The 72,089-nt window shown below is 45.8% G+C and overlaps 2 protein-coding genes across 7 annotated transcripts; both read left to right on the top strand.

The window, feature by feature from the left end:
* Positions 1-30,642: 30,642 nt before the first annotated feature.
* LOC123065026 (desmethyl-deoxy-podophyllotoxin synthase-like) lies at positions 30,643-33,173 on the top strand. The gene is made up of 2 exons (XM_044488400.1): positions 30,643-31,613; positions 32,541-33,173. Exons 1-2 carry the CDS (start codon positions 30,723-30,725, stop codon positions 33,171-33,173), a joined length of 1,524 nt encoding a protein of 507 aa, XP_044344335.1. The 5' UTR covers positions 30,643-30,722.
* A 7,244-nt stretch (positions 33,174-40,417) lies between these two features.
* On the top strand, positions 40,418-49,188 carry LOC123068980 (disease resistance protein RGA5). 6 transcript variants are annotated; one of them, XR_006432181.1, is made up of 4 exons: positions 40,418-41,650; positions 44,769-47,021; positions 47,142-47,250; positions 48,377-49,188. XR_006432181.1 is itself a non-coding variant. In XM_044491692.1 (3 exons), exons 2-3 carry the CDS (start codon positions 40,857-40,859, stop codon positions 46,840-46,842), a joined length of 2,868 nt encoding a protein of 955 aa, XP_044347627.1. In that variant the 5' UTR covers positions 40,418-40,609; positions 40,718-40,856; the 3' UTR covers positions 46,843-49,188. The 6 variants fall into 6 exon arrangements, 2 of the variants coding, with proteins under 2 accessions (XP_044347627.1, XP_044347626.1); XR_006432182.1 differs by lacking the exon at positions 47,142-47,250; XR_006432179.1 differs by having other exon boundaries at positions 44,769-47,250.
* The last annotated feature ends 22,901 nt before the right edge of the window (positions 49,189-72,089 follow it).

Genomic DNA, 72,089 nt, shown 5'->3' with positions numbered 1-72,089 from the left:
TTGGGTAGAAGATGAAATGTGTGGGTGCTGGCATAAGTGGAGGGGGCCCACCAGGGGCCCACGAGATAGGGGGCGCGCCCTATAGGGGGGACTCCACTCTCGTGGCCTGGTGCTTGCCCCTCCTGCAGTATTTTCAGTGCCTAAAATCCTCAAATATTCCATAAAAAATCATACCAGGGCATTTGGAGCACTTTTATTTTCGGGATTTTTTATGCATGGATAATTTAGAAAACAGACGGATAATACTATTTTTGCTTTATTTATTCTAAATAACAGAAAGTAAAAAGTGGGTACAAAAGGTTGTGCCTTCTAGTTTCATCCATCTCATGATCATCAAAATGAATCCACTAACAAGGTTGATCAAGTCTTGTTAACAAACTCATTCTGAATAACACGGAATCGGAGAAATTTCAAATAACACTAAGTTACCTCAACGGGGATATGAAAGTCCCCAACAATAAGAATATCATACTTTTTCTTAACAATAGGGAGAGGAAATTCAAAACCTCCAATAATAATAGTTGGAACTTTTCCAATAGAATTGATGCTATGAACTTGAGATTGTTTCCTTGGAAAGTGTACCTTATGCTCATTACCATTAACATGAAAACTGAGCCTTTGTTGCAATCAATAACAGCCCTTGCAGTATTAAGAAAAGGTCTACCAAGGATAATAGACATACTATCGTCCTCGGGAATATCAAGAATAACAAAGTCCATTAAGATAGTGACATTTGCAACCACAACAAGCACATCCTCACAAATACCGACAGGTATAGCTGTTGATTTATCAGCCATTTGCAAAGATATTTCAGTAGGTGTCAACTTATTCAATTCAAGTCTATGATATAAAGAGAGAGGCAAAACACCAACACCGGCTCCAAGATCACATAAAGCAGTTCTAACATAATTTCTTTTAATGGAGCATGGTATAGTTGGTACCCCCGGATCTCCAAGTTTCTTTGGTATTCCACCCTTAAAAGTGTAATTAGCAAGCATGGTGGAAATTTTAGCTTCCGGTATCTTTCTTTTATTAGTAAAGATATCCTTCATATACTTAGGATAAGGATTTACTTTAAGCATATCAGTTAAGCGCATACGTAATAAAATAGGTCTAATCATTTCAGCAAAGCGCTCAAAATCCTCATCATCCTTTGTCTTGGATGGTTTAGGAGGAAAGGGCATGGGTTTTTGAACCCATGGTTCTCTTTCTCTACCGTGCTTCCTAGCAACAAAATCTCTCTTATCATAACGTTGATTCTTTGATTGTGGGTTATCAAGATCAACAGCAGGTTCAATCTCTACTTCATTGTTTTTGCTAGGTTGAGCATCAACATGAACATTATCATTAATATTATCACTAGGTTCATGTTCATCACCTGATTGTGTTTCAGCATCAGAAATAGAAATATCATTGGGATTCTCATGTGTGTCTAGAGTAGGTTCGCTAGAAGCATGCAAAGTTCTATCGTTTTTCTTTTTCTTCTTTTTAGAAGAACTAGGTGCCTCTAAATTATTTCTCTGAGAATCTTGCTCGATTCTCCTAGGGTGGCCTTCAGGATACAAAGGTTCCTGAGTCATTCTACCAGTTCTAGTAGCCACTCTAATAGCAAAGTCATTTTTATTATTTAATTCATCAAGCAAATCATTTTGAGCATTAAGTACTTGCTCAGCTTGAGTAGCAACCATAGAATCATATTTGCTAACGAGTTGGAGTTCACCTTTAACTCTAGCCATATTATCGCTTACGCGTCCTATCTCGAAAGCATTATTCTTTAACTCTCTACCAACATAAGCATTAAAACTTTCTTGTCTAGCCATAAAGTCATCAAATTCATCTAAGCATGGGCTATGAAATTTTGTAGAGGGGATTTCAACTTTATCATATCTATAGAGAGAATTTACCTTTACTACTTGTGTCGGGTTATCAAGACAATGTGGTTCTTCAACAGGCGGTATATTAAGACCATGTATTTCTTCAATAGGTGGTAAATTCTTAACATCTTCAGCTTTAATACATTTTTCTTTCATTGATTTCTTTGCCTCTTGCATATCTTCAGGACTGAGGAATAAAACACCTCTCTTCTTAGGAGTGGGTTTAGGAATAGGCTCAGGAGTTGGCTCAATTGGTTCAGGAATTGCCTCAGGAATTGGCTCAGGAAGAGTCCAATTATTTTCATTAGTCAACATATTATTCAATAATATTTTAGCTTCGTCGACTGTTCTTTCCCTGAAAACACAACCAGCACAACTATCCAAGTAGTCCTTGGAAGCATCGGTTAGTCCATTATAAAAGATATCAAGTATTTCATTTTTCTTAAGAGGATGATTAGGCAAAGCATTAAGTAACCGGAGAAGCCTCCCCCAAGCTTGTGGGAGACTCTCTTCTTTGATTTGCACAAAATTATATATTTCCCGTAAGGCAGCTTGTTTCTTATGAGCAGGAAAATATTTAGCAGAGAAGTAATAAATCATATCCTGGGGACTACGCACACGACCAGGAGCAAGATAATTATACCAAGTCTTAGCATCACCCTTTAATAAGAACGGAAATATCTTAAGAATATAATAATAGCGAGACTTCTCATCATTAGTAAACAGGGTAGCTATATCATTCAACTTTGTAAGATGTGCCACAACAATTTCAGATTCAAGGCCATAAAAAGGATTAGATTCAACTAAAGTAATAATCTCGGGATCAACAGAGAATTCATAATCCTTATCAGTAACACAGATAGGTGAAGTGGCAAAACCAGGGTCAGGTTTCATTCTAGCATTAAGAGACTGCAGCTTCCATTTAGCTAATAATTTCTTAAGATCATATCTATCATTGCAAGCAAAGATAGCTCTAGCAGCTTCTTCATTCATAACATAACCCTCAAGAACAATAGGCAATACATAATATTGGGAGAACTTTCATCATCACTATCATCAATAATAGCATCTTCAATATTTTCATTCCCCCTAACTCTAGCAAGTTGTTCATCAAGAAATTCACCTAATGGCAAAGTAGTATCACGCACAGAAGTAGTTTCATCATGCATAGCAGAAGTGGCATCATCAATAACATGCGACATATCAGAATTCATAGCAGTAGCAGGTTTAGGTGTCGCAAGCTTACTAATAACGGAAGGAGAATCTAGTGCAGAGCTAGATGGCAGTTCCTTACCTCCACTCGTAGTTGAGGGCAAAATCGTGGTTCGGTCGTCTTTCAAGTTCTTCATAGTGATCAACAGATATAAATCCCAAGTGACTCAGAGAATAGAGCTATGCTCCCCGGCAAGGGCGCCAGAAATTAGTCTTGATAACCCACAAGTGTAAGGGATCGCTACAGCTTTCGAGAGTAAAGTATTCAACCCAAATTTATTGATTCAACACAAGGGGAGCCAAAGAATATTCTTGAGTATTAGTAGTTGAGTTGTCAATTCAACCACACCTGGATAACTTAGTATCTGCAACAAAGTATTTAGTAGCAAAAGTGGTATGATAATAAAAGTAGCGGTAGCAAAAGTAAAGATAATTGGTTTTGGGTTTTTGTAGTAGTTATAACAGTAGCAACGGAAAAGTAAATAAGCAAAGAACAATATATGAAAAGCTCGTAGGCAATGGATTAGTGATGGATAATTATGCCGGATGCGATTCCTCATGTAATAGTTATAACATAGGGTGACACAGAACTAGTTCCAGTTCATCGATGTAATGTAGGCATGTATTCCGTAAATAGTCATACGTGCTTATGGAAAAGAACTTGCATGACATCTTTTGTCCTACCCTCCTGTGGCAGCGGGGTCCTAGCGGAAACTAAGGGATATTAAGGCCTCCTTTTAATAGAGAACCGGAACAAAGCATTAGCACATAGTGAATACATGACCTCCTCAAACTACGGTCATCACCGAGAAGTATCCTGATTATTGTCATTTCGGGGTTGACGGATCATAACACATAATAGGTGCTTATAGACTTGCAAGATAGGATCAAGAACACACATATATTCATGAAAACATAATAGGTTCAGATCTGAAATAATGGCACTCGGGCCCTAGTGACAAGCATTAAGCATAGCAAAGTCATAGCAACATCAATCTCGGAACATAATGGATACTAGGGATCAAACCCTAACAAAACTAACTTGATTACATGGTAAATCTCATCCAACCCATCACCGTCCAGCAAGCCTATGATGGAATTACTCACGCACGGCGGTGAGCATCATGAAATTGGTAATGGAGGATGGTTGATGATGACGACGGCGATGAATCCCCCTCTCCAAAGCCCCGAACGGACTCCAGATCAGCCCTCCCGAGAGAGATTAGGGCTTGGCAGCGGCTCCGTGTCGTAAAACGCGATGAAGCTTTCTCTCTTATTTTTTTTCTCCCCGAACGTGAATATATGGAGTTGGAGTTGAGGCCGGTGGAGGTCCAGGGGGCCCACGAGATAGGGGGGCGCGCCCTATAGGGGGGGCGCCCCCCTTTCTCGTGGACAGGGTGTGGGCCCCCTGGTGTATTTCTTTTGCCCAAAAATTCTTATTAATTCCAAAAAGTGCCTCCTTGGATTTTCAGGACATTCCAAGAACTTTTCTTTTCTACACATAAAACAACATCATGGCAGTTCTGCTGAAAGCAGAGTTAGTCCGGGTTAGTTTCATTCAAATCATGCAAGTTAGAGTCCAAAACAAGGGCAAAAGTGTTTGGAAAAGTAGATACGTTGGAGACGTATTAGAGCGCAATCTCCCCCATCTCGTTGATCTGCGATGCCGCCATCTGGCGCGTGAGAGCGAGATTCTTCTCTGTCACATTGGGAGAGACCAGGGCAGGCGAGTACCAGGCTGATGCAGCCCCAGCCGGAGTCCTGCGGGGAGTCATCGTTCGCCGGGGGAGCAAGAATGTGGCGATCTGGAGATTTTGGAGGCAGGAGGCCAAAGAGCAAGAAAGGGGATCTGGAGCAAGGGGAATGAGAGTAATGAGGTAATGCTAACCCAGAGCCAGCCTTTTGTCAGTCGAGCAGTTGCCGAGGCGACATGGGGAAGCGGAGACGCCTGCGTCCAATCAACCACCACGCGGTGCCCAAGGCCGCAGGCTGATGGGGCCCGCGGCGCTCCGCACTTGCCCCTTCGCTTCTCCGCAAAGCCAAGTCCGAGCGCGCCTTGGGCCCGAGGGCTATTGTCGGTGTTCTCGGAACGGGGGTCCCCAGACTTGCCTGCCTGCGGCCTGCGGCGTGCCTCAAGTGGTGGCCCAGTATGGCCCATCTTCATTAGCGCAAGACTCAAGACCTTCGCGAGGGGCCAAGCCTCACGGGGCGGACGACACAAGGCTTCATCAGGAACGGCCTCACCAGGCAGGCTCGCAAGGAGGCGGAGAGATCAAGGCAGGGTACCTCGCGAGGTGCTCATGACGCAAGCCATGACGATCGAGACCAGGCGGGCGCCGGCCCGCGCAGTGTCCTTGTTTCCTCTTTGGGGCAAAGGGGGCAAGCACAGGCGTGGAGTACCGAGGCATCAGGCAAAGGTTGCCATTTCAGTGCAACGAGACCAAGACCAGCAGAGCGGCAGGATGGAGGTCACCGTGGAGCTCAAGACGGCGTCATTGCCAGCGCCTTTGGCAGCTGAAGACAAACTTTTGTCAGGATAACTTGTACTAGATGTTCCCCTTCAAAATGGCCGCTGTTGGCACCCTTCCCGCTCAATATTTGGGACGAGGCCCATGGCCCCTATAAATAGGACTAGCCACCACAGTAGAAGGGCATCTAGACATCTAGTCCAGCAGCAAAGGGGCGATCAAACTCACCCAAGCAGTTCATCGCACCAGCTCAAGAACACCTCTCGCGACGTTGTTCATCCCTTTTACTGTTCATCATCCGCCCCTGAGGCAATCCACCAAACCACACACTGGAGCAGGGTATTACACCACAACGGTGTCTCGAACCAGTATAAATCTTGTGTCCCTTGTGTTGTTCATCTTTTAGCTTAGATTCTCATGAGGCGATCGGACGCAGATCGGTAGGGGAGATATCTTCGTGCGCACCTGTGGAATGTTGGGTTCCGGCAGACCCTGAAGGTTCGAACTCTGGGGTGCACACGAAGATCTCTCCCCTACTGACCTACGTTCGATCGTGTCGTGAGATCTAGGCTAAAAACGATGAACAACACGAGGGACACAAGATTTATACTGGTTCCGGCCACCATTGTGGTGTAATACCCTACTCCAGTGTGTGGTGTGGTGGATTGCCTCAGGGGCTGATGATGAACAATACAAGGGAAGAACAACCTCGCGAGAGGTGTTCTTGAGCTGGTGCGATGAACTGCTTGGGTGAGTTCCATCGCCTCTCTCTCTCTCTCTAATGGGCTCTTGATGAGTCCAAGAAAACTGGACCCCCCTCTACTGTGGTGGCTAGTCCTATTTATAGAGGCCCAGGGCCTCTTCCCAAATATTGAGCGGGAAGGGCGCCAACAACGGCCATTTTGAAGGGGAACATCTAGTACAAGTTATCCTGACTAAAGTTGGTCTTCGGCTGCCAAAAGCACTGGTGATGACGTCATCTTGGGCTCCACGGTGACCTCCATCCTGCCGCTCCGCTGGTCTTGGTCTCGTTGCACTAAAATGGCAACCTTTGCCTGATGCCTTGGTACCTCGCGCCTATGCTTGCCCCCTTTGCACCAAAGAGGAAACAAGGACACTGCGCAGGCTGGCGCCCGCCTGGTCTTGATCATCATGGCTTGCGTCACGAGCACCTTGCGAGGTACCCTGCCTTGATCTCTCCGCCTCCTCGCGAGTCTGCTTGGGGAGGCCATTCCCGAGGAAGCCTTGTGTCGTCCGCCTCACGAGGCTTGGCCCCTCGCGAGGGTCTTGAGTCTTGTGCTGATGAAGATGGGCCATACTGGGCCTCCACTTGAGCCACGCCGCAGGCCGCAGGCAGGCAAGTTCGGGGACTCCCGTTCCGAGAACACCGACAGTAGCCCCCGGGCCCAAGGCGTGCTCGGACTTGGCTTAGCGAAGAAGCGAAGGGGCAAGTGCGGAGCGCCGCGGGCCCCATCAGCCTGCGGCCTTGGGCGCCGTGTGGCGGTTGATTGGATGTGGGCGTCTCTGCTTCCCCACGCTACCACGGCAACCGCTCGACTTAACAAGTCCCTGCATGCAAAAATGGGTCATGATTACCTGAGATTGTGGTGGCCGACGGCGATAGTGAATGTGTCTTCTGGCGAGTCCAGCAGAGAAGAGGTGGGAGACGACGACGAGGACGAGGATCGCAACTCCGAGGTGACCTTCGAGGGGATGGGGGAGACTTCTCCCTGGCGTAGGGCGAGCACCCTCCGCTCCATGCCTGACGACGACGAGGCCGACGCCAGGCGGGGAGGGGAAGACGCGCCCCTGGTCCCGAGGAAGGACAGGTCCGGGCTGATCTCCCGAGGGGCTTCACCAGTCCGCGCGTCGGTCGGGGCCAACCTTAGCTCTTCAGGTGCGCCTTCTTCTGCAGCCGGGCCTCCCAAGGCTGAGCCCCGCAAGAGACTTTCGGGCTTCAAGCTTGGACGTAGTCCGTGGGATCCCACGGCGGTCAACAAGTGAGTATCCGAACTTCGCCTCGCCCTTGTCCTTTTGCCGTCACAGCCTGACATTTTCCATTGGGTAGGTTGCTACCTGCAGCGAAGAGGCTGAAGGGATGCGCGGTGACCCCGCCTGAAACGGGCTCGTCAGCCATGGACGCGTCCCCCGCCCGATCATCTTCGCGAGGCGAGCAGGAACGCTCGGGCGAGGAGTCAGCCCCTGTGGCCCCGTTGACTCTAGAGGCACCCGTGCTTGATGCTGTTGCCGAGGTCACCAAGACTCAGGAGGTCCTTGCCTCCCAGGTTGTGATTACGCTGCCGTCTTATCCTCCTACTCCGCCGGCTCCCGTTTCCTCTGCTTCTTCCATCGCCTTGGACCATGCTGCCGACGAGCTGAGTCGTCTACGGGAGGATCTCCGGAACATGGACCCCCGCCTGGTGGCCGGGCGCCTGGAGTTGGTCTCCGGCTGGGTTTGGTCTGACGCCTCCGTCCGGGCGGCGCTGAGCTAGGCTGTGATGGCTTCCGAGGAGGGAAAGCAGGCCAGCTCCCAGGCCCTGGCCGCTCATGATGCAGCGCTGAAGGATGCCTCGACCGTCAAGGGCCGCTGCGAGAAGCTGGAGGGTGAGCTGGGAGAGCTGCGTGCTGAGCTTGCCAAGGAGGTTCGCGACCGCCAGGTGAAGGAGGAGGAGATGAAAGCTCGGGAGGCTGCTGTCAGGGAGCACGACGCCGAACTATCAGTCGATCGCGACCAGCTGAAGACGCTGGAGCAGGCGCTGAAGGTGGAGAGGGTCGAACTGGATGCCGAGGCGAAGATCCTGGCCAAAGACCGTGCGACCTTCGAGCTCTAGGAGGAGAGGGCCCACATAGCACTGAAGACGCTCTATGACGGGGGCCTGGAGAAACTATTGGCCGGGGCCAAGGAATGCCCCGCTAAGCTGGTTCCCTTCCTTGTCGAGGCGCTTGAAGAAGTCGTGGTCGGCATCGGCCCGATGGCTAAAGTCGAGGCTCGCGTCCTCCCCTCTGCAATGCTGACGCGGATCCTCAGCCACGTCTACCTCCGCAACCCCGACGCCAACCTTGACGATCTGCTGGAGCCCGTGGACGCCAAGCGCTCCGCCGCTGCTGCTGAAGTCGTCAAGGGTCGAGCAGAGGCCTTGCTGTCGAAGTTCCGCGCCTTCAACACCGCGCCCAAGCGAGGCACTGCCGGCCCCATAGCTCCAGGAGGCGGGGCTGTCAGGCGCGACTCTACCACGAGCGGCGGCATGGCCCAAGGGTGATCTTCTCGCGGCATTTTCCTGCTTTGATTCCTGCAACATGCACCATGCCTCGTGGAGGCGTTTAAATTTGTGTCTGGTATCGTGAGAACAATTTATGGTATGTAATATTTGCTTCTGGATTTGCTAGATTTTGCGATTTCCTTCCTATTTTCTTGTGTTCTACGCCGGCAGAGCCCGGCCCCGCGCATACCTCAGCCGCCGTTAGCCCCAACCGGATCACCAGGACGGGACTAAGGAGTGAGGGGCTACGTGACAAGTTAGGCTCCTGAGTCGTGATGCTCAGGAGTCCCCCTTGACGCATGAATAGCAAATAGGGAGTGGGCGGAAGAGAGGATTGGTCGTTCTATGTCGGCTGGGCCCGGCCCCGTGCATACCTCAACCGCCGTTAGCCTTTTGGAACTTAGGAGTGAGGGGCTACGTGACCAGTCGCAATGCTCAGGAATCCCCCTGGACGCGCGAACAGCAAATAGGGAGTGGGCGGAAGAGAGGATAGGCCATTCTACGTTGGCAGGGCCCGGCCCCGCGCATACCTCAACCGTCGTTAGCCTTTCGGAACTAAGGAGTGAGGGGCTACGTGACCAGTTAGGCTCCTGAGTCGTGATGCTCAGGAGTCCCCCTTGACGCTCAAACGGGTCTTCATACCTTGGCTCCGCTCGGGGAGGGACGTGCGACAACCAGGTCCGAGGGACCTGGCTGGGTGGCGTGTGCTCGGGCGTGGCCCGGGCGTAGCCCCCGTGTCCAGCCCCCTCGCGCGGCGCTCCCGAGGGGAGGCGTTGCGATGAAGCCAGACACGGAGCTCTAGGCTCCCTGAGGTTGACACAGCCATGGGCTGCCCTCAGTTGTTTATCTCCAGCGCGGAGCATAGCGCTTCCGTTTGTGCACGGGCATAGCCGCTCCTCAGCAGTGTCGTCAGCCAGCGCGGAGCATGGTGCTTCCACTGGTGCATGGGAGGGGGGCTCCCCTCCGGGAGGAGCCCCCGGGGTGTGTACAGCCCCTCCCTAACATGTGGCTGGCATGGTAGGGCTAGGAGAGGTGTATCTGGGCACCCGTGAGCCAGGGCGGGACCCACGGGGCCCTACCTCGAGGCAGGTTGCGCCTGGCTCTGGGCCTTTGTCGGTGGTGCGTCCCTGCAAGGTGGTTAGAATGCAAATGCTCTACGTCCTCAGCTCCTGGCCCTCGAGCTAGCTCAGCCGCCATTGGTATGACAGGTCGTGATGCCGTGGGTCAAGGCCAGGGGGTGAGGGCTGGAGAGCCAGTAAGAGCCCATGAGTCGCGATGCTCAGGCGCCCCCCTTTTAACGTGCAAGCGCTTTGCATGAGAGCGGAGAGGCCCACGGTAGGCAGCAGATGATGATCATGAGTAGGTTAGGCATGAAGAAGTAAATCAACTTAGATAGATGCAGAGGAAAGCAAACGCCGTTGGGTCTGGCCCGAGCGGCTTGGGGATGATGCAGCCCAAGGGGCGCCCCCAACAAGGTAAGCTGAAGATAAAAGCAAAACAGATACATGCCTTAGGGACAGGCCCATGCGACCTGGGAATGATGCAGACCTGAGGCGCTCCCAGCTGAAACGAAGCTTGAAACAAGTCACCTGATACCATTGTAGAGCGGGTGTCGGAGTAGCTGACGATGCGAGGTGAAGAAGCCAATCCTCACGAGCCCTTGGGGCTTTGAGCCTAGGGAGGCTCGCGAGGTCCGGGCGGCTTGGTGAGGTCTGTCTTCATCTCCTCCTGAAGCACGCGATGCTTGGCCACCTAAGCTTCCAGAATGCTTATCATCAGGTGCCAGTAGGCTGCGGCCGCGTTCGGCAGGCCGAAGGGCATGCGAACATAGCTGTGAAGTGGACCCACGCAATGCCCCACGCGCGAAGGCCAGAAGCACTCCTGAGATGCGACTCGATTGATGATAACCCACAAGTATAGGGGATCGCAACAGTTTTCGATAAGTAAGAGTGTCGAACCCAACGAGGAGCTAAAGGTAGAACAAATATTCCCTCAAGTTGTATCGACCACCGATACAACTCTACGCACGCTTGACATTTGCTCTACCTAGCACAAGTATGAAACTAGAAGTACTTTGTAGGTGTTTTTGGGTAAGTTTGCAAGAAAGTAAAGAACACGTAAATAAAAGCTAGGGGCTGTTAAGATAAAGAAACAACAAAGTAAATATAGCGAGTGTGGAAAAGTGGTGATAGGAGTTGTGAAATTGTCCCTAGGCAATTGACTACGTTACTAGACCGGTAATCGTTATTGCAATTCTATTTAAGGGAGAGGCATAAGCTAACATACTTTCTCTACTTGGATCATATGCACTTATGATTGGAACTCTAGCAAGCATCCGCAACTACTAAAGATTCATTAAGGTAAAACCCAACCATAGCATTAAAGCATCAAGTCCCCTTTATCCCATACGCAACAATCCCTCTTACTCGGGTTTGTGTTTCAGTCACTCACCAACCCACTATAAGCGAATCATGAACGTATTGCAACACCCTACAGCGGGAATCCCTCATGCTTGCGCGACACGGAGGGCACAATAGGACAGAACCAATAAAACATGCAACTCAAACCAATCATAGCAATTCATCAATCACCGATAGGACAAAAGGAATCTACTCAGACATCATAGGATGGCAACACATCATTGGAAAATAATATGAAGCATAAAGCACCATGTTCAAGTAGAGGGTACACCGGGTTGCGGTAGAGTGGACCGTTGTAGATAGAAGGGGGAAGGTGATGGAGATGTTGGTGAAGATGGCGGAGGTGTTGGTGAAGATCGCGGTGATGATGATGGCCCCCGGCGGCGTTTCAGCGCCACCGGAAGCAAGGGGGAGAGAGCCCCCCTTCTTCTTCTTCTTCCTTGACCTTCTCCCTAGATGGGAGAAGGGTTTCCCCTCTGGTCCTTGGCTCCCATGGCTTGGGAGGGGCGAGAGCCCCTCCGAGATTGGATCTATCTCTCTGTTTCTGCGTTCTCTGCGTTCCCTGATTCTACCCCTTCACCGTTTCCTTTATATCTGGAGATCCGTAACTCCGATTGGGGTGAATCTTTCGCCCCGATCTTTCTCATAAAATTATCTTTCTTGCGCCAGAAGAAGAGCGTCAACCGCCTTAGGGGTGGACCACGAGGGTGAGGGGCGCGCGTGCCCACCACGGATACCGTTTCGCGTTGATTTTACTTCCCAAAAATCATAAATATTCCAAAAAAAAATCCGTCCATTTTTTCCCGTTTGGACTCCGTTTGATATTGATTTTCTGTGAAACAAAAAATATGCAACAGACAGGAACTGGCACTGGGCACTGGATCAATATGTTAGTCCGAAAAATAATATAAAAAGTTGCCAAAAAGTATATGAAAGTGAATAATATTGGCATGGAACAATCAAAAATTATAGATACGACGGAGACGTATCATCATCCCCAAGCTTAATTCATGCTCGTCCTCGAGTAGGTAAATGATAAAAAAGAATAATTTTTGATGTGGAATGCTACCTAGCATAATCTTGATCATATGTCTAATCATGGCATGAATATTAAGACACGAGTGATTCAAAGCAATAGTCTATCATTTGACATAAAAACAATAATACTTAGGGCATCCCAACAAACAATCGTGTCTTTCAAGACATCAATGCTTCAGAAAGTTATCCCTACAAAAATCATATAGTCTTGTATGCTCCCTTTTCTTAACACAAGGTACTCCTCATGCCTATCCCGGTGTCAGCCAAGCAATTGTTTCATACTTTAGTATTCTCAAACTTTTTCAACCTTCACGCAATACATGAGCATGAGCCATGGATATAGCACTATGGGTGGAATAGGATATGATGATGGAGGTTATGTGGAGAAGACAAAAAGGAATAAAGTCTCACATCAACGTGGCTAATCAATGGGCTATGGAGATGCCCATCAATTGATGTCAATGTGATGAGTAGGGATTGCCATGCAACGGATGCACTAAGAGCTATAAGTGTATGAAAGCTCAACAAAAGAAACTAAGTGGGTGTGCATCCAACTTGCTTGCTCATGAAGACCTAGGGCATTTGAGGAAGCCCATCATTGGAATATACAAGACAAGTTCTATAATGAAAATTCCCACTAGTATATGAAAGTGACAACATAGGAGACAATCTATATGAAGAACATGGTGCTACTTTGAAGCACAAGATATGAGACTCACTACATGAAGAACATGGTGCTACTTTGAAGCACAAGTGTGGAAAAAGAGATAGTAACATTGCCCCTTTTCTTTTCTATTTTTTTGGTGGGATTCTTTGGCCCCCTTTTTTATTTAGGCTTCTTTGGCCTTTCCCCTTTTTTATGGGGCAATGTTCTATAATGATGATCATCACACTTTTATTTACTTACAACTCGATATTACAACTCGATACTGGAACAAAGATATGACTCTATATGAATGCTTTCGGCGGTGTACCGGGATGTGCAATGATCTAGCGTAGCAATGATATCAAAAAAAACGGACAAGCCATGAAAACATCATGCTAGCTATCTTACGATCATGCAAAGCAATATGACAATGAATGCTCAAGTCATGAATATGATGATGATGGAAGTTGCATGGAAATATATCTCGGAATGGCTATGGAAATGCCATAATAGGTAGGTATGGTGGCTGTTTTGAGGAAGATATAATGAGGCTTATGTGTGACAGAGCGTATCGTATCACGGGGTTTGGATGCACCGGCGAAGTTTGCACCAACTCTTGAGGTGAGAAAGGGCAATGCACAGTACCAAAGAGGCTAGCAATGATGGAAGGGTGAGAGTGTGTATAATCCATGGACTCAACATTAGTCATAAAGAACTCACATACTTATTGCAAAAATTTAGAAGCCCTTGAAACAAAGTACTACACGCATGCTCCTAGGGGGAAGGTTGGTAGGAGTTAACCATCGCGCGCCCCCGACCTTCACGCAAAGATAAACAATCAAAATACAATGCGCGCCAATTTGGTTACATAGTTAGTAGACCATACGTGCATGCTTCGGAGATCACAAACCTTAACACCAACATCTTTACTAAACACAACCATCTACTAGTACCTCCCACATATTATCACCTCTATATCGCAAAACTATTGCAAGGAATCAAACATATCATATTCAGCGATCTACAAGTTTATGTAGGATTTTATGACTAACCATGTGAATGACCAATTCATGTCATCTCTCTAAATAGATATAAGTGAAGCAAGAGAGTTTAATTCTTTCTACAAAAGTTATTCCCCCCGCTCTAACAAATATAAGTGAAGCAAAAGAGCATTATACAAATGGCGGTTGTCTATGTAAAGAGAAACAGGCAATCCAAACTTCAAATGATATAAGTGAAGCACATGAAGCATTCTATAAAGCCATACTCAAAAGATATAAGTGAAGTGCATAGAGCATTCTACAAATAGACCGAGGACTATCTCATACCAGCATGGTGCATAAAAGAAAAATAAAAACCTAATTGCAAAAGATGCTCCAAGACTTGCACATAATGCATGAATGAAACGAATCTGAAAACATACCGATATTTGTTGAAGAAAGAGGGGATGCCTTCCCAGCATCCCCAAGCTTAGACGATTGAGTCTCCTTGAATATTTACTTGGGGTGCCTCGGGCATCCCCAAGCTTGAGCTCTTGCCTCTCTTCCTTCTTCTCACATCGAAACCTTCTCAACCATCGAACACTTCATCCACACAAAACTTCAACAGAAAACTCGGTAAGATCCGTTAGTATAATAAAGCAAATCACCACTCTAAGTACTGTAGCAAACCAATTTATATTTTGTTTTTGCATTGTGTATACTGTAATATAGCTTTTTCATGGCTTAATCCACTAATATAAATTGATAGATTCATCAAAACAAGCAAACTATGCATCAAAAACAGAGTCTGTCGAAAACAGAACAGTCTGTAGTAATCTGAATATCCACCATACTTCCGGTACCCCAAAAATTCTACAAAAATTAGTAAAAATAAACAAGTTGTATAGAAAGACAGTGCAAAAGGAATCAGAACCAATTGACATTCCAGTTAAAAATTTAAAATCGTGCACTACAGCCAAAGTTTCTGTCCTGCACCATTCAAACCAACAAGCATTGTAAACATCCTAAAGGCAAACCTTGGCACATTATTTTTATAATACAATGGAATTGTACAAGGGGATAATTATTTTTGATGAAAAGTTTCTGTAATCAAGGTTCACAAAGTTTCCGTGAGCATGAACAAAGTTCAAGGAGCTCTCCCACTTCAACAATGCTTGTCTTTCTCACTTTCACTTTCCTTTTTGAAATTTTTTTAGGTTCCCCTCTTTATTTATTTATTTTGTTTTTAAACTATATGAAAGCACTCAACATAAATAAATGACTCTTAAATGACTCTCTAAAACTTCCGAGTTGTCTCCCTGGCAGCGCTTTCTTTAAAGCCATTAAGCTAGGCATTTAGTGCTCAAGTAATAGATCCACCCGGATCCCAAGGTATATCAAAGCCAATTTTAATTAACAATGATTTGTAATTTAGCAGTGAGCACAAAGTAACATAAATCATGTAACGACAAAGTCTAACTCTCTTCCTATGCATCGGCATGTCATAAAAGAACAATTCATGCACACCAAGTAAAGGCCAATGCATAGTATAAACAGTTTCTTGCAATTCTATCATATTGGAAACATAGAGAGGTGGAGATATAGTTCCTCTCTCATAATAATTGCAAGTAGGAGTAGCAAGCACATGCATATTATATCTATGAAAATCATCATGTGCAACGGTAAAAGGCAACCCATCAATATAATCCTTAATAAGTGCAAACTTCTCCGATATAGTATAATCGGGAGAATTCAAAAGATAATAGGACTATCAAGCGTGGGTGCAATAGTGACAATTTCATGTTTATCATAAGAAACTATAGCAAGTTCATCTCCATAAGCATCATTAGTATTGACATCTTGGCCACAAGCATAGCAAGCATCATCAAAAAGGGATATTTCAAGAGAATCAACGGGATCATAACAATCATCATAGCAATCATCATGGCAACCATCCTTCGGTAAGCACGAAGGGGAATTAAATAATGTATGAGTTGGAGGGTTACTCTCATTAGAAGGTGGGCACGGGTAGCTAATCCGCTCCTCCTTTTGTTCTTCGCTCTCCTCATCATCTTTTTCATCCAATGAGCTCACAGTTTCATCAATTTCTTCTTCCATAGCTTCCTGCAAAATATTATTCTCTTCTTGGACAGCGGAGACTTTCTTAATAAATTGTTTAACATAGGCATTAGAAGCATAATTATAATAACAATATTCAAGTATGGCAAAAAAATTAGATTTGTAAAGAGTAGTATCATACTTTTCAATCAACATAGCAATTTCAAAAGCACCCTTAAAAGCAACAAATTCTTCAATTTGTTGAACATCATAGTAACTATAAACACCCTTAGCATAAGAAGATAAGATTCCATTATCAATAAACTCACATTGGTAGGGAAGGTGTTTTTTTAGGGTTTTTAGAACAACAAGTAAAATCATATTCCCAACATAAATTCCAAGCATAGCATTGTAAACGTTGAATTTGACCCCATAATAGTTTCCCTTTTTCAGATATACGGTGTCGCACATAAAAAGCATGCTCATCTAAAGATTTGCCCTCAACTAAGCTAGTTGGGGTTTCAGCACGAGCACATAGGGATCGAAGATGATCCAAGTAATAAGCTTCAGCAGTGTGATAGATTTTGAGTGGTTCTTCAACCATTGGTTCAGCAGGTACAACTATTTTTTTGGTATTTTGCGTTTCCTACCCATAACTAAAGATAGAGAACAACTAAGAACAGCAAATAAAAATTACTTAGTGATAAAGCAAACAAGCACACACGAGAATATTCACCCCACGCTATGACTCCCCGGCAACGGCGCCAAAAAAAGGTCTTGATAACCCACAAGTATACGGGATCGCAACAGTTTTCGATAAGTAAGAGTGTCGAACCCAACGAGGAGCTAAAGGTAGAATAAATATTCCCTCAAGTTCTATCGACCACCGATACAACTCTACGCACGCTTGACGTTTGCTCTACCTAGAACAAGTATGAAACTAGAAGTACTTTGTAGGTGTTTTCGGGTAAGTTTGCAAGAAAGTAAAGAACGCGTAAATAAAAGCTAGGGGCTGTTAAGATAAAGAAACAACAAAGTAAATATAGCGAGTGTGGAAAAGTGGTGATAGGAGTTGTGAAATTGTCCCTAGGCAATTGACTACGGTACTAGACCGGTAATCGTTATTGTAATTCTATTTGAGGGAGAGGCATAAGCTAACATACTTTCTCTACTTGGATCATATGCACTTATGATTGGAACTCTAGCAAGCATCCGCAACTACTAAAGATCCCTTAAGGTAAAACCCAACCATATCATTAAAGCATCAAGTCCCCTTTATCCCATACGCAACAATCCCTCTTACTCGGGTTTGTGTTTCAGTCACTCACCAACCCACTATAAGCGAATCATGAACGTATTGCAACACCCTACAGCGGGAATCCCTCATGCTTGCGTGACACAGAGGGCACAATAGGATAGCACCAATAAAACATGCAACTCAAACCAATCATAGCAATTCATCAATCACCGATAGGACAATAGGAATCTACTCAGACATCATAGGATGGCAACACATCATTGGAAAATAATATGAAGCATAAAGCACCATGTTCAAGTAGAGGGTACAACGGGTTGCGGGAGAGTGGACCGCTGTAGATAGAAGGGGGAAGGTGATGGAGATGTTGGTGAAGATGGCAGAGGTGTTGGTGAAGATCGCGGTGATGATGATGGCCCCCGGCAGCGTTCCGGCGTCACCAGAAGCAAGGGGGAGAGAGCCCCCCTTCTTCTTCTTCTTCCTTGACCTTCTCTCTAGATGGGAGAAGGGTTTCCCCTCTGGTCCTTGGCTCCCATGGCTTGGGAGGGGCGAGAGCCCCTCCAAGATTGGATCTATCTCTCTGTTTCTGCATTCTCTGCGTTCCCTGATTCTACCCCTTCACTGTTTCCTTTATATCTGGAGATCCAAAACTCCGATTAGGGTGAATCTTTCGCCCAGATCTTTCTCATAAAATTATCTTTCTTGCGCCAGAAGAAGAGCGTCAACCGCCTTACGGGTGGACCACGAGGGTCAGGGGCGCTCCTGGGGGTGGGGCGCGCCTGGGGGGTAGGGCGCACCCCCCTACCTCGTGCCCACCTCGGATACCGTTTCACATTGATTTTACTTCCCAAAAATCATAAATATTCCAAAAAAAATCTCCGTCCGTTTTTTTCCCGTTTGGACTCCGTTTGATATTGGTTTTTTGCGAAACAAAAAACATGCAACAGACAGTAACTGGCACTGGGCACTGGATCAATATGTTAGTCCCAAAAATAATATAAAAAGTTGCCAAAAAGTATATGAAAGTGAATAATATTGGCATGGAACAATCAAAAATTATAGATACGACGGAGACGTATCAATTGAGCCCTGGGTAGTCGATGCAGACGCGCAGCCCGCCATCTTCGCCTGGATGGGGGCAATGCCGGGGAGGCGGCGGTTGCCGCGCATGACTCTCGATTCCTCCAACTCCTGAGCGACCTTGGTGATGAACTCCTCAGGGTCGGTCCCTCCTTGCCTTACACCTTCCTGAGGGAAACGTGCCGTGAAGCACGCCTCCAAGTGGTGCCAGAGCACCTCCCTTGTGATCTTGCCAAAGTCGGTGGCTCCCCAGGAGAGAGCCCCAGAGCCCTGCCCAAGGAGGGCACCGGTCGTGCCTTCCTATGCGATGGAGGGTGGCGCCCCTTGGCTGGGCACGGGTCCGGATGTGGCGCCTCCGGAGGTGCCTGCCTCCTGAGGCCTTAAGCCAAGTGATGTCTTCTTCTTCTTGGGAGCTGCTCCAGGGAGGTTTCCATTCTTGCTGTCTAGGTCTTCGATTGACGCGGCTTGGAAGGAGCGCTCGAGGGAGCACACCGCGTCCTTCTCTTCACAGGGGACCGTGATGACCCCGCCACTTCCTGGCATCTTAAGGACGTTGTAGCCATGGTGAGTTACTGCCATGAACTTAGCCAGGGCTGGGTACCCGAGGATGGCATTGTATGGCAGACGAATGTGGGCGACGTCAAAATCAATGAGCTCGGTGCGGTAGTTGTTGCGCTATCCAAAGGTGACAGGAAGGCGGACTTGCCCTATCGGGACAGTGGAACCATCAGTTGACTCCTGAGAAAGGCTTGGTTGGATGAAGCTGATCGTATGGCACTTGAAGATTGTCGAATGTCTCGACGGACAGAACATTGAGCCCTGCTCCGCCATCGATGAGGGTCCTGGTGACTTGCACATTGCTGATGACTGGGGAGCAGAGCATCGGGAGGACACCGGCCGTTGCCGCGCACTTGAGCTGATCCGCTGAGCTGAACGTGATGGCACATGCTGACCACCTGAGAGGGCGCGTGGCCTCAAGCTTGGGGAGGACTGCATTCACCTCGCGAGCAAACTGCTAGAAGATGCGCTGAGAGGCTGGGGCCTGGGCGCCGCCCAAGATGCAAGCGATTGCACGAGGCTCCTGGAAGCCCCCAGCCCCCTCGTCCTGATGATGGTCTTCATTCCTTCACGGTGGTGGTGGCAGAGGTGGGAGCCCTGCGTTATCTTGTGGGCGATCCTCACGAGGCTGATCTCTCCAAGCTCCCTCGCGAGGCTGGTCCTGCCAGCGGTCCTCGAGAGGCCGGTCACGCCACCCTTGGCGAGGGCCACGGTCGTCCCATCGTCCTCCACCTCTTGCTCCGCCTCGGCCATAGCCCCGATCGTTGCGCTCGGGGCGTCGACCGACACGGCCTTCTCGCACGGTCCTGAGTTCTTGGCATTCGTTGGTGTTGTGGGTGTGGAGATCGTGGTACACACAGTACCGGCTGCCCTTGGACGACTCTGGCTGGTCCCTGCCGCGCTTTGTGTCCGGCTCTGCTGCGAGCACAGCTACTCCCTTGCGCTTCACATCCTTGGCCTTGGCTTTCTTCTCTTCTAGGTCTGGTGCTGGGAGCTCGAGAAGGGAGAGGCGCCCTTCCTCAGCCCTTGCGCACTTGGTCGCCAGGTTGAACAGCTCCAGAGACGTACATAGGTCTTCGTGGATCGCCAGCTCTTCCTTCATCTTGACGTCACGGACGCCATCAGAGAACGTAGAGATGATGGCCTCCTCAGTCACCCTGGGGATCTTGAGGCGAGCGTTGTTGAAGCACTGGATGTACTTTTGCAAGGTCTCTCCGGGCTGCTGCTTGATGCGGCGCGGGTCACCCACGGCCGGTGGACGGTTGCGAGTGCCCTGGAAGTTGGCGATGAAGCGAGTGCGCATCTCGTCCCAGGAGGAGGTCGTGCCGGGAGGCAGGTCCAGGAGCCAGGTGCGGGCGTCGTCCTTGAGCGCCATGGGAAACCAGTTCGCCATGACCTTTTCGTCCCTGTTGGCGGCTTCGATCCCCAACTCGTAGAGTTGCAGGAACTCCACGGGGTCTACAGTGTCGTCGTAGCGGGGAGGCAGGTCGGGTTTGAACTTGCCCGGCCAGGCAACACTGCGCAGCTCGGTGGTGAAGGCGCGGCAGCCTGCGGTAACCACACTACAAGAAATATGTCAACTAGTGACCTTCTGTCAGTGACCCTGGAAGAATTGGTCATAGATCTATGACCATTTCAGACCAATTGGTCAAAAGCTATTCGGGGGGCTCCAAACCCTAAACCATTGCGACCATTTTGGTCAGAAAGGTCGTAATTTCCTTACACGAAATGGTCACAAAGCAAACAGTGCTAGTCCGCTGCCTTATTTCTAGTTGTTAATGACCAATATAGATGGTCACAGCCTTGTATATTGTGGTGGGTTGTGATGACTAGGAGTCATCTCATCAGTTTTGCCTATGTGTCATGTCCATGTGGCAGTTTTTGCCCTAGGTTGTGAAGCAACCTATATTTCTGTTATTCCAAAAATTCCCAAAAAAATTCTCATAAATGTTTTGGATCATATCTTCATCAAATATGTCAAAAACATTCTTTCCTAGTTCAAAAATAATTCGAAAATATTCATTTTCCTATTCTGTTCAGAGCGGCACTTCGTGAAGGAAGTGCCACTTTGGCATGTCCAAATGGTATCCATTTTCTACAGTGATTTCCTATGCCCAAATAACCATTCTCCACCAAATGCCAGCTCAATCCATTCATTATTTTGAACCCAGCTTCAACATTCGTATTTATGTCCAGTGTGGTACTTTGTAAAGCAAGTACCACCTAGGCTCCTCCTTTTGAGGTGAAAATTTGTGAAGACGGTCTTCTTAGTAACTGATCATCCTCAGCCAAAACTCACGCCCATTAGCCATGTGCATTTCCCGTACCGCAAATCAAACACTTGGCTGCTTATTCATGTTTGAGCATCGATCGGTCTCCTCGTGAGAATCTTATGTTGTGATTTTCTTCCTAGCACCTACCTGGGGCGTGCCCAACCCACTAGACATGCCTAGGCTGCCCAGAACACATGGCAATGCCACGGTCACGCGGTGACCACGCGGCGGGCATGCGAGCTTGCGCGCTCTAGAGTTGGGGCCCTCGGCCACCGTCCAAACCTCAATGTCTCACCATCAAACCATGTATTTCTGATTAAATAGATACTTATTTACCTAGAAATGATTTTTGGAAAAAAATAAAGAGCAAACTATGAGGCAGCTGCAGTTCAAATTTGACCCGTTTCCAACTGAATCGACGGCAGTTTGTCTTTTTCACCAGAGGTGGATCAAAACTTTTTTCACCCAACCATTTTGTCAATTGTGCATTATATATGGACTAGTATTTTATAAAATTGATTTGGTCCATTTTTGCAACAATTATTTGGTAGTTCCTTCACAAAAAAACCTCCTTTTAGGCACTCGGAAAATGAAAAATGAATTTTCCGTGCAAAGAAAATGAAAACCTCTTTAGGTAACATTGTTTGGAATTCCAAGATGTACCCTTGTGCATAATATGAGATCATTTGAACAAACTATGCCATGAATGTGGCCATAAGATTGATCATTTGGCTTGAAAGCCGTGAATCTTCACGCATGATAGCTCATTTCTAAGAACACTTTTTAAAAATAATTACCGTATTACAAGTTCATTATTTTCCCTGGAAACTTGGTCACATATAATGACACAATGCGAAGGTTTTCCAATTTTTTGATTTTTTTTGAATTTTTTATGCCCGTTTCAAAATGCGGTCAAAACGGCGGGCTTGACCGTTCCTAGCTAGTGGTTGAATCTTGCAATTTTTTTGGTGTTTCTATGATTAAATAGATACTTATTTACCTAAAAATGATTTTTGGAAAAAATAAAGAGCAAACTATGAGGCAGCTGCAGTTCAAATTTGACCCGTTTCCAACTGAATTGACGGCAATTTGTCTTTTTCACCAGAGGTGGATCAAAACTTTTTTCACCCAACCATTTTGTCAATTGTGCATTATATATGGCCTAGTATTTTATAAAATTGATTTGGTCCATTTTTGCAAGGTAGTTCCTTCACACAAAAAACCTCCTTTTGGGCACTCGGAAAATGAAAAATGAATTTTCCGTGCAAAGAAAATAAAAACTTCCTTAGGCAACATTGTTTGGAATTCCAAGATGTACCCTTGTGCACAGTATGAGATCATTTGAACAAACTATGCCATGAATGTGGCCATAAGATTGATCATTTGGCTTGATAACCATGAATCTTCACACGTGATAGCTCGTTTCTGAGAACACTTTTTTAAAATAATTACCGTACTGCAAGTTTGTTATTTTTCCTGGGAACTTGGCCACATATAATGACACAATGCGAAGGTGTCCCAATTATTTGGTTTTTTTTGAATTTTTTATGCCCATTTCAAAATGCGGTCAAAACAGCGGGAATGACCGTTCCTAGCTAGTGGTTGAATCTTGGAATTTTTTTGGTGTTTCTCTGATTAAATAGATACTTATGTACATAGAAATGATTTTTGGAAAAAATAAATAGCAAACTATGAGGCAACTGCAGTTCAAATTTGACCCGCTTCCAACTAAATTGGCGGAAATTTGTCTTTTTCACGAGAGGTGGATCAAAACTTTTTACACCCAACCATTTGGTCAATTTCGCATTAAATATGGCCTAGTATTTAAGAAAAATGATTTGGTCCAATTTTGCAACAATTATTTGGTAGGTCCTTCACAAAAAAACCTCATTTGGGGCAATCGAAAAATGGAAAATGGTTTTTCCGTGCACAGAAAATGAAAACTTTCTTAGGCAACATTGTTTGCCATTCCAAGATGCACCCTTTTGCACAATATGAGATCATTTGAACAAACTATGCCAAGAATGTGGCCATAAGATTGATCATTTGGCTTGATAGCCATGAATCTTCACACGTGATAGCTCATTTCTGAGAACACTTTTTAAAATAATTTTCGTATTGCAAGTTTGTTATTTTTCCTGGGAACTTGGCCACATATAATGACACAATGTGAAGGTTTCCCAATTATTTGATTTTTTTTGAATTTTTTATGCCCGTTTCAAAATGCGGTCAAAAGAGCGGGAATGACCGTTCCTAGCTAGTGGTTGAATCTTGGATTTTTTTTTGGTGTTTTTCTGATTAAATAGATACTTATGTACCTAGAAATGATTTTTGGAAAAAATAAATAGCAAACTATGAGGCAGCTGCAGTTCAAATTTGACCCGCTTCCAACTGAATCGGCGGAAATTTGTCTTTTTCACGAGAGGTGGATCAAAACTTTTTACACCCAACCATTTTGTCAATTGTGCATTAAATATGTCCTAGTATTTTAGAAAATTGATTTGGTCCAATTTTGCAACAATTATTTGGTAGGTCCTTCACAAAAAAACCCATTTTGGGCACTCGGAAAATGAAAAATGAATTTTTCATGCAAAGAAAATGAAAAATTCCTTAGTCAACATTGTTTGTCATTCAAGATACAAACTTGTGCACAATGTGAGACCATTTTTTTGATTTTTTTCATGTGTAAAAGTAGAAGAAAAAACACAATTATATGTGCTCTATTCTTATTGGTTGGTTTAGTTGTCACACGGATCGATGACATGGCCGCCCATCCATCCGTCCAACTCTCCACCTCTCCATCCAGCCATCCATCCGCAGCCCAAACCCTAACCCGCACCCGTCCACCTCTCCTCCCTCAGCTCCTCGCCGCCGCCACCTCGTCCCAGATCCCCCTCTCCCCTCTGCCCGACCTCCCTCTCTCTTCCATCCCAACCCCGCCACCGGCCTCCCCCATACCCACCGACGATGACCTCCTCATCGCCCCCAGCACCGGCCATCCTCCCTTCCACCACCCCTCCTGTCTGAGTCGCCCCCTCGCGACCAAATCTCGCGAGCCAACTCCCCTCCCCTCCCCGCACCAACACGCGCGCGATCCAGGCGGAGATGGACGCCGCCGCCGCCGTCGCCCCCCATCCCCACCATCGACGGCCACCACCTCCTCTCCTCGAGGCCCAGTTCGAGAAGGTGGTGGTGCACTCGCTGGTGCTGCTCAGCCTCGTCGACCACTACAACCGCGTCGCCCTCGACACCAGGAAGTGCGTCGTCGGCGTGCTCCTCGGCTGATCCCAACGATCTGTTGCTCCCAGCACACCACCATGACCCCGTCACCTCCGCTCCATCCTCCCCTCAGAATAGATCCGGCACGCATCGACCAGATCGACCGTGCCCTCCCCCTGAGCCCCGGCTATGCCGTAGATCGAGCATGGCAGCCATGGCGGCAGCCATGGCGTCACAGACGGCGGGCTCAGGTGCGTCCCTCCACTCAATCTCCTCCACCTCCTCCTCCTCACAACCCTCCCTCACTTCCTCACCTCGTGTTCTATCCCTCCCAGATCCAGGACGTCGTCCTTGCTCGAGCACCGGGACACCATGGGCGGGGTGCCCCTTGGAGCCGGCACAGGCTAGGGAGAGACACCATGGGCAGGATGCCCCTCGTCCGCACCTTCCCTGCCCTGCTCAGGTTTGCTCCCCTCGAATTCTCCCCTGCATCTGCAGTGCGATCTGATTAGTTCACCATGCAATTTTGAAGTTCATCCCATTGCGAATCCATGCCATTCCGTTAATAGTAGCCTAGTAGTAGGATGCTTGTGTAGTTTTTTCAGAGTTCTTGATCCCTGAACCATGATGTTTGTGTGTTTGTGTCGAACATGATGACATTGCTTTCTCTTCAAGTTGAAGCAGAGATTGTTTGACCGGTTGGTGTAGGCAGGCAGAAAAGTGTTACAGCTTGGTAGTTGGTTCGGGCCTTTTTGTCCTTGTGCTCAGATCTACATGACTTTCTTTTTGTTCAAGCAGCTACTTTATATGGCAATCGTGATTTGGTAGGTATAACAATTAATTTACTATGATGCGGCCCAATAGCGTAGTAGGTCCTACACTGGATCTAGTGATCCTGATGCCTGAAATGGTTCTTTTTTGTGTATCTAATCTACCGTGTCGGCGCTATTGATCTGAATGCTGAAATTATTGATCTGAATGCTGAAACATTATGCTCAAACGGAAGATAGATCTTGCCGATCTGAATGATCAAGTAGCACAACTCACTGTTTGATGTCTTCCTTCGGTAGCACTCCGATTTATCGGCTTGGACTCGGACCAGTGCTCTAGTTTATGCCATGCCGGTGGTGCATCAAAGTGTTCTCCATTCAACTGACAGTTTAGCTATTGCTAATTGGATCAATGTGGCATCTGCAGGACGCGGCCACGTGGCAAGGTTCATTTGGTACAGCAGCAGAACAAGGAGCTGCATCTTCAAGGTTAGCAGCAGCAGCAGCTACATGGATGCAAGGACGCCACCATGGATGAAAGAGAAGCTCAATTTGGTAGCCCCCCTCTCTCTGAACGCAATATTTTGATGTTTCATGTTCAGTACACACCTTGCTCCTATTGCTGAAATGTAAACTTATTTCTATCAAAAACTGGCAAGCATTACTTCTTGTTCCATTGGCTTTCACCATGTTGGCCAATAGAGCTTGGTTGAATCTTTTGTGTCCAGGATTCAAACATTATTTTTCTGGGTCAGGAATAGGTTACAAATTGTGCAATCTTAATCATCATGTGTTGGTCTGATGGAAGGCTGGTGATAGTCTGTTTACAATTCTGTTAGCTAGTGTTCGTTTACTGCTGGCACTCAGCTCAGCTGTTAGGTTGTTCTTTGTCAGTTTTTACTCAAAAAGAGGAGTTGAATATGTGCTCCCGTTGCAGCCTCTAACCCAAATCAGTCATGTTGTCTGTTCATTTTTCTTTTTTGAGAAACATGTCATCTGTTCTTTGTTCTTACTACTTCTTTTAGTACTGCATACACTTTGTATGGCTGAAGCTTGGCTGCTGCTAAACATCAGTTCAAGCTTGTTATGCTGTCTTGAACATCTATGCTATAAGTTTTTCCTACTGTTATGCCCGTTGTCAATTTCGCTTCACATTTTTAAGCAGCATGAATTGCATTACCGCGGTTCAAAAGAATTCCCTTCCTGAGAAGTTATGGCACATTTTTAAATGTTGGAGTGGTACAAAGGCACCCAACAAATTTCGTGTCAATGTTGGAGCTAGCGCGGCATCTTACAGAGCTACTCATCGATTCAAACTACTGCTCAAATTTTAGTTTCCAAATTCACCATGCCATTTCGCATGATTTGTTCAATTATTCTTCTGTTAATTGTTATCCAGGAATCTATTGCCTTGCACCACACTAACATTTCCGCTGTTTTTTCCTCTGTTTGAATGAATAGAAGGAGAAGTCTCCCTATGTTGCCAAGGCTGAGATGCTCAAGGCCGAGTACACCAAGAAGATCGATGCTTACAACTACCCATAGGTATAATATTAACGCCAAACACCTCCAAGCATCAGTGTTTCCCTAACTGCTCAACATGTTGATCTGCTCTAAACACATGAAAACTTGTTGTGTGTAGGGTGACTAGTGATGCGGCACACCAAGCAACAGTGGGGGAAGGGGGTCTCTGGAATGTCGTCGTTGCCGCTTATTGCTGAAGTCACCAATTTATGATGGATGGTCGCTGTTAGTTTAGCTCCTTGGTAGTCCCTCCTCTCTTTCAGGCAGCTGCTGCTGCTGGTAGAAATGGAAGCTACTGTGTGCCATGTAGTTCATGTTCTTAGACTGCCCTTTGTTGTTTCATCTTGATGTTAATTTTGTCTCTGTTGAATGTACCTACTATGTGCCTGTGGCTGTTTCAAAAGTCCCTTCATGTTGAAAGAAATCAAATGCTCTCGATGCATGCTTGTTTTAATTTCCTCTCTTTTTCACTGTCGTTGAAATAAACATGTGTCTCGTGAGCAAGTTTTTGAAAGTTTGTTATGGAGGCCCAAAATAGAAATGAACTATGAAATGATTGAGGCCCAAAAATGAAATGTACAGTAGGCCACGTCCAAGAAAATAAAAAAGGCTGAATTCTTGGGCTTGGCCCATGTAGCTGACAGAAAAACAATAATAAATGGGCTCGGCCTGTAAAGACGACAGAACTGGACCGGGCTGATTCTTGTGCCACATCAGATTGCCACGTCGGATGCCTACGTGGCCTGGGGAGTCTGCTAGTGACCAAAATGAAACAGTAGGCATATTTTGGTCATAAACGTCTACGACCTTCTCACAGAGAAGGTCGCTATAGTCAGTTTACGACCGCCAGCTTTTGACCTTCTATTTTTGGTCACAAAAAGGTCACAAATTGAAAACAGTGACCATTCAGTGACCAATAGTCAAGGTCACAAGTTGACATATTTCTTGTAGTGCCACCAGAGCTCTCTGCTGATACAGGGCTTGCTCATGGAGATTCCCATGCGCTGCTGCCTAAAGCAGCGCGGGGTCTTGACGTGCTGGCGCAGGGATGCGGTCGTGGCGCGCCGGTGCCGGGAGCACGCGCTCACCTTCTTGGGGACGAGGGATTCCTTGGCAGCTCCTTTCTTGTCGCGCGGGCGCCAGACACGGTGGGTCTCGTCCTGGGGCCGTGCGCCGTGGAGCCAGGGCGCCATCTTGGGGAGGAGGTGGTGGAGGCACCTCCTGATCTGCGCCTCCTGCGCAGGACGGAGGACGAGGCAGCGAGAGGGACGGCGCAGGGGAGCCCCCTGCGGCGCTGACGAGCTCGGTGATGCGAGCGAGCCACTCCTCGTAGAGGTCGTCGACGGGACGGTAGTGGAGGAGCTCACGCGCCAGGAGCAACACGGCATGCGCGTCCGTGGGGGCGCGACGGGCGTGGGAGGACGAACCAGCTGGAGTCAACGACGGGGTGACGGTGCAGCCTTCCCGCCGCACTAAAGGATGCAGCGACGAGGCCTGCTGCTCGTTCCCCGCCGGGCCGGTGGCGGCGTTGGCGGCAGGCGACGGGGAACGACGGGGACACCCACCGATGGGGGCCGTCTGGGTGACGCGGGCGGCGAGAGCATCCCGACAATCGGCGCGAGCCCGACGAGCTTCAGCCATGGACACGACAGAAGATCGAACACGAACAGCGGAAGAAAGATTCCGGCGCACCCCCTACCTGGCGCGCCAAATGTCGGATGTTGGGTTTCGACAGACCCTTAAGGTTCGAACTCTGGGGTGCGCACGAAGATCTCTCCCCTACTGACCTACGTCCGATCGTCTCGTGAGATCTAGGCTAAAAACGATGAACAACACGAGGGACACAAGATTTATACTGGTTCGGGCCACCATTGTGGTGTAATACCCTACTCCAGTGTGTGGTGTGGTGGATTACCTCAGGGGCTGATGATGAATAGCACAAGGGAAGAACAACCTCGCAAGAGGTGTTCTTGAGCTGGTGTGATGAACTGCTTGGGTGAGTTCGATCGCCTCTCTCTCTCTAATGGGCTCTTGATGAGTCCAAGAAAACTGGACCCCCCTCTACTGTGGTGGCTAGTCCTATTTATAGAGGCCCCGGGCCTCTTCCCAAATATTGAGCGGGAAGGGCGCCAACAACGGCCATTTTGAAGGGAAACATCTAGTACAAGTTATCCTGACTAAAGTTGGTCTTCGGCTGCCAAAAGCACTGGTGATGACGCCGTCTTGGGCTCCACGGTGACCTCCATCCTGCCGCTCCGCTGGTCTTGGTCCCGTTGCACTGAAATGGCAACCTTTGCCTGATGCCTTGGTACCCCGCGCCTGTGCTTGCCCCCTTTGCACCAAAGAGGGAACAAGGACACTACGCAGCCGGCGCCTGCCTGGCGCCCACCTGGTCTCGATCGTCATGGCTTGTGTCACGAGCACCTCGCGAGGTACCCTGCCTTGATCTCTCCTCCTCCTCGCGAGCATGCTTGGCGAGGCCATTCTTGAGGAAGCCTTGTGTCGTCCGCCCCACAAGGCTTGGCCCCTCGCGAGGGTCTTGAGTCTTGCGCTGATGAAGATGGGCCGTACTGGGCCTCCACTTGAGCCACGCTGCAGGCCGCAGGCAGGCAAGTCTGGGGACCCCCGTTCCCAGAACGTCGACAGCACCACAGAGTTCGAACCTTAAGGGTCTGCCGGAACCCAACATCCGACAACAAGAAGTTTCGAGGCCAACAGAGAAACAGGACCATCACTTCCTACACAAACCGGACAGGTTCCCTCTCGATACCCAGATGTTAGCTCGGTGCGGTTTACAAGCTCAGGGCCCTATGATGACACCATTAACTAAAAAAATGCCGGCATCCACTATTAAGAAGATGGCCTATCACTTTGAATGTTCTCTGCTCGAGACAGGTGAACATTCAAAGTGATAGTCCATCTCCTTAACAAGAGTGTAATGAATACCGAATCTTACTGCATCTGGACTATCCCACTATATAAACAAGTTTTTTGCTTGTCTCTAGGCGGCGTGGGACTAAACTTTGATGGTGGCCTTATCATTACCGAGAACCACTCTCGGAAACTTCTCTCTTACCGAGAGCCCTTCTCGGTAACGGTGTGGATCATAAATTTGAAAAAACACTGACATCCGTTTTTAGAATACGACAGGCGGTTGGACTATTGAACTATTTAAACAGGTATTTTTGCTAGTCGGTAGGCGAGGTGGGACTAAATCTTTCCGAGAGAGCCACTCTCGGCAAAGAGTTACAACCGTGATTGTGTCGTTAGTCACCGTCGAATGCGCCACGTGGAAATACTTTGCCGAGTGTGACAAGATGGCCCTCGGCAAATAGTGCCTTTGCCGAGTGTATCATGTTTGCCGAGCAATCCTGTCGGCAGCACCATGTGTTTGCCAATTTACTTCCTTTGCCGAGTACGGCTCTCGGCGTTCTTTACTTTGCCGAGTGCTCGTGTTTTGGCTCTCGGCGAAGACGCCGACACCCGGCGCGGTATACAAAAATTTCAGTAGTGATTGAATTTTTCACTTTAGTTTATCAAGCTTTGGGTTGAATTAACTGAAAATTTGTGACATGTTAGATATACAATATATCTACTTATTTAATCGATTTCAGATTTCATAGGAACTTGTAGAGTATATTTTCAATGATGGTTGCACGGTTACATAAAAACTTGGAATGGACGGGATATGTTTTTGCTCGGTGACTATCTCGTCCACAATCTGCATGCATGCGAATTGGACCAAAGTTTGACCCTTAGCGGCCACAAATTACTCCCTTCGGTCTCATAATATAGAAGTGTTTTGAGGCTGGTTGTAATGGGGAGTGTCATATATTAGTATCATGCATATGATACTAGTGTGTGATACTATCTCCATAATGCATGGCATTATAAGTTAGTGTAGGAAATGCATACTTATGATACTCCCATTAAGACCAGCTTGACACTAATTTAAGTGATACCAAGGCTAGGATTCTGCCTGTCTCAGATCCAAACGTCCCGGTCCCGGTAATAGTACTTATGATACGCCATGCTTAAGCTGAAAGCCAACGAGGCACTCAATTAACAAGCTGCCTAGCTAGCTGCCATGGAAGCGTGGTTAAGCTTGTGTTTCATAGCCCTGTCCGCGGTACTAGCCCTTTGGTTTCTCAAGCCCTCCAGCGGCGAGAGCAAGCCAGGCAAGCGGCTGCCACCTGGGCCATGGACCCTGCCGATCATCGGCAGCCTCCACCACGTCGTGAGCGTCCTCCCGCACCATACAATGACAGAGCTGTCTCGCCGGTACGGGCCGCTGATGCTCCTTAAGCTGGGCGAGCTCCCCACGGTGGTGGTTTCCAGCGCCGAGGCAGCTGCGCTGGTGATGAAGACGCACGACGTCTCGTTCGCGAACCGGAAGAGCAGCGTGACGCTGGACATCGCCGCCTGTGGCGGCAACGGCATCGTCTTCGCCCCCTACGGCGACCGGTGGCGCCGGATGCGCAAGATCTGCGTCATGGAGCTTCTCAGCTCCAAGTGCGTGAAGCGCATGGAGGGCGTCAGGGCGGAGGAGGTGGGCCACCTCCTCCGCTCCATTGCAGCCTCGAACGGCGCCGTCGTCAACGTCAGCCAGAAGGTGTCGGCGCTCAGCAACTCCGTCGCGTCGCGCGCATTTTTCGGCGGCAAGTTGGCGCAGCAGGACGTGTACCTGCGGGAGTTCCACCAAGTCATGGAGCTGATGGGAGGCTTCTGCCTCGTCGACCTCTTCCCGTCGTCCCGGTTGGTGCGGTGGCTGAGCAACGGCGAACGCCGCATGAAGAAGAGCTACGGCAGCATCCGACGCATCATCGGGGACATCATCGACAGGCGCAAGGCTGAGCGGCTCGCCGGTGGCGCCTGCAGCATCGAAGACGAGGGCCTGCTGGACGCGCTGCTCAGGATGCAGGAGGAGGACTCGTTAGCATCACCGCTAACCACAGACGCAATAGGCACCGTCTTATTTGTGAGTATTCTTTTTTTTTTAACTCATAGAGACGGTCATGCTGTTCTGTTCACCTTATGTTTACACTACATTTTTGTTCACCTTCCTCCGATTTGCTGCTATCGGCTGAGATCGAGGCCGAGCTGCGCACCACCCACTTTTTTTTAGGGAACCCACTTAACTTGTTTGGGGGAAACTAACCATACATCTATAAGATGAAATTTACATGTAACACCTTAGTTTGATAAAGTAAGATTGGTCTTTACTTTTGATTTCAACTCGCTAATATTACATTTTCTATCAACATATATGAAAGCAAATAGTTCCACAGATATATAGAGTTTCGGTGACAAATTTAAGTCTTTAATGATCCACAAATACAATCTCCGTTCATAAGTATACGACTCTCTAGAAAGTGTGTAATAAAACCTTTTTTTTAAGATAGTGATACATAAACAAGTATTTGTGTTGGGTGGATAAAAACAATATACTAAGAATTGTTATGTAAAATAGTTCAAAATATGCGTCCCATAATATAAGACCGTTTTGCAAGCTGTTTTAGCTTGCAAAACGATCTTATATTATTGGATGGGGGGAGTATTAGTCAAAGATACATGTTAAAGAAGTGTCAACGTTTAAAATGTCATCTATTTACAAAGAGAAGGAGTATTTCCATATTCTCATTGGTCAAATCCGAGTAAAGAAATCAAAACTAACAAAGAATTGTGTTGATTTGGTAAATGTGCATCACTGTTCCATCTTTATTGAGAATCAACTTGTCTTCCGTAAGTAACTATAGAACCTTTAGTTCGACATAGACTAGACTATGCGTGGTGGAAATTGTTCAAAATACAATCTAGTATGTCCTATGATATATTCATATCAATATAGTTAATCGCCTCTATTAGCAATATTTCTAATTCTAAGAACCACAACCATCATTTTCAGGACATACTTGGAGCTGCCACGGAAACCACGGGGCTTGTTTTGGCATGGACTATGTCAGAGCTCATGAATAGTCCTGAAGCCATGTCTAAGGCGCAGCTAGAGGTCAGGGGGTTGCTAGGACAAGATAAAGCTATCATTACTAATACCCACCCCCTCGTTGAACTCCACTATATGCAGATGGTCATCAAGGAGGTTCTTAGATTGCATCCGCCAAGTCCTCTTGTGGCCCGTGCAGCTAGAGAAGATTGTCAAATTATGGGCTATGACATTCTTAAAGGCACAACTGTATACGTTAATGTCTACGCAATCTCCCGAGACCCTAAATACTGGGAAAATCCAGGAAGTTTTAAGCCAGAAAGGTTTGAAACTAAAAACATGGATTACAATGGGACATACTTCGAATTCACTCCCTTTGGTGCTGGGCGGCGACAATGTCCCGGGATGTTGTTTAGCTCCGCAATTATGGAGATTGTATTGGCAAACTTTCTTTATCACTTTGACTGGAAGCTTTCTGATGGAGCCGGCCCGGCGTCACTGGACATGTCCGAGAAATTTGGGTTAACTGTGGGCAGAAAGTTTGACCTACAACTCAAAGCCACTCCACAAGTCTGGTCTAATAATATGGAGATCTAGATTATGTGGTGATGCATGTCGACATACCTGTGCCATGAAGCATCACATTGTACCTTTATGCATTAGAATAAGGAAAACACGCTGCATAGAACAACATCTTCTATCTACGTGGTCAAGCATGGATGATCATATTTTGTTCTTTGCCTTTGAAGTGTTGAATAAAGCATAAATTTTGCAATAAATAAATTCAATGGTACAAATACAAGATTCACACAAAGTTGAGAACATGCATCGCGCACAGTTTTAGAGGGTTGAGGAAGGTCTCTGAAACGTGTTGTGCAAGGAATAGTTGTGTGCGATGTAGGGGTTTATTGCACATGGTTTGTGTTTCTAAACCGTGTGGACCAGAACTATGCCTGAACATGTGCGGTAGGGAGGTCTGGCTCACATGGTCAGAAACAAGGAAACATGTGCGACTAGGCGGGCAATACACACGTCGCGGAAAGAATAATTGTGTGCGATGTAGAGGTTTCATTGAACATGCATGGTTTGTGTTTCTAAACCATGCGCAACTCAATGACCATTACAAAATGTTTATTTTCCTATAATTTAGTCCATGCAATAAGAAAATTCGCTAATAATTTGAACGTAATACATATATGAAACATAACATATTTCATATTCATCAAACATATCCAACATAAACTCAAGCACCATATGAACAACACCATATAGTTTCAAAAGCACAAAGCGGTGAATGTCTCGAAGATACTGGTGAAGATTCAGATATCCAAGATCAATAGGAGGGCTAATATGGTGGCTCATGAGATTGCTAAGCTCAGTTTTGATAATAGGTCTGATGGAATTCTTTTCAATTTTGTTCCGCCCTGTGTGGCTAATTTTGTAATGAATGATTGTACGAACATTTTAAGTTAATTAATACATGGTGGGGTGGGTTTTAAAAAAACGGTAGCACTTCACACTTGAGTACAAAACCATAAATATCATCAACATCTTAAATAGGTAAGAGGCCCATATTGTTTCCTCCTGGATGTGTCCAACCACTTGTGATGATCACCTGCCCCTCATTTTTATACATATTGATGGGAACTTCAAAATCAGCATCATGCTACGGGTGAAATACTTGTAAGTTCCATATCTAATCATGAAGGTAGTGTGAGAGGTTATCCAAAGTGTACTTCAATGAGAAGTGCCAAGAAGGAAAAAAACAGATATTGTTATTTCAATTGTTGTGCATAAGAAATAACTTGGATAGCTAGTTCGTACCATCCTATATTTGACTATTGTCTTGTTTATTGTGCAAACATAAGAGTGGAACAACTTGTCTCCTTCAAATGAGCTTTCTAGTATGTTTACTTCTTGCTTGTCCACGAAGATCTTATTGTCCCATGTACAAAAATGGTTTAACACGATCAATACCCGTGACATTGGGAGAAACATGACGCAGCAAATATTAGATTAGTATCCACATTTGCATAGTAATGTACTATAATCCAAAGGACCAAACATATCCTGATGATAACTCCAATTGTCATACAAAAAATTCGAAACATAAAAAAATGGATGAACAATTTCCTCAAATACATTTGCCGCATCGGTTTCTTGAGCTAGGGCTTGGAGATGGAGGCCGAAGCGGGCAGTGTAGGAGGCGAAGAAGGGGATGATGACGAGGTAGCAGAGGAGGAGATGTGTGGCATAAGACGGCAGTGCCCCTGGGTCGTGGCAGAAGAAGGTGGCGGCGCGGGATCCCAACTTGCCGGCCGTGGGCAGGCACCGGTCGCGGCAGCAATGGGGTGGTGGTGGTGGTAGGGCAGGGGCGTGGGGTGGAAGTTGGTGAAATTTCAGCCAACCAATACGGGAAGGTGATCTTCCCGTAAACCTGCGATGAGAAAAGACCTCTCTTACGAGATCCTCTAAAATTAAGGCCAGTTTGCTGGAACTGTTGGAGAGTTTTTTTGCCTTAACTTCACGTGTTAATTTAGAGATAAGGAAATTCTTGGAGATGCTCTAAGCATCTCTCGCCAATCTGCTAAAATCTGGTACTACAAAATCGTTTTAGGGTTCCCCCGAAAAATGATTTTGCGGGAACGCGAAGGCCACGGCGGAACAAATCCTGTAAATCTCGTGCTGCAAATTTAAAAACATCTTTGTGCTAGGAAATAGTTCATCACAACCATAGTGCATACATAGAAAATTAAACATCTTTGCCCCACAAAGTAAACATAAAGTCGAAGGTCACTTGTCGACGCCAAGGTAGAACTGCACCTCGGACTTGCGAAGCGCGTTAGCGAGGTCGTCCTCCTCCTTGACGGCGGCGAGACGGTCGGCGGCACCTTCTTCTCCGGCCGCCAAAGCCTTCTCCGCGGCGATGAGCTCCGCATCGGCCTCCCGGCAACTCTGGAAATGCGGAAAGAGTTGGTCGTGGAGCTCGTAGTAGCCGGCCCAAGGGCTCCACCCGCAACTCTGGGAGAGTCGGTCGCGGTCGCGTGCTTGCTTCGAGCACCATGGCTCGATGACGAGTTGGCTGGAGCTGCCGGACTCCGCGTCATGCTATGGGAGCTTGCGTGGAGGTGACCCGCCACGCCCGTCATGCCTATCAGCACCACCGGCCATCATGGAGAAGAAAGAAAAAAAGGTGGAGAAGCGGCATGATTTGTTGCTGGAGTTGGGGAGGTCTAGCGGCGGCGCTGGCGGATTGTGATGGAGGCGATAGGGTTTGCTAACCCTAAAACCCGGCCGACCCCGTACATACATCGGCAGAGGGAAGGATTTGCGGGTTGTCTATAAAAAATTAATAGGTCGGGCTTCACTTAGTGAATCTATTCATGCTGGAAAAAACAAAAATCCTACTATCGAAATTTTAAGGGCATGGAGTTTTCATATGATCCACTACAGATGCTTTGAGGACCGTTCACATTAACACTGATATTCCCCCCAACTCCCCATCCTGGTGTTTTGACCCTTTTGTCAAAGTTAATCAAGATCTGATCTCAGTTTGCAATTTTTTTGAGATCTGACCCTTTTGCTACCGCCATGGCGGTAGGGTGTAACAAGCCTACCGCCAGGGACCTTGATGGTAGGAAACATCCCTACCGCCAAACAGGCTGGCGGTCAGCCTGTGCATTCGGTTTTTTCGGTTTGATTCGGTTCGGTTTATACGGTTATCGGTTTATACGGTTTTTATACTTCGGTTTATACGGTTTTATACATAGATACGGTTTGGTTTCGGTTGTAACCGTTTGCTTTCGGTTCGGTTTCGGTAATAACCAAATTAACCAAAGTTGACGCGAACTTCTGATCAACACATGGTTTTGCTACATGAAGAAACAAATTTAGTACATGTCCAATACAAGTAGGGGGTACAAGCACAGCCTAGTGACGTGTTTGAAGAAATTCTAGACAATTTATGTTCCAGTACAAAGCACTTATAGTACATACAAGCACAATCCAGTACAAGGTCAAGACTCAAGACTACAAGTACAAGCAGTCAAGCACCAGCAGAACTGCACAATAACACAAGGCACAAATCAATCTAGTACAAGCACTTAGTACATGTCCAGTACAACAACATGAAGAAATTCTGGAACAACAACATGAAGATAATAAACTCCATTACAAGTTCATATGAAATTCTGGCGCATAAGCTGAGTACAGGTACAATAAATTCTAGAACAAGCAAGTTCAACACAGCCAAAGTTCAACATAGCGCAAAATGGGTTCAACACATGACTGATGACACACACAAACTTCATCACTTCAGGCAGCAACTTGCACAAGTTTCCACTCTAGTTCCACACATGAAGATCAATCAATCGATATTACACCATTATCGTCCAATCGAAGGGCTCCCACACCTACAAAAAGTAACAGAAATATTGCATGATCGAGTAAATAACATAAATTTTGCATGGTCATTGAAATAACTGAAATGCACACCCATTTAAGTACCTTCCTCCAGTTTGGTCAACTCAGCAAGATCGAGTTCAACATTGATAGGCTTACTACGCAACCAATCTTGCGTACATATCAACGCTTGGAGTGTCACTGGTGTCAAAGAGCTTCTGAAGTCATCAAGAATACGGCCACTAGTGCTAAAAGCTGATTCAGAAGCAACCGTTGAGATGGGGATTGCTAGTATATCACGAGCCATTTTTGACAGGACAGGAAAGCGAGCAGCATTCAACTTCCACCACTCAAGAAGGTCAAATTCTGCAGTCAACTCTTCGGTATCCTCAGCTAGGTACTTGTCTAATTCAGTTCTCATATTTGAGCTAGTGCTACCCTCTCCACAAGATCTCATTCTCTTCTTGTTGTAGCGTGACCTCATAAGAGAATTTTCAGAAGCATTTTCACTAGCACGAGCTTGTGATGCTAATTCACTAGTAGAACTGGTTCCATACAATTCTTTGTATTCTCCAAAAAGAGAGACAAATTCGTTGTGTGAAGAAGTCAAGATTCTGTTACCTATTATACAACCATAGGTGTCTTCAATCATGTCCTTAAAGAAATGAGATTCCTTGGTCCTTGCATAAAGAATTAAGACAAGACAAGGCAAGTTAGAAAGACATTAAGAACAACATACATATAGTTGACAAAAGAACAACAGCCAGTCAACCACATACCTAGGATCAAGGATGGCGGCAATGAATATATATTTGTTCATCTTTTCAGGATCACCCCAATACTTCTCATACTTCGCTTTCATCTTGAGAGCCATGCATTTAAATATTTCATCATCACCACAGATCACATGATCACTCCATTCACCCAACAAAAAGTTAACATCAGCAATCTCTTCCAAGAAGGTGTTGGCTGTAACATACTTGGTGCCAGAAACCTTATTCGTGAGGTCATAGAAGTGTTGGAGGAATTGTTTGAACTCACGAACATATACCCAATCACTTTGAGTTGGAGGACCCCGTTGGTCAAGAGCATCGGGCTTAGGTTCTGGACCAGTTTTTTCTAACTCGGTCTTGTAGTTGGGATCATGAAGTGCATATTGCTCAAATGCCCTCTCAAATTTCTCAACATTGTCTAGCATTACAAATGTAGAGTTCCATCTAGTAGCCACATCAATATTAATCAAACCTTTGCTCGCTACCTTGCTTAGCTGCACACACTTCTTAAATACATCCAGTCTAGTTGGGGAGGCTCTAACAAACTTGATAGCATGGCGAATTCTGTTTACAGGATGGCACATTATCTTTAGCCCATCTTGAACCACAAGATTAACAATGTGAGCCACACACCTCATGTGAAGATATTGACTTCTTGCATGTGTGCAGCCCCTATTAGTCAAAGATCTCTTCATGTAGGCTAAGCAGGTGTCATTAGAACTCGCATTATCTACTGTAATAGTGCACACTCGTTCAATGCCCCACTCAATCAGTAATTTTTCTAACGATTTCCCAATATCGTCCCCTTTGTGTCCATCTACCAAGACAAAGCTAATAATTTTTTTCCTAAGGTTCCATGAAGAATCGATGAAATGTGCAGTAAGAACCATGTAGCTTTGCTGTCTTTTTGATGTCCATGTATCAGTGGTGAGGCAAACAGTTTGACGTGAATCGATGAAATACTTTCTAAGCATAGCTTTCTCAGTTTCATAAAGAGCAATGATATCTCTATACATAGTGGTCCTAGATGGCACATTGAACCTAGGGCAAGCTTTAGACATGAAGAACCTAAATCCTTCTTTCTCTGCAAATATGAACGGAAGCTCATCTATCACTATCATGCGAGCAAATGCTTCTCTAACTTCTTTCTCATTGTATTGCCAAGGAACCACAGAATTGCCATCATCGCAAACTTGGTAGGTAAGCTCGGTCTGATTGCTACCGATGTGGGCAGGATTCTTTTTGCAAATCTTCAAATGGTTTACTAAAGAAGCAGTACCTGCCGATGTGGATTTGCAGCCTAATATAGCACTACAATAGTTGCAGTTTGCATGATCTGGATCATCGTTCTGAATTGTGAAGTGTGCCCATGCCTTTGACCTCTTGTTCCTTTTCTTGCTAACACTGTCAGGGGTAACATCAGGTTGTGTTTCAGGTAAGGAAGAGGAACCATGACTAGCAGCATAACCAGCACCAAGATTGACACTATCGGACACCTGAAGAAATAAGTTAGGTAGTTCCCATTCAGATTAGTACTAACAACAGAACCAACAGTGGAAAGTAATGAAATAATTGTTCAGTAGCAAACAGACACTACTGCAACTGAACGGAAGTGCTTGTTTTTCTCAGCCAGTAGCCCACTACTAGTTACTACTGCAGCCGAACTAGCAAATGCTTTTTTTCTCAGCCACTCCTACTGCAAGTCTGCAACCAAACTGAACCAACTAATGTATGTATCATGAGATCAGGGAGATGCTATGCTACTGAACAAGTATCCAACCAGATCGAACTAAAGGTCAAAGAATGGGCTTACCATGATGGCGTCCACGGCTCGTGTTGCTCCGTGGAAGCGTGCGTCGGCGAGCACGACGGCGGACGGAGCCGCGGAGGTCAGCGAGTCTGCGACTCAACAACATGGAGGAAAGAGGGCGGAGCCGGAGGTCAGCGGCAATGCGGAGGACGGATGGCGGAGGTCAGCGTCGCCGGTGTGTGCGATGGAGGACGGAAGGTGGACATGGACGGAGGCACGGAGCTTCGCCTGCTGGGGGGTGGAGCTGCGGAGGGGGCGGATGGATGCGCCGGACGACCGGAGTATGACCTAGCTAAGCTAGGGCGCCGCCGCCGCCACCCATATTCTGCTCTGCGCGGCTGGCCTCTCTCGGTCTCTTTCCTCTGCGTTAGGGACTGGGCCACTGGGGGTGTCGCTTGTGAGTTGCCCTAGGGGCTAGGGCAATTGGGCTAGGTTGAAGGAATAAAGGAGAAGGCCCAGTTTGGCTGGCCGACTGGGCTTGTAAATTTTTTTTTGTTGCTGGGCTTTCGGTTTAGTTCGGTTTAACCAAAAAAAATCGGTTTCAAACCGAAAAAACCGAATTGAGTATGGTTTTCGATTTTGTAAACTGAAACCATAACCAAAACCTGAAAAAACTGAATTTTCGGTTCGGTTTTTGGTTTTCGGTTCGGTTTTGCACAGGGTGAGCTGGCGGTAGGCTGTACAACCTTACCGTCAAGGTATCCGGCGGTAGGCATGAGCACGCACTGTGTTCCGTACTTAGAAAAAAATTACAATAGAACATGCAACCCTACCGCCAGTAAAAAAAAGGTCAGATCTCGAAATTTCTTCAACGCAGGGTCAGATTTGACCAAGTTTCGCAAAAAGGGTCAAAACGCGAAATTTAGCCCATCCTGGTCGCTAGCGCGGGGCAGGCTGCAACAGAGCGGAGCCACTAATCTGGTGACCTCCGGCGAGCTCGCATCCTTGGACCTCGGTCGCCGATCTGCTCTGCAATCCCTCCTCCGCCCCACGCTGCAACGGAGCGACCATCTCGGTGAACTCCGGCGAGCTCACCTCGCCTCCTTCAGGTTTCAGCACAAGTCATCCATCTGCTCCACGATTCCTTCTCATCCCCACCCCCACCCTCCAATGGAGCCACTGAGCTAACTCGGGTGAGCTCACCTCGCTTTCTGAAGGATCCAGCCTCAATCGTCGATCTGCGCCGCCGCCACTTCTGCCCCCGCGGCTCTCCACCCGCAAGCACGGCGATCTGACCCACCCTACCCCCACCCACCCAGACGCATCGAAGTGCGGCGGCGCACTTGAAGCGAAGAGATGGCGGTGACGATGGCGAGCGTATCCACCGGCGTGATGAACTCCCTCCTCGGGAAGCTCGCCACGCTGATGGGGGATGAGTACCGCAAGATCAAAGGCGTTCGGAACAAGGTAGCGTCCCTTCTGGACGAGTTCAGTAGCATGAGTGCTCTGCTTGTGAAGCTCGCAGGCATGGATGAGCTTGACGTTCAGGCCAGGGAGTGGAGGGACCAAGTCCGGGAGATGTCATACGACATTGAAGACTGCGTCGACGATTTCATGCGTGACCTCGGACAAAAAGGCGCAACCACTGGCTTTCTGAAGAAGACTGCCGAGCGCCTGAAGAAGCTCAGGGTGCGCCATCAGATGGCCAACATGATCCGTAGGATCGAGACTCGTGTAAGTGAAGTGCATGACCGGCGCACGAGGTACAAAATTGATGAGTACGCCCCGTCATCTGGCATTGTCGCTGTCGACCCAAGAGTGATTGCCATCTATGCTGAGGCGGCCGGTCTTGTGGGCATTGATGCTCCAAGAGACGAGCTCATGAAGATGTTGATGGTTGAAGGGAAAGAGCTGAGGGTGGCTTCTATTGTGGGATTCCCTGGTCTTGGAAAAACCACACTTGCAAATGAAGTGTACCGTAAGCTTCAAGGACAATTTGATTGTCATGCATTTGTTTCGGTGTCTCAAAAACCAGATATGCCGAATCTTCTCAGTAATTTGTTACTGAAACTTGCGGGGCAACACTCTTCTCAAATGGGCAAGTTGGACGATACGATCACCGGTATCAGGGAATATCTGTCGAATAAGAGGTAACCGTTCTTGTTTGTGTTTACTATTTGTTTATTACTAAATACGACTAGAAACATCATGATTGGCTCCTAAGAATTGAACCGATTTGATTGGGTAGATTTTAAATCCTTCTCTACTAGCATTTGATTAAAAAGATTGCTAAATGTTTCAATTGGAACTGAAACCTATCCAGTTGTGATTATATTTTCTCTGTTTGGGTGTCACATGGAAATGAAGTTCTCATTTCCTAAAACATTGTATTTGGAATTTCATCCTCGCGGTCACACCATACAGTTTTAAGAAAATTAAATTGAATTTTTTGGACATTGGTGAGAACTTTTGGGAGTTTCTTTTGGTGGGCCTAGGGGCAGAACCCTTTCCAGATTAGCCACTTTTGAAAGAACCTTGGCATGGTAGCTTAGTTCATTATTAGACAAAGCCTTCACAAGCATAACAAGTTATTGTCATCATGAATGGAGTTACTACCTAGGTGAGGTCCTAACATTTGCCCATTCACTTAACTTTCTGGAAATGGTTATTCAGTGGTTCAGGTGTGCATGGGTTTTGGAGTTCTATATCCAAAAAAAAACATTTTTTGCTACTAATATGTTATAGATTGCAAGTAACAGGGGCCACATTGCTTTAAAAGAATTTAGGGCCACAGTGCTCCCATGCAGCACAATAACACATATTTGATTATTACTCCCTCTGTTCCGTATTAGTTGTCCCTGATTTATAAATCAGTGACAACTAATATGGAACGGAGGAGTAGATGAGAATGAAAAAAGAAAGAGATATAGCTTCACATATTTATCATCAACATGAGATGTGTACACTTAGCATACCCACATGTATCCTAATCAAACTGAACTACTCCCAAAGTGCATTTTTGTTGCCTTCTACAGTTTACCACAATTTTAGTCCACAAGTGTGGCAAACTGCAGTAAATTGGTCCCAGCACTTGTGTCAAAGTTTGGCTAAAAAGTAAGTCTATGACAGGTGAGTTACAATCTAGAGAAATGTAGCAAGTGGCATGCCACAATGGTGGTGGCTACAACCAAACTCTTGCTATACTTATGTTCCAAAAGGTTCGGCATGTGTGCTGCAAATCAATTATATGTATCTTTTTGTTAGATAAATGTTGACACATAAAAGAAATTACTCCGGAATATTTCCCTTGACACTTGCAAACATCATGAAGACTCATCTGCAAAATCCAGTGGGAAGAAAACAGGAGAAAAGAGTGCACAGACACATGATTTACACTGCACATATTGTTTGAAAATTCCATGTTTCTGAACTACTAAGGATATATGGTTTGCTAAGTGAAGTACACCCATTTTTTACCCTGATATATGATAAATTACAATCCTAGGAGAAAATTCAGATTGTTTTGGAGCTCGGAAAATGCTCTTGAACATGGGATGTGGTGGCAGCTAGTAACCTAATTCACTTTCTGAGTTTCTACTCCCTCGAGCTTGTGTAGCACACAAGTGAGCAAACAAATGGGATACTCAGTAAAAACCCTGGCAATGTTATGTATCCCTCCAAGGATGGGAAAGGTTTCAGCTACGTGTCAAACCTGACTTTTCCCTTAGTTGACCAGATTCAGGAAATCAGACTCAGTGATCACCTTTCTGCAGGACCATTCAGAGATCACCTTTCTGTAGGACCATTCAGTGGCCAGCTTTGCTCCAGTAGTCCAGTTCGGGACGGTAAGGCTTTTGGTTATCCAAACGCTACTATCCTGTGTGTGTCATACATAAGAAATACACAAGCACCATCTCTAATCACTCCCCTTACCGCACCTTGGTACGCAATCATGTTAGAACGGTTGGCACAGAAATTACCATCCAGAATAATCTATCTGGCTAAGGCATTGATCTGTGACACCTGATAAGCATTCGGTTTTACACAGTCATTACAGTCATGTCTTTGACTGAATGTGTATCAAGTTGCGGTTGGCACAGAAATTACCATCCAGAATAATCTATCTGGCTAAGGCATTGATCTGTGACACCTGATAAGCATTCGGTTTTACAGTCATTACAGTCATGTCTTTGACTGAATGTGTATCAAGTTGATTTTATGTTAGCTTTTGCTGGTGAGAATCTTCCCTTTCATGTTTATTTCATCCATTGAGTCCTTCAGTGAGCTCAACACTTTGCTTAAAAAAATAAAACTCACCACAACAAGTTACATATACTGTCGAACCGTCATTACCTGTTATCTTTTTATTAACTCATCACAAAGGACTGAAAGCAATGTGGTGCCCAGGTGTGATTTATTTATGGTCTCTTTGGATTGAAGAATTTTCATATGAATTTTGTAAAATCCCAATCCATTGGAATTTTTTCTATACAGGTCCTTTGGATCAAAGGAATGATATCTGCTCTGACTCCCTAATTCCATAGGATTTGTAGCAAGAGGTTACTTCATGGGAATTTTCCTTTCTGTCTTGCATGGACCTTATCTCTATTCAAATTCCTGTGGAGCATCCAAAGAGCCATGTTTGCAAATTTCTGTATTCTTATTTATTGTAGGATTTGGCAAGTCATGGTATCTCAATCCTACCTTTTTAGTATTCTTACGTGATTAGAATCATGTATTCTAAAGAGACCCTCAGCTTTTTTGCACTCTAGTACATGTTGCCATGCGATTTGACATGGGCATGCTTTTTTTAAAGGAGACACGTTTTTTGTCTCTGATTGTGGGAAGAGGCGTGCACATTCTGTAATTTACACTTATGCTTCAGATAGATATAGATGAAGCAGGGCTAAAACATATCCTGTTTCCTTAAGCGCAAGCCGACTTAGTTATAATAAGTACTTTTAATAAAATTGCACATTTATTATGACATGTGCAATTATTTCATGGACTATGCAACACACTTTTTTTTTTGGTATTTTTGTTGTTGTCTTGAGTAGGGTTCACTCTTTCTGTAGTTTCTTTATTTCTATTTCATCGTTTTTTTGTTCTCTGTTTTAAAAAATATATGAGATGAATAGGCTGGCTGAATGGTTATTTACTGTGTTTTAAGATAAATGCAATCAACTTTGGAGGAGATGCTCTTATATAAGCATTGCTTCCAATTTTACTATTGACTAACCTTTTTACTGTCTGTGATTTTATTCGCAGGTACTTAATCATAATTGATGATTTATGGGATTCGCTTGCATGGAAGGTTATTAGATGCGCTTTTCCAGAAAACAGTCGTAGCAGTAGAGTGCTAACAACTACAAGGATTTACTCTGTTGCCGCTACTTGTTGCTCTAATAGCAAAGAGTATGTTTATAAGATGAAATCATTGGATGACCAGGACTCAAGAAGACTATTTTTTAGTAGAGTATTTGGTTTTGGAGAACCTTGCCCTGTCATATATGCGGAGCTTTCAACAGATATTTTGAAAAGATGTGGTGGTTTGCCCCTTGCCATTACCGGTATATCAAGCCTTCTTGCAGGTCAATTGAAGCCAATGTGGGAATATGTAAGGAATTCCTTGGGATCCATGTTTGAAGGCAATCCTACTCTAGAAGAAATGAAACAAATATTGGACCTTAGCTACAGAAATCTTCCTCACCATCTAAAGACATGCCTGCTTTATCTTGGTATGTATCCAGAGGATTACGAGATAATGAAGAATGACTTGTCGAGGCAATGGATAGCTGAAGGTTTCGTGAGTTCAATCAATGGGCTAGATGCAGAGGATGTTGCAGGGAGCTACTTCAACGAGCTCATCAACAGAAGCATGATCCAGCCTGTGGAGAAGGACTGTAATGATGAGGTGTTGTCGTGCAGAGTACATGATGTAATGCTTGATCTTATCAGATCCAAAAGCACAGAAGAGAATTTTATTACTGTAATGGATCACCAACAAATTGTGACAGGGATGAACAAGCAGATCCGTCGAATATCACTCTGCAACGGCGGTGAAGAACGCGGTGTGATGCCGGCGATAACCAGCGAGTCACTATCAAGAGCTCGCTCAGTCGCAGTTTTCAGAACCGTTTTCTGGCCTAGTTTACTGGGGTTCAAGTATGTTCGAGTTCTACACCTTGAATATCCAAAAAGTGGAAGGCTGGATCTTACTGGTATGTGTGGGTTGTTTCTACTAAGATATGTAAAGATAGCCTGTGATTACAATACAAGTTTGCAGCTACCTAGTCAAATCGGGGAGCTAAGGCAATTGGAGACTTTTGATTTACAGTGGTCACCGCTGGTGAGCATTCCACCAGATATCGTTGGTTTGCCCCGGTTGTCGCATTTGGTTGTCCCAAAATGTACTTTGTTGCCTGATGGGATTGGCAGCTTGAAGTCACTGCGCACTCTACATGGGTATGATGTATCAGAAAACTCGATAAACAACATCGAGTGCCTTGGTGAGCTGAACAACATGAGAGATCTTGATCTCTATTGGTCAAGGACGGAGACCTTGGGGGAAGCAGAGAATCGCATGGATGCCTTGCGTTCTTCCCTCGAAAGGCTTTCACATTCCAGCAACCTAAAGAATCTTGTTCTGCAGAATCTTTCTTCGACGCTGCTGGTTGGTTGGAGCACACTGTCCTCTCCACCTCGCCATCTCCAGAAGCTTGATCTGTTTGGTTGTGTGTTTTCAAGGGTCCCCAAGTGGATGTGTCAACTGAGCGACCTCCACTGGTTGGTTCTTAGGGTTGAGAAGGTGGTCTCTTCCAAGGACGATGGTGATGTCGATATTCTTGCACGGTTGCCCTCTCTTATCCACCTCGAGTTGCAGATCGAAAAATGCCCAGAAGAAAGGGTCATCATCACCGGCAGCGGCACGGCGTTCCAAACTCTCAAGCACCTGAAGTTCTCTTGCCCTAAGCTGCTGCTGGCCTTTGAAGCAGGAGCCGTGCCCAGGCTCCAGCGACTCGAGCTGCGGTTCAGTATAAAGGGATGGCAACAAGGCAGCAGTGCGTGCCTGCCCGCTGGCATCGAGCACCTGCCACCTGGCTTCAGAGAAGTCAGTCCAATGCAGTTTGACCACTTCAGAGAGAGGCTCAATAGACGCGATGCAGCTGCTGCGAAGTCTGCACTGAGGAACGCTTTTGCATGTGTAGGAATAACAATGGTGAGAATCAGTGGAGGGGACGCTGTTCTGAAAGCCACAACCGCTTGTTCCACTAATAACACTGTACCAGATGAGCTCGCTATCCTCGGAGCAACAACAGAAATCAGTGACTATTCAAGCTGAAGACAAAGAGGAGCTGTGGAGATGCTGGGGGTTATGTCTGAGTTGCTCCTACTTAATTTCTGGTTGAACCCATTCTTCCTTGACATATGATCCATGCCGCCTTTAGTTCAGTCTATTAGCTCTTTATGTTTCCCCAAATCCTCAATGTCCGTGAAACAGTTTGATGATCACCTCACCAGGTCTGAGCTTATACTTTTTGGCTACCCTTAATGTTGCTATTAGCCTATTACGTTATTCGTTTTATCTCTGTTGCCTTCCATTAGCATATGTTGTACTACTAAGATCATCTCTATGTGCAGTTCGCGTAACTAACAATGGGTATTATTAGTTCGGACAAAATACTCACAACCGTACTTTGTAGTGTTACTGCTGTTTGTACCGAGCCACTGATTGATGTTTCATTTCAAGGTTCCATCCTCTTCTCTTGCCCTTCAATATTTTTCAGTACTATACTTCATTCAACTCTGGTGCTTAAGCTGTGGATATTTGCATTTATATGCGATCTCCTGTAATCATGAATACGTGTGATATATATGCAATAGGTAAACAAGCATGTGGTTGTTACTTTCTCAAATGATGATGTATTGCTGTGGTTGTTACTCTCTCCCCTGTAATCAAGCGTAGTGTTGCATTTTGGATGATCAATCAGTTAAATATAGCATTGCTTAAAACCTTGAAAATGATGATGCACTCCGACCATGATTTTCAGCAGTAACTTTTCTATAGCAATCTGACTATAAGAGTAATAGTTATTTAAATGTTTGTGTCAGTCAATTTGTATTGTTTATTTTCCTGTTGCAGTATATCTTGTGCAAAGTAATTTGACACAATCTTTTGGTCTTTGCACCTGGGCTGAATCAAAATAACTATATGCAGTGAATATTAGTAGATCATATACTACAGCCTGAACATGTCTATAATTAATCCAACAGATAAGTTTTAGTTGGCTCAACTAGAAAGATGCGTAGAATACCATTATCATTGTGTTTAACGATGCGGATACAGCTGACCACCATTTCTTGGTGGTGTTTGCCTTGTAAAAGTTTGCCTTCGGCAAAGAATAGATAATCGGTGCGACGGTCAAAACCATCAACTCCTTTGGTCTCTGTACTGAAATTGTAATGGGTGTACCTCTCGTTCTCAGAAATAAAAAATTGATTGCACACAAGATCTTTGAGTTCATATGCAAGATCCTACAACAAGAAGCATGGATCGGGTGAGCAACCTTTGCATGAGTAAGACAAAAACATATGGTGCAGCCCCCTGAAAGATTGTGATCCTCGTTATACTGGTCCACTAAAGCTTGAACCATTAGGCGCTCTGGTTCGTGGCTTTTGTCAAATGCTAGGGGTTCATTGTACCATCAGGGCAGTAGAGAGATAGCCGTATAACACGATCCATTGGAGAAAGCTTGTCTAGTGACTCGTTGCGCCTGGTTAATTAATTAAATATATGATTAGTACATTGTATGTCGTAAAGAAACAGTCAACGTATCATGGTTCTATCATAAAACTTACATTTTCGGATCCTTCAGGTCCTCGAGGTGGCGGTCAATAGCATCTTCAGCTTCTTGCAGGCTCTTGAACGGCCCATCCAGACCAGGATACGCGTGGAAAGAACCCAAAAGGTCCGTCCTAATGTAAAAGGTGAAGTACCAAAAGTTACGTTTTATGACCAAGAAGCTATTGGATGTGGATATGGCAAGGGATTGGCAGTGGGAGATGGTTCCTGCAGTTTTGTAGTGAGCAGGAACTTGCTCAAGGACAAGACATCCGGTTGTTGCGTCGTCTGCACGGGTGGAGGAGAAGGAGAACACCTGAATCAAGTACAACAGTTGAGCATGCTCGAAGGCTCGGTGAGTAGAGATCCAAGAGGAATTACATTTTTACCATAAAGATGAAGTAATGATACATGTTTTCATTATGCTACGAAAAACAAAAGCTGGAAGATTTTTACCGGCCGAGAACGGTGCCCTGAGCTATTGGATGTTGATAGGGCAAGGGATTTGCAGTTACAGCCGGCTCCTTTGGTGTTCTAGTGAGCAGGAACTTGCTCAAGCATGAGGCATCCGACGGGGAGCACCTGAATCAAGTGGAACAGTTAAGCGGGCTGGATGAGCAGATCCAAGAGCAATTATCATTAAAATGAGTTAACAATAATACATGTTACCAATGTTATGACCCAGAAGCAATGAGTTTAAATTTCTTTTGATGCTGTAATGTTGGTTATATCAGTACATGCCCTTCTTTTTCATGTCTATTAAGATAGAGCAGAATTTACTGGTGTATGCACTGCAGTCTTTAGGGGACAGGTCCAACAGAGAGGTTAATCTCTTTGACAGCTTTACATTATCAAGTACAAGTATGATCTAAAAAATCTGCTGCCATCCAGAAATCCGAGTGAAGCAGATGCGAGTCTATCAAACGGAGAGCCCTGAGCGATCGGTAAAAAAAAGAAAAAGCAATTCGATGCAAACTTTGAATGGACCTGCACGGTGTAGTTGAAACTGTCAAATTCAGATAGATGGCATCAAAATGCAAAACCCCTCTCTTTCCCAGAAGAGAAAAGTAGGTGTAGAATAGGATGAACTAACGACGGGAACATTTATGAAGTTGCGCCCGTGAAATCTGCCCATGACAGGCACAAAAGTACTTGTTCTTCCGTAGAAAAAAGAAGAAAAAAACAGCTCAAAAGTTCAATCGGTTGGCTGGACCTATGTGAAGCGAGCAGAAAGGTCGGACTGTGAGCCATCACACTATATAATACTCCCTCCGTCCTAAAATAAGTGTCTTGAGCTTAGTACAAATTTGTACTAGAGCTAGTATAAAATTGAGGCACTTATTTTGAGACGGAGGGAGTAGCAACTACGGTTCGACGTGCACTTGTTGCTACTGCAATGCTATATATGCATGCATGCCCATTGTTTACCTGAAGGTGCCTTTCTTCAGGATGGCTTACGGTTCTGTGCTTCAGCTCTCCACGGTTTGTTGTGAGCTCATCCAATATTTCAGAGTCGTCTCTGCTGTCGCAGCTTCCTGAATTTGAGCCATCTTCACTATGGTAAATCAGAATTTGGAGCTAAAATGCAGTCAGGTCTCAGGATAGATGGAGAGGGGAATATCTTCAGTCTTTTCCGTAAGGCAGGGGGGGCAGTGCCCCCCCTCAACACATTATCTGACGGAATGACTTTAGATGCACGTACCATAAATCCAAGCACCAAAATGTCATAATGGTAGGCCGAAGGCTTCTTCAAATTAAACTCAACTCCTTTTGCTGAGCCAACTCTCTATCACATCGCCAGTTGAAAGGATGTCGTTGATTTGAAGAAGTGTGGTGTAACATGGGGGTTCGGTTTGCACTAAATTATACTAGTAGATTAAACAAAATACAGGGAGCAACAGAAAACGTGTGACCAACCTATGCCATACAGCCATGACCTTGCACGCCTAGTCTTCAGTACAGTGTACAGCAAACCAATGGAAAGGCCATTGACATAATACGGCGGAAGGGGGGAGGATGAAGCGAGAGCGGACATACGGAGGGCCAGGTAAGGCCGAGCGACGGCAGGGCGTGCTGTCGCCGGAAAGGCCAGGCTTCTCCATTGCCACCCTCGAGAATCCAACTGCTGATCGGACGAGTCTTCTTCACGGACGAGTCTTCTCCATTGCTACCAGTGCGTCGGCGGATCTGAACGTTCGTGTGACAGGAAGAGGCTCATCGCGATCTGTTTGTGTACGCAGGATCGGTCGGCCGGTTCCGAACCGTACCATATCTGTACTCCTCCTTAAGATTCCATGTTTCACTTTCCTTCTTGCCATCCTTCGTTCAACCTTCTCCATGGAATAAAATTGTATGGGACGGGGCCTCGTAGTCTCCCGCGTGAGGCCCCTCTCCAGATTTTAACATGTCACCCTTTGCACACATCTCAAAGCTACTTAAAATTCCCTAATCGCAAGATACGTGTCTGAGAAAAGGTATAGCAGTATCGACCCAGAAATTTCCATCTAAGAAAGGAAGCTAGCGATCATCTCCCCCGCCTCTACGACCACTCTCTGCACAGGATCGCCGGGGATGACGAGCTGCTCACGGAAGCGGCGGCGATGTACACTGCAACGGTTTCCCCACTACCACGCTCGCCACCCGAGAACGCCGGCCTGATGGAGAGCAGGAAGCGTTTGCCGTCCAACCCACCATCGCAACGGGGGCCCCGGCCGAGAGCCAAACATCTCCCCATCGCTGAACGCCAGAAAATGTTGGCAGATTTGTGGTCATGGTGTCATTCAGAGATGTTAAAATTCAGAGAACTACTCCCTCCGTTCCAAAATAGATGACCCAACTTTGTACTAACTTAAGTATAAAGTTGGGTCATCTATTTTGGAACGGAGGGAGTATATGTGATTACAATACCTCTGTATTGTAGGTTTTCAACATTCAGAAATTTTGCCGCATTACAATTGATGTTGGGCTACTCCAAAAAATTTGTGGTACGTAACATGCCATTTGTATAGCAATATATTTACGTAAGTGAATGGAATTCCAGTGTCAACCTTGAGACTGATGAATGAATACAAATTCAGACTGAATGTTAACAATGATAGGTTTGTGGTCATGGAGACCGTGGACATCATCACGACGGGGAGCACACGCAGGGAGAGGTCGCGACGGCGCCGCCGCTTCCGTGAGGGACGACGAGCCCGTCATGGTGAGCGGAGCATGGAGAGGTAGCCATGGGGGCCAGGTCGCGGCGACGGCGCCTCGACGTCTGGAGCGGCGGAGACTGGGCGAGATGATCGCTATCTCTGGTTTGTTAGATGGAAAGTATTGATTCGATTGATTGATTGTGTATTGTATCCATACTGCTGTCCCTAGACTTAAATACGTATCAGTTGATTAGGGATTTTAAAATCTGAAGAGGGGCCTCAGGCGGGGGTCTATGAGGCCCCGTCCCATACAATTTTCTTCCGATAATTAATCATTTTAATTTACTTATCTTCTGAACCAATTTCGTTTTAATTTACATACAAACTTCTCATCAAAATAGAAGGTGAATCACAAGCAGAATTTGGTAAACACTAGCAAAAGGGCCCATGCGTTGCAACGGAAGAAAAAATTTATAATCTCTCGTGGTTGTGATCACATTTTGCTGCATCACCGAGATATACTATCACTCTTAATTTCTGCAATCAAGAACCTTTTTTTTAAACTCGTGAACATATTTGAAATCATGAACATTTTTCCAGTTCATGAACACTTTTACACTTTTGCCAAAATCAAAAACATTTTTTAATTCATTAACATTTTACGATATTTATAAATATTTTTAGAAAACTTGTGAACATTTTTTTAAACAGTTTTCTTGGACCAGCGAGCATTTCTAGAATGGGCGAACATTGTTTTGGAAATTGGTGGAACAGTTTTTGAAATTCAAGAACATTTTTTTGATTTAACAAACATTTTTTTAAATGCATGATCATTTTTTGAATTGGCGAACATTTTACGAATGATTAAACTATTTTGTAAGTCACGAACAACTTTTGAATTTTTACGATATTTTTCCATTCATGAACAATTTTTGAATTGGTGCAACTTTGTTCAATTTCATTAACATTTTTTAATACACGAAATTTTCAAAAAATCATGATTTTTTTTCAACTACCCAGACATTTGATTTTGATATTTCGAACATTTTTTGAATAAGTAAAACTTTTTTATAAAATCACGAATATCTTTTGAATCCACAAATATTTTATGATTTATTAGATATTTTATTTGAATATTTTTCTATAATTCATGAACATTTTATGATTTAACAAACATTTTTTGAAATGCATGATCATTTTTTGACAGTGAATATTTAATGAATGCATAAACTATTTTGTAAGTCACAATCAGTTCTTGAGTTTTTAGGATATTTTTTCATTCATGAACATTTTTTGAATTGGCAAAATATTGTTCAATTTCATTAATAGTTTTTACACACAACTTTTTAAAGAAATCATGAACATTTTTTCCCAAACATTTTTTTCAAAATTTCGAACACTTTTTGAATAAGATTTTTTTATAAAATAGAAAACATTTTTTAATCTTAAAATTTTTATGATTTATTAAATAATCTGTTTCAAAATTTTATTTTTTTTAATTTTAAAATGAAGTCTCAAATTATTTAAAGTAGGAAAAACGAAAAGGGAAAAGAAAAAGAAAAGATAAAAAAATTCATCTAGCGTACTGTACATGAAACCCTCGCATGTCGTGTTACGCTTGCTAATAGACACATGAAAGTATCATCCACTTGCCCATCGTGCTCGAATAGGGCAGAAGATACAAAACATGTCTTATTTATGTCTAAGAAGGCAAAAGAGGTGTGTGGCAAGTTAGGATTGCAAGAGGTGATCAATAAAGCTTCTGTTGTTGATCATGCGGGGGAGGCGGTATTGGAATTCTTACTTCTTATGCCTGATCAAGATTTAGCGACGATGGGTTCTCAAAATGTACGTGAATTGATCGCTATTAGAGCTTGGTATTTATGGTGGGACAGACGTAAACTAGTTCATGAAGTAAAGTCTCAAGATGCGTAACAAACTTCCATGGGTGCCTGCACTATAACGGAACAAACTTCCATGGGTGCCCGCGCTATAACAGCAAATTATGTTAATGCATATTCACCTAAGGCTACTAGTAAAACAAGAGGATGGAGCGGACCTCCTGCAGGTTTTGTTAAGCTGAATATTGATACTTCTTTCGATCATGATTTGCTTAGGGACACAGCTGGGGCAATCCTCTGAGATGATAAAGGAAGATTCATTGTCAGTGCAAATTGAAGGATTGATGGGTGTGTAGATGTGTTAACAGCAGAAGCTTTGGCTCTAAGGTTCGACATGTTCCTTGCATAGAAGGCAGATTGCAATCGTCTTGTCGTTAACTCTTAACAATATGGAGGTGATTGACACAATGAAAAATGCAGGACATTCTGCGGGAGGAGCGGCAGCGGTGTTTGATGATTGTTATTTCATAGCTTGTGATTTTCCCTTTTTTTTAGAAATGGAGGACCCCGAGCCTCTGCATCTGGACGATGCATGCAGCCACTTTATTAATTATTCACATAAAGACCTTACAAAGTTATACAACAGTAAGACTAAAGCCACCGTCTAGGCAACATCTATCTCTACTCCTATCCAGTTGATGTAGAGATGTTGATAGTCTAGGCCTAATACCAAACAGACCTCGCAGCCAAACCTAACATATAAGACCTGAGGTCCCAATCAGGACGTCTGTCGGGTATGGACACCCACCAGTCTGGCGCACTCCTCAACCAGGACGTCTGCCGGGTATGAGGCCGCCGCAGCCACCTGCCACCAATCCATCTTCAGAGTTGTACTGTTGCATCTACCGTACCAGGTCTCTCTGTCATCGACGCCACCACGACGCCAGACAGCGTCGTCCTCTTGCGCGAGTCCATCCACACACGCCCCGTCGTCGAAACTCCGCAGCGCCATGCCGCCAGGATCCGTCGCCGGCCTTGCGGTAGATGAAACACCGCTCCTCCTTGTCCCCTCCAGCCAGCTCCTGCTCCAAATGATGCCCTCAGGAGGGAGCGCGCCATCGAAGGCGCTGTCATCGTCTGATCCGGTAGACCCAGATCTAGGGTTTCCCCCGGAACATCCTGATCATGTTGACGCGGTTTGCAACGACGATGCCTCAACAGGGGGCGTCGGAGACGCCGTCATCGTCCGCCATGATCGAAGTCAGCGCGATTTTCACCGAAAGTAGCACCACCACGATCTCGCCACTGACTCGATCCGAGCACATCCTCGCCATGTAGACGTATGGTGTCATCGGAAAGCCGGTTGAGGACCTCTGGCCGCCTCACCTGGCCCCATCACGCGCCGCCGGCCAGCCATGGCCGAACCACGACGGATCTGGCCGAGACGTCAGATCCGCAACAACCGCCACCACCCAACACCCGGCCAGGCAAGCCAACGACTCAACCCACCGGCCATGGGGGAAACGGCTGCCGCCGCACGCCAGGGTCACCGCCCTGACCACGTCGGCTGAAGACGAAGGCGCAACGCGAGATCGATCCATACGACCTGAATCCCTCGCGCGCGACCCCAGTCAGCCACGCAGAACCTCCTCGCCGCGCTAACGAGAGGTTCGCCGCCGGATCCACCGCGTCGGCTTCCGCCACCACGCCATCCAGGGCAACGCGCCGCCGCGAGGAGAAGAGTGCCCTGCCGCTGCCGTCCTCCGAGGTGGGCCTCGCCCGTCAGCCTCCTCAGGCAGCGGCCAGGCCGCGGGCTGCAGATGCGAGGGACGGGGCGGCGGCGGCTAGGGTTCGCTCGTGCCGCCCCCCGAGAGCGACGCGAGTGTTCTTTTCCCTCCGGTTGCTACAGAAAGTACCAACCTGATTCGACTACAAAGGCATCCCTGTGATTTTCCTCTTATTAGGTTCGAACATTGTAATAGGGAAGCAAATAAGGTGGCTCACGAACTTGCTAGGCTAGCAAATTTTTCCGTCACTAGGGATTGGTTTGAGGAGCCTATAAGTGACATTGTATCTTTTCTTATTGATGATGTAACAATTATTACTAATTAATAAATGTGATGTTTATTTAGAAAAAAGCAGCCGTTCTTTCTGAATAATGCAGGTAGAACTAGAAAGAATCTGCTGTCTAACACTCTAAGTTCTGGAAGCTTACGTGTGGCCAGTAGTAATCTTGAGAAACTAAAAGTGTAACCTTATCGCCTTTATTTTCAAAGTCTAGAGGATAACTTCTGCCAGCTACTCCGCGGTCCAAGGAGATATCCTAGACAGCAGTAATGAAGATGACGTAGTAGCACGGTCGACATGGCTATCGGCCATGAAGACGACGTTGAACGTTTGAAGCCTCGAGACCCCAGGACAAGTACAACTAGAAGGAGAGCTGGAGTACAGAGCAAACCAACTAAGGGCATGTACAATGGAAGCTACACCATAGTGCTGCCCCATGATCCACGTACTTAGAATTGTACCGGGCAGTTGCTAAATTTTTCATCCACCCAATGCATCCATTGCCTCACTGGGCCCACACTTTTCCTCAGCCCAATTTTTCTCCAATCTCGCATACGCACCCATCTCCTTGCTTTTCCCTACCTTTTGTGCTTTTATCAGGGAAGAACCCGGTTCCTCGCAAGAGCCCACTTTGCTTTTAGAGCAGCAGGTTGAGCTGATTTGGCGCATCAAAGCTGACGTAGAGGGCTGGGGCAGCCGTCCAGGATGGAGCATTGGCCATGCCCTAACCAAGTCAAACGAATGTCGGCTGGCACAAGCCGCCATTATAGTGGCTGTTTGTTGTCACGTAATCTACGTCTCCCCCATGAGCTGTGGCTGTGCGGCAGCCAGCCTCCCCTTAACTGAGAGAGAAGAAAAATGCAGCTGTATGAACGATGAGCTGATCCTACGTACTCCTGCTGTCGTCCTGCCTGTCGGCTTGGACTCGCCAACTGTTCACATCTGGCCCAGAGTGCACAAAGAAGAAAATATTACTCCTGTAATTCAGAAGCTGGTAAACTAAATCACCTGTGGTCTCAGAACAATGCGGATGAACCAGGACGTTTTAGTTTCAGAGACGGAAAATGAAAGTGTTCTCTTTTGCTGCATCATTTTTAATAATTCGCAGAAAGAAATTTAAAATCCGTACAGAGCACAGGTTAGCATGACTCGGATCGCTACTAACTACCGGTCAAAAGCTGGCGTCTTTGTCTTTCAAATTAGTTCAGGAGAAAGAGCGGCGATGGATCTCCGAAGACGCATCAGGCAGTGGATCAAAAGAAAAGAAGCAAAGACGCATCGGGTGGGGAGGCGCGCGGCTGCCGAATGATTGCGAGCCAACGTGCAGGCCAGCAGGTTTAAGGTATCCAAAGCAGCGGGGGGACGACGACGATGATGATGCCGATGCCGATGATTAATCCATTGATCAGTGGTACAACCTTTTCACATGATCACACATGAGAGCAAGCATGATCGCGCGCATCCATTAACTGCATCTCTGCCGCAAGTTGCAACCAGCGTTATCTTAATGCAACTTGCGTCCCCCGCCTCGATCGGCTGAGTGAGTCGTTTGACGGCATGAAATTCGTCAAAGATTTAGCCGCGCACCACAAGATTCTTCTTGGCCGGATCAGATCGCAGTTGATGGGCTGGGTTGTGTTCGAATATGCCTCGCAAAACTTCGACCATTCTTGCCACCAGAACGAGCCGTCGACGCGTCATTGTCGTCGCTCCCATATTGGAGCCGGCCTGACTTTGTCGATGACAGCCGGAAAGTCTTCGTGCATGTGCCCCTAAGGACCAGCGCCCCGGAGCCGCAGTTTAATCCTTGAATCATCGTCGTTGAATCCTTAAATCGATCTGAAGAACCTGACACTAAATATCGCCGTTGCGTACGCACGGCGAGGAACCCTAACCTCGCCACCCCAAGGAGCTGGCAGGAATCTACGCTGGAGCTTTGTCTAATCCGTCCCAACTAAGAAACTTGAGAAGGATCGAAGCCCGGAAGACTTACTCAAAAAAGGAGCGCCACCATCCGTTCAAATGTCGCCCCTGCGAAGACTAAAACCCTACCTATCTACTAGCGGGAGCTGAGACACCATGATTCTCCTTCCCGCCACCGGCCATCGGAATGGCAAGCGAAGGGGAGGTGAATCCATGGACTCGCCCACGAAGATCGAGGGGAGAAAGCCTTTCCTACGTTGACTCAGGCTTACCTCTATTTGTGACTTCTATTTTAGTGAATCCTTCGGCAGATTTGGCAAGAAAATATGGCAAGATTTAGCATTCCAAGGCACAGAACCAAACATCTACAGGATTTGCATAGTGTGGTTTCTCTGGAGCTTCCCTTTTTTCTTTTTTTTCTCTTTTCTTTTTTGCGAGAACACGCATAAGACTTGCGTGTCTTTGAATTAAGATTGGAGAGAAGTTTGTTGACCTTTTTCTTTCACACGAAGGACCGTGTTGCGACCCAGCAATGTTAGTAGAAACTACTAACATCTAGATGGTCATAAACTATGTTTCTTGATGCTAATCGAACAAGGATAAATGAAAAATAAACACGGGAAAAGGCGAGGATGCTTCGATCGAAAGGGAATTTGTTGTGGGCGGCAGGCACCATGCTGCTGCACGCCATCCATCAGCGTTCAACAGTTAGCATGTGACAGCCTGACCCCTCACACTAAACTAATCATCATCGGCCTTCCCAGATCGATCCCCTTTCTAATGACGCCAAGATGCGTTGTACACTTGCACGCATGTTCTCCTTGGCCGCATATATGCGTACTGGTCGCACGCATGCATGCACACTAGTGCAGCAGTAGCTCCATGAGTGATCGATCATGGGTGACCTACTCCTACTGATTACACGGTGCTTCGCTTCGGTTTCCTAGTTTTCCGACAAGTACATTTTTATTTGGTCGTCATATCGAGCTCCTGCAACCGTACTAAGCGAATGTTCGGCATATGCATAACAAGATGCACACAGTCAATACGTCCAGAAATATAAAAACAAACCCCTAAAACAATAAATATAAAAACAAATATTCATAGAAAAGGTAATTCAAGCTAACCAACGATAGAGGAGGTCATATCCAAAAAATTCTCGCATTACGGATGGATTCCCTAGTGGTAAGCCCTATCAAGCAAAGCATAATGACATTTTCAAGTTTTGGTTTTTGGTTTTGTACTTTGTTAAGTTTAATTTTGGTAAGAAATCTCATAATCAAACAAAATAGAGAAAATAGAGAAAATACAGAAAAACCACAGATATTGTGGTTATGGTCTCACAATACCCCAACTTTTGAGATATTTACCAAAGACCCACAAAATTTTGGTGAGTTGTTTCACAGAATCCAAATCTTCCATATTAGGATGTTTGACACTGTTTCTGACAACCTAGAATCACTAGTTAGTCACCATGTGTGGCAAAAGAATGAATTAGCCTAGTTTTTTTGGCAGACCATCCATAATCAAACAAGACACGTCCCAAAAACAAATCTTGATACTTCGCATTTTCAGACAAAATTGTAGCTGAAAAGGACAGCTTGAATCTTCTTTAAAACTGTTGAGCCGGATGAGTTGAAATCTTCCCTAAATGCTCAGCTTGATCTTGTTGATTGTATGGAACTGTTTCCGATTTTGTGGCTACTTTTGGTTTGGGCCAAATGTGAGCTGAGATTATAACTGAAAACGAAAATTTGAAATTTCTCTCAAGTTATTGAGCCAAAATGAGTTCAACATTTTCAAGGATGCTCAGTTCCAAGTTGTTGATTATTAGAATTTTTTTAACAAAAAAATGGATATTTAATATTTTAGCTATAAAAGGTGAACATCTGCCAAGGTGACCGAATCCAACCGCTTTCCCCGCCTTCTTCCATTCGGACGCCTTGGAGAACCTCACCGGGTCGGTGGGGTTTCAGGTTGAGGCCATCGAGCCCGAGCACCTTCCATGCCTCCTCGCGTCGGCGGACACTATGCTCTCTTACCTTGATGGCTTGGAGCATCCAGTCGAGGCTACCGAGTCTGGCCGCCTTTTTGCCTCGGTGGATGTTATGTCCCTAAGGTCTTCGACCCGGACGGCTTGCAGCATCTCACCGGGTTGGTGGGGTTCCAAGTCGAGGCCCCCGAGTCTGGCCGCCTTCCCCGCCTCCTTGAGTCCACCGAGATCTCCGATGCGGACGGCTTGGAGCATCTTGGCGCGGCGGTGGGGTTCTAAGTCGAGGCCACCGAATCCAACCGCCTTTCCCGCCTCCTTGCCTCCGCGCTCGAAGATTTTATCAGTTAGGTACAGTTTGGACCACATTTGGACCACTTTGATGCTGCTTATCATACGCTAGCAGGTTGGTATGGCAGCTAGCGATCAACGACTATGTAGGCTATAAAGATACAATAGTCAAGTCGGTAAATTTGTTACATGTTTATCACATACATTTTCTCATCGCCATAATAGAACCTTAATGAATCTATACATAATATGTACCGCTAAAGGAGTGGAAAGCCTAATGGCCAGCGATAGTGTGATTATTTGCATATCCGGTATGTTGGGAGTTATAGCTATCATTAGACTAAACATTTTTACTTGTTTATAGTACAACTTATATTTTGAACATATGATCTTAAATAGTATATTTTTTATTATATTTAGCAACTGTAATGTTGAACTAAATATTAAGATAATTTTAAGGATATTTCACATCAATAGCGGAAAACACAATTCCACTAAATATTAAGATAATTTAAGAATATTACAAGGAGTGTGATAGAGTTGTTTCTTTTTGTAAGACATTGTCCTTTTTTTTTGTTTAACAAAAATCTTCTAGATCGGCTTAAAAGAACAGAAGTGCGACTCATCATAGATTGCTTTGTGCTACCTAGATAGATTGCAAATATATGTTGGTGTTTGTGTCTATTTTAATTTCCTTATATATCATGGCAGGGAGCTATAAATTGACCGAGGTTTCTAGAATGCATTTTTCTATTTAGGTACAAGTAAGAGGAATAATTATTTACACACTAAATAGAAAAGTTCTGAATATGTAAAATATCTATGAGTGGTTTCTCCTAGAATGGTTGCATTGTTCTTTATTGGTTCTTCCATTGCCAAATATGCCTTTCGTGTTCTTTGGTTCAATAATGAGCTAGCATCGCATGCATAATTTACACTTGGGTTCAACTTTTTCACTTTTTTTGGAGTTCAACAAATAGCGTCATTGAGTGCAACAATCAGTATCATTGAGTTCAACCACCAAATAAATAAAAATCAAAATAAACATAAATAATTTATATTTTTTTGGAAACACTAGTTATCTTAAAACAAAGTGACAAACAAGAAGAAATTCTAATATACCAAAAGAAGAAGAAGGCAAACACCACTAGAATTTCATGAAGAACGAAAAAAATGAAAAAAAAAAATAATAAGCTAAGGGGGAAAATAGAAGTATATGAAAAAGAATCTTGAACTTCAAGAAACTAACTAAAAATTATTACACCTCAAAAATCTATTTTTTGTGAACTCGAGGTGATCTCCGAACCTTTACAGACTTCTTCGAGAATCACAATCACTCTTGGTCTCTGAATAAATTAACACCTAACCGTTTAGAGAGTTAGCAGCTCTCAAAAGTAATAGGTGGAGCGTACTGGACTTAGAATCCAGTGATGCTAAACCACTGTCTAATGTTTCGGCTCTGGGGTTTTTCTCTCGGTGGATTTTAAACACAAATCACTTAGGAGAGAGGGTTGCTCACACAAACTTTTCGGAATCGGAGTAGCCACCGGACAAAGCTGGTGCGGGTGGCTATTTATAGCTGCAGCCTTCCGTGATGAGAAATGACCATTTTGGACACGCGTTCCGGCCAATGGCCAACCAACACGTTCTCAACATGGATTTTGGGAGCAATGGTAATATTACTTGAGGTACTAGATGATACCCCGCGCGTTGTTGCGGTAACTTTATTAAAAAATGCGTAAATAGTTGTGAAAAAATAACTAAATCTAATGAAAATAAAATATAAGCTTGACAACTAAAAAAGAAAGTCTCTAAAAATAGAATAAAACTTGTGAATTACTGTTAAAAATATCATTTTGAACAAAAATATGAAGGATGAAGGATGACTAACATGCATGTATGATATGGCAGCGTTACATGCATAGACTGATGCAAAAAATAATTGTAATTTATAAGTGTGCTTATGTGGCAGACTTTGCATGGCTTAGTGGGAGAGACTTAAATGCGTGGCCTTAGTGGGGACCTTGAGGTGGGTACTTTGCATGTTGAGAGAATTGGAACCAATTTCTTAAGAATGTAAGATAAGTAGTGCTAACTCTTCGGTCAGAGACAAATCTCTCGCATCGAAGAAAAACACAGTATCTTGCTGTTGGAGAACGTTGCAGAAAATTAAAAAAATTCTACGCTTCAGCAAGATCAATCTATGGAGTTCATCTAGAAACGAGAGAGAGTAGTGCATCTACATACCTTTGTAGATCGCAAGCGGAAGCGTTCAAGAGAACGGGGTTGAGGGAGTCGTACTCGCCCTGATCCAAATCATTGATGATCCTAGTGCTGAACGGACAGCACCTCCGTGTTCAACACACGTACGGTTGGATAAGACGTCTCCTCCTTCTTGATCCAGCAAGGGGGAAGGAGAGGTTGATGGAGATCCAACAGCACGACGGCGTGGTGGTGGAAGCAGCGGTGATCTCGGCAGGGCTTCGCCAAGCTCGCGAGAGGGATATGTGGTACGGGGGAGAGGGAGGCGCCAGGGACTAGGGTGCGGCTGCCCTCCCTCCCCCCCTCTTTATATAGGGGGCCTAGGGGGGTGCGCCGGCCCTGGAGATCCCATCTCCAAGTGGGGGCGGCGGCCTAGGAGGGGGACTTGCCCCCCAAGTCAAGTGGGGCGCCCCCCCCCCACCCCTAGGGTTTCCAACCCTAGGCGCAGGGGAGGCCCAAGGGGGGGGTGCACCACCCCACCAGGGGCTAGTTCCCTTCCCCTTTCAGCCCACGTGGCCCTCCGAGATAGGTGGCCCCATCCGGTGGACCCCCGGGACCCTTCCGGTGGTCCCGGTACAATACCGGTGACCCCCGAAACTTTCCCGGTGGCCGAAACTGGACTTCCTATATATAATTCTTCACCTCCGGACCATTCCGGAACTCCTCGTGACGTCCGGGATCTCATCCGGGACTCCGAACAACTTTCGGGTTACTACATACTAATATCTCTACAACCCTAGTGTCACCGAACCTTAAGTGTGTAGACCCTACGGGTTCGGGAGACATGCAGACATGACCGAGATGACTCTTCGGTCAATAACCAACAGCGGGATCTGTGTCACGACCGGTTTTTCAATAAAAATATTTATTGAGAAACCAATCTTTTGAGTCCAGAATGAGAGAAATCCTCCTCACTGGTAGACAAATTCTTGATACAATAAGCCAGTAGCATGAAATATATTACAGGGTCGAACTACGGTTGCTCAACCAAATTATTACAAGCACGCCAATAATTATACATAATGGCGGACATGACACAGTGGTGTGGAGGCATACTACTGACTCGAGGATAGGGTGGTGGTGGAGAAACACAGCGGGGAGAGAGATACAAGACTCTACGTCTTTCATCTCATCGAGCATCGAGGTGAGGCTCGATGAATTTATTTGGTAGTGGAAGCGGATATACAACAGTGACCAAATCCAGGTTCGCACGAGACTGACTGGGACTCCTCTAGGTGTCGGACTCGCTATTATATTCTTCATCCATGAGATCGCCTTCGTCAGCATCTGGCCAAATCAACAAGCCAGTGAGTACTTTGAAAGTACTCGCAAGACAGTTCAGACATAAGATATAACGAATGCATGCATGGATGCGTCATGAATAATTCACCAATGTACATTCAAAAAATTAGCATAACAAGGTAAGTAAAAGGGAAACGGCGGTAGTCCGCCTGAAATCCCAACAAAACATAAATAACTACCGATCGGGTGTCTGAAGCGACGCCTCGAAAGGTGAACAAATAAATATAAGGAAATGATGCCACAGTCGGGCGTCTTAGCGACACCACATAAAGAGCTTTTAAAAGAAATGCCACAGTCGGACGTCGGGGCGACATCACAAAAAGGGATTTAAAAGAAATGCCACAGTCGGACGTCGGGGCGACATCACAGAAAGGGCTTTAAAAGAAATGCCACAGTCGAACGTCGGGGCGACATCACAGAAAGGGCTTTAAAAGAAATGCCATAGTCGGACGTCGGGGCGACATCACAGAAAGGGCTTTAAAAGAAATGCCACAGTCGGACGTCGGGGCGACATCACAGAAAGGGCTTTAAAAGAAATGCCACAGTCGGACGTCGGGGCGACATCACAGAAGGGGCTTTAAAAGAAATGCCACAGTCGGACATCGGGGCGACATCACAGAAAGGGCTTTAAAAGAAATGCCACAGTCGGACGTCGGGGCGACATCACAGAAAGGGCTTTAAAAGAAATACCACAGTCGGACGTCGGGGCGACATCACAGAAAGGGCTTTAAAAGAAATGCCACAGTCGGACGTCGGGGCGACATCACAGAAAGGGCTTTAAAAGAAAGTAGAATACAACATTGCCACAGTCGGACGTCTGAGCGACATCGCAGAAAGGGCTTTTATTCACAAGTAAATAATACCCATAATAAACATTTAATTCTTGAGAATAAATGGGTTAGTCCATCCACAGGAATAATCATTTAACCGGACTTAGCACTCATGCGATTCACCGGAGTCTCTGTCATCAAAACTAACATTTGATTAGGATAAGATAATATCGATTTAGGACAGGGAATAGATGATTTGGAGGAATATATGACTCTGCAGAGTTTGTACAAAAAATTTTCCCACAGCCAACGGATTTCCGTAGTCACGAAGGACTAGTTCCGTTTACGGTATTTCGGAAGAAAACACAGCTAACCAGTACACACCCATCCTACCTCTCGATGCTAGGAATCACCCTAGACATCGTCCAAGAAAAACTTTTGAGACGGGGAGATCACAATCTCGAATAGCATGGGATCAAATTTATATACGCGCGCTCTAAGGGGTGCCCCCCTCTCGGTCCCAACCGGAAACACCCATGCCCCCTGACCGGATGACTGGCTTTAATCCAGGGCCATGGAACCATCATCACGGCCTCTCCTTTTTGGTGTGTACCAGGAAAGCGGTTTGCAACTTACTAAACCCTATTCCTTGCGGAAAACATGTGGTAGTACAGGGAAGGAAATGAGAGGAACTGGACCGATACGGTTTGACACTGAAGTCACCTAGTCTGGCATAAGACTGGCATGCTACGACACTGCCATCTTACCCATTCTCATGCCAACACATGGCCATTCATACTCACATCCATCCACTTATGGATCATCGAACTCACTTACCTCAATATTGCATAAAATAACGTTCATCGATATGCTCCTCAACATGTCATGAAACTAACTAAATGCAAAACATGCCAAGACACTCATCATATCAAAAGTTCAAACATGCTTGCCTGGTTCAGAGTAGTCGGAGCCTAGCTCGGTGAAGTTCACGGCTCCGTCACCTCCTTCGGTATCTACGGTATAAAGAAAATATATGCGCTATCGTAAATACCAAGGAGTGCACAAAAAGTATTCCAAATATTTTTCAAATAAACCTGATAAAAAACTAGACAAAATTTTAAAGAGAACAGAAGAAGAATCAATCAAAAATAATTTTCTGTTTAAAAGTTATAAGGGTTTTTGTCCAGGGACTCATTTGTAATGAAACAGAAGATTTCCAGGGGCTAGCTTATAAAAACAGAAAACGTTCCAGTGTTGAATACGCCAGCCCAGAGGGGAAAGCGCATTTTGCCCGAAGGCGCTTCCAGAAAACGTTTCAATAAAGAGATCAGAGAGGCTGACGGTGGGGTCCCACTCGTCAGGTTTAAACTTCAAAAGGGGGGGGGACGAAGCTCGTCGGCGCCCGAGAGCCGCGGTGGTCGCCGGCGGCGATCCACGGCGAGGCAGGGGGATCGGAGGGTACCTCCGTGCTCAGGGCGCCATTCCGCGTCGGTTGGTGGTGGTGGTGGTCGCCGGCGAGTACCACGTCGACGGCGAGCTTTGCTCCAGCGGACGGCGGCTCGGGTGGTCGAGGGACTCGTCGGAGAAGGCTGCAGAGATCAAATTGAGGAGGGGGTTAGGCTCCTGGTAGCTAGAGAGGGTAACGGACGGAGTTTGGGCGCCGGAGATGGCCTCACCGGAGCGAATCGTGGTGAAGGCCGAGGCGGATCGGGGCGGCCGGAGTTGGGGGAGGAGACCTCCTTGAGGTCCTCCTAGTGGCCTGGTGGGGTGTTGGTGAGGAGTGGTGATGATGCGTGCACGAGGGTGAGCTCGGGGGCCCTTTTTATAGGCGGCCCGAGGCGGTTGCCGTGAACGGGGATCTCCGGCGAGTGATTACGGCGATGCTGTGGATGTGTAGTGGGATTAGGGGCTTGGGCATCGTCGTTGAGGTCCACCGGTTCCATTTAGGTGCTAAACGGGCTGGGATTTGGTGCTATGGGGTGAGTTCGACAGAACGGGGCGGCGCGGGCCCGTCGGCGGCAGGGAGCGCGTCCCGTGCTTACCGGGCCACGGTGGCGGTGCCACGGGCGTGCGCTGGCACGCATGAGGCCACGCGGAGAGCAAAGGGGCAATGGGCGGCGCGGAACGGCGTTGAGCCGCCGTTCTTGTCCCCTGTCGGCCGCCACGGGAGGTCCCGACGCCGCAGAAGACGCCGGCGAGGGCGGGCCAGCGTACCACCGACGCCAGGAAGGCTCCACGCACGCGTGTGAAGCTCCGGACAAGAGGGAGGGGCTGTGAGGAACGTGCCAAGTGCACTGTGAACGCGTGGGTGAAGCTGACGAACGCAAAATGACACTGAAGTCTGAATTTTCTGAATTTTGAACAGCAACAATGCATGCAAGGTGTTCGACAGAATGAATTTGGCCTCTGGTGATTTTTCCTTGAGCTGATTTTTGGTGGAGTGGCTTCTCATTGCTGAAGTAGGCTGCCTGAATTTTGGTGGAATTTTTGGAGCAGTGTAGATATGAATTTCATCAAATTTGGCAAATCTGGTCCAAACTTGCAGAGACTGAATTTTGAAAAATTTGAAAAGAGGAGGAGTGGATCAAGATGGTTCTGGGTTGTGGGTACAAAGGACTATCCAGGAGAGTTGGTTTGAGGTCAAAACTCAAATGCAAAAGGGTACTTGCTTTGAAAATCACTCAGGCTCCAAATAATTTTCAGAAATGATTTGCGAGGAAAAATAATTAGAATAAAATCCAAAACTTGCTTGGATTAGTTGGGACAGAGAACTTAGGTTGATTACAAGGAGGAGGGGAGGTTTTGGAGAGGTTTTATCACATGGGCAAAAATGCAAAGTCATGGGTGGTTTTCAAGATATGAAAATCCCAAGTTTTTCATAGAGTTTCATTTTAAAATAAAAAGATTAAACTCTCAATAATGAATTTGAGAGGGAACCAACAGAGAAGAAGTTGCAAAAGATCAAACACCAAAGTTTTATAAAAAAAATCCTTGCCAAATCAAAAGGAAGTTTTCAAGAGGAAGGTTTTCTGAAATAATTTTAAATGGCCTCTTTTCAAAACCCACAAAGTTTTTGATAAAAACCAAATTAAAAATTTTGGAGTGTCACAACACCTACCCCCTTAGGAAAAATCTCGTCCCCGAGATTTCAGCTGATCCTTAAATAAGTGTGGATGCTCTGTCCGAAGAAAATCCTCGCTTTCCCAAGTTGCTTCACTGTCGGTGTGATTGCTCCATTGGACTTTGAAAAACTTGATGGTCTTCTGTCGGGTCCTCCTTTCAGACTCCTCTAATATTCTTACGGGGCGTTCCCGATAAGTGAGGTCTGGCTGCACGTCAATGTTTTCATGGGATACTTGTTTCTCTGGGTTGCTTACGCACTTCCTTAATTGAGAGACGTGGAACACGTCGTGAATGTCGGACAAGTCTTCGGGTAAGTCTAGCTGGTAGGCTATAGTGCCTCTTCGTGCCACTATGCAGAATGGTCCAATGAATCTTGGTGCTAACTTTCCTTTAATCTTAAACCGTTGCAGTCCTCTCATAGGGGATACTCTCAGGTATACGAACTCACCGGGTTCGAAGCTGACCCTACGATGTTTCTGATCATAATAACTCTTCTGTCGACTTTGAGCGGTCTTAAGTCGGTCTCTGATTAGCTTGACTTTTTCCTCGGCTTCTTTGAGCATGTCTGGTCCGAAGATACGGCTGTCTCCGGTCTCTGACCAGTTTAACGGGGTACGACATCTTCGTCCGTATAAAGCCTCAAATGGTGCCATTTGTAGGCTGGCCTGGTAGCTATTGTTGTATGCGAACTCGGCATATGGCAGGCTTTCTTCCCAACTGGTTCCATATGTGAGGACACATGCTCTCAGCATGTCTTCTAAAATTTGATTTACGCGTTCAGTCTGTCCATCAGTCTGTGGGTGGTATGCGGTACTGAAGGCTAGTTGGGTTCCCAGGGCCTGTTGTAAATGCTCCCAAAATCTTGAGACGAACTGAGTGCCTCTGTCGGATATTATAGTCTTCGGGACACCGTGCAGACAAACTATGCGGGAAAGATAAATCCTGGCAAGCCTCTGAGTGGTGTGGGTCGTCTTCACTGGAATAAAATGTGCCACCTTGGTCAACCTGTCAGTGATGACCCATATGGCATCATTCCCGTGTCGTGACCGAGGTAGTCCGACAATGAAATCCATCCCTATTTCATCCCATTTCCACTCAGGTATTTTGTTAGGTTGCAGTAGTCCGGCTGGTCTCTAATGCTCAGCTTTTATGCGTTGACATGAGTCGCCACATGCAATGAAGGTGGCTATGTCCCTCTTCATGCCGTGCCACCAAAATCTTTCCTGGATATCTTTATACATTTTGGTTCCTCCAGGATGGATCGAGTACGGGGCGGTGTGGGCTTCAGCTAAAATTTGCTGTTTAAGGTCTTCTATGTTTGGCACGCAGAGCCTTTCTCCGTACCATAATATTCCTTCATTGTCTATGACAAATTCCGAGGCCTTGCCCATACTCAACTTTCTTTTGATGCCTTCGATGCTGGTGTGACCGGGCTGAGCTTCTTTAATTTTCTCCACAAGGTTGGGTTGTATTTCCAAGTTTGATATGGTGCCTTCTGCTACCATTATCAAGTTGAGCTTGGCAAATTCTTATTGGAATTCGGGCCTCAAGCTGTGCAGATTGTTTTCGTCGGAGCTGGGGTTCCGACTAAGAGCATCGGCCACTACATTTGCTTTTCCTGGATGGTAATGGATACCAACATCATAATCCTTTACCAATTCCAACCAGCGTCGTTGCCGTAAATTTAGTTCTGGCTGCGTGAAAATATATTTGAGACTTTTGTGATCCGTATATATTTCACATCGATTCCCAAGTAAGAAATGCCTCCATTCCTTGAGTGCATGAATAACTGCTGCCATTTCTAAGTCATGAGTGGGATAATTTTCCTCATGCTTGCGAAGTTGCCTTGAAGCGTAGGCGACAACCTTGCCTTCCTGCATCAACACGCATCCGAGACCCTTTCGGGACGCGTCACAATATACTTCCAAATTCTTGTGTATGTCGGGTACAATTAATACCGATGCTGTCATTAACTTCCGCTTTAGCTCTTGGAAACTTTTCTCGCAGGCTTCTGTCCATTCAAACTTCTTATCTTTCTTGAGTAACTGCGTCATAGGCTTGGCTATGGTGGAAAATCCTTCAATAAATCTGCGGTAATATCCTGCCATTCCCAAGAAACTCCGTATGTCCGTTACGCTGACTGGTGACTTCCAGCCAAGTACGGCCTTGACTTTCTCTGGGTCCACTGCGATACCGTCTTGGGTCAGCACGTGGCCTAGAAAGCCTACTTGTCTTAGCCAAAATTCGCACTTGCTGAACTTGGCGTACAATTGGTGTTTTCTTAGCTCTCCTAGCACAATCCTGAGATGTTCTGCGTGCTCTTCTGGTGTCTTGGAGTATACCAGAATATCGTCGATGAATACCACGACGAACTTGTCCATAAACTTCATAAATACTTTGTTCATGAGGTGAACAAAATATGCTGGGGCGTTAGTTAATCCAAATGGCATCACTGTGAACTCGTACAGTCCATATCTGGAGGTGAAGGCTGTTTTGGGGATATCTTCCGTTCGTACCTTCAATTGATGGTATCCTGACCTTAAGTCAATTTTTGAGAATACCTTGGCCTGAGCGAGTTGATCAAACAAATCGTTTATCCTTGGCATCGGGTATTTGTTTTTGACTGTGACCATGTTAAGTGCTCGGTAGTCAATACACAATCTCAGCGTTCCATCCTTCTTTTTGGCAAATAAAATTGGTGATCCCCAAGGTGAGGAGCTGGCTCGAATGTATCCTTTTTCCAGTAATTCCTTTATTTGCTTCTTCAACTCGATCAACTCGGATGGTGCCATTCTGTATGGTTTCTTGTATATGGGGGTGGTTCCTGGTGCTAGCTCAATGCGGAATTCTATTTCTCGGTCTGGTGGTATGCCTGGTAATTCTTCAGGGAATACATCTGGAAATTCACACACTACTGGAACCTTGTTTAGCTCAGAAACGTCCACCTTATTTAATCTCGGTTGCCGGGGTATTTTTCCTTCCTTGGCTGATACTCTTATTATCTTCCCTTGGTGGTGTGTGAGAATTACGGTCCTGTTGAAACAGTCGATAAAACCCTTATTGGTGGTTAGCCAATCCATCCCTAGGATGACATCCAGTCCTTTATTTTCCAACACAATAAGATTTGCGTGAAATTCCAATCCTTCGAACTCAATGACCACATTCTGACAGTAATTCTGAGTAACTTGCTGAATCCCAGGGGACTTGATGATCATGGATTTCTCCAAAGGAAGCATCGAAAAATTATTTTGCAAAGCAAAACTTTTCGAAATGAAAGAGTGAGAAGCTCCAGAATCAAACAAAACCATTGCAGGTATTGTGTTGACAAGAAACGTACCGAGTACGATATCCGAAGCATTTTGTGCCTCCTCTTTGGTTACGTGGTTCAGATGACCCTTCCTGTGGTTATTGTTGGGATTGAAATTGTTTCGCTTGGGCGCGGAATTATTGCTGCCGTTGTTCGGCTTTGGGGTTGAATTCCTTGGCTTGGGGCACTGTTTGGCATAGTGCCCTTCTTCTCCACAAGCGTAACAATTAACGCCGGGGCGATAGGTGAATTCCTTGTCCCTTGCATGAAAATTCTTGATTGGGCGTGAGACATTGGATGAGGATTTGTGTGTCCCACCCTTTTGAAAATCTGTCCTGCTTCGGTGATTGCGAGCATGGTTAGTCTGGTCCCTTTTTCGCTTGCGGATATCTTCCAGACTGCGTCTCTCATTTTCCAGAGTAATGGCTTTGTCCACCAGTGTTTTAAAATCAGGAAAAGTGTGCACGACCAGTTGGCATTTAAGTGCGGGCGCCAGACCATCAAGGAATTTCTCCATCTTCTTGATTTCAGTCATACGCTCTTCATTGGCGTAGCGGGACAATAGAGTAAATTGACTGTTGTAATCTGACACTGTCATGTTCCTTTGTTTGAGGTCATCGAATTCTCTCTTCTTGATTTTCATAATACTCTTAGGAATGTGTGCACCACGGAAACCTTCCTTGAAATCATCCCAGGTTATGTCATTTTCGTTGGGATGCATGTGCAGAAAATTCTCCCACCACGATGCGGCTGCTCCCGTGAGATAGTGCGGAGCATACAATACCTTTTCGGGGTCTGAACATTTTGCAATAATTAATTTTCTCTCCATATCTCGAAGCCAGTCCTCGGCTTCAAGAGGCTTGTCAGTATGAGAAAATGTTTGAGGACGTGTCTTCTGTAGCTCAGATAACTTGGAATGCTGCTGATACTGTCCATGGTGATTTCCCATGTTGATGACTTGGTTCATCATTTCCCGATGTTGTTGCTGACTCTGCTCATAAAGGCGGCATATTTGTGAAAGTGCCGATTCACTGCCCTGTTGGCTTGACTGTCCCTGAGTGAACTCGTTGCTGGGTTGTGCATCATAATTTTCCTCTGGTGGAGTTGGCATGGAGCGAGTCCAAGGACGAGACATTTTTCACTCTGGGGATATATTTTGTAAAATCCATAAGAAAAGCGGAAAGAGTCGCAAAAACAAATCCATAAATGCATAAAGCTGGCAAATATAATTAAACAACCAAGCTTACTTAAGAAAAACAAATCGACTTGCGCACGGAGAAGGACTGCTCATTACATATCTTACACGCGGGCGGTAATTATACAATACATCACTCAGGATATGTGTGCATAATCCTGACATGTTATTTAGGCTAGTGCACTTCTCCAGATCCTACATGATGCGCAAACAGGCTACTCCTCACAACCTATGTACATATCTTACAAGGCGGTACAATACACGTCAGCTAAGCGTACTCAGGCAGAGATGTTGACGACCTCCTTTGCCCTGCCGAGGGCGAGGCGTAGCGAGGTTGGGGACTCGACTTCCTCCTCGCTAATAGGCTCCATACGTGTAGGGTTGCGCAGAGTGGACGGGGCGGTTGCCAGGGGCGGAGCAACACGTACAGGAGTGGGCGTGAAGGGTGGTGCAGTGCGCGCTGGAGTGGGCGCAATGACTTGGTTGAATTCTTCGGTAGAAGGCAGGCGACGAGTAGGCGTATAAGATGCTGATGA

Source organism: Triticum aestivum, chromosome 3B (genome assembly GCF_018294505.1).
Source record: "Triticum aestivum cultivar Chinese Spring chromosome 3B, IWGSC CS RefSeq v2.1, whole genome shotgun sequence".
Lineage (NCBI taxonomy): Eukaryota > Viridiplantae > Streptophyta > Magnoliopsida > Poales > Poaceae > Triticum > Triticum aestivum.
The sequence above is the reverse complement of the archived record's forward strand: the minus strand, read 5'-3'. Positions and strand labels throughout refer to the sequence as shown.

Excerpts from the sequence above, each read along its gene's own strand:
- LOC123065026 (XM_044488400.1), top strand. The coding sequence starts at position 30,723 with ATGGAAGCGTGGTTAAGCTTGTGTTTCATAGCCCTGTCCGCGGTACTA. Across the intron at positions 31,614-32,540 it reads CAATAGGCACCGTCTTATTT|GACATACTTGGAGCTGCCAC; the intron begins GTGAGTATTCTT and ends CATCATTTTCAG.
- LOC123068980 (XM_044491692.1), top strand. The coding sequence starts at position 40,857 with ATGGCGGTGACGATGGCGAGCGTATCCACCGGCGTGATGAACTCCCTC. Across the intron at positions 41,651-44,768 it reads GAATATCTGTCGAATAAGAG|GTACTTAATCATAATTGATG; the intron begins GTAACCGTTCTT and ends TTTTATTCGCAG.